Here is a 72,089-nt window from a genome sequence, read left to right as displayed (position 1 = left end):
ACTGTTCGTATTTCAGAGGCGAACCAGAGTTAGGTGCTTGTTAGGATCACGTGGATTTAGCAAGCAGTGAGTTTATATCTCTATTTACCTCTTTATTAAGAAATTATCATATTTTGTATATATATATGTATAACCAGCATTTGAACTGTTTTTCAGCATTGTGGATTTGATTTGGAATGTGCTACTCGATGGGCATCATCGGGACTGCGTGCGCACCGGTAATGATTATGGTATTGAGGTAGGTTTGAGATACGTCTCACCTTAGTGAGGGCACCGGTGGAAGATACGTCTCCTGGGCTCACTATTTATTTAAGTGATAGTCGGGGATCGGTTTTGAGATACGTCTCACCGACACGACAATGGATTTAGAATTGTGGTTTAGGATTTCATTGATAATCCATAATGAAAATGTTTTATTAAACGTTTTTAAAGGTTTTCAACTTAATAAATGTAAATGGTTATATAAACTATACTCAGTAAATTTGACCCTGTTGTTTTCCCAAATTTTTCAGGTTTATGATTTGAGCATTGGTCGATCTCCGTTTCTTCATTCTCGGAGGTTCTTTATTTTATTTTTTGAATAAAAGAGTCGAACTGTTTTAAACTCTTATACCGCAGTAGTAGTTTCAGATTATTCATGTCTTAGTCTTACGTTTATAGTTTTGACTATTGTTTGTTGGATTGGTCCAACTATTACTTTATCGCTTTTGGCATGATTATAGTGTTTATGGTATTTATATTATATTGTCATACTGTTGGAGTTATAATTTGAGATAAGCCTACTTCGAATATATGTTGCTTATTATACTGCTAGACTCGGCTGAAATCTCGGTTGCCCCAAGCATGTGGTTTTCTGCAGTTACATTTTTTAAACTGTTTAACTTGGTTATCCGCAAGGCTTGCTACGGGTTTTAGTACAACCATACGAATACCCTAGCGCCAGTCACGATTCATGAAAATAGGTCGTGGCACCCTAAAAATCGACAAGTACCCGCAGTCAGTGTTTTAAAAATCAGACCGGACTGTTCGACCAGTTTGACCGGGATCCGGAGGTCTATCTGGTTTGTTTACACTTAAAAACCGGATTTGAGGTTGAACCGTGTTAAACTGGAGAGAACCGTAAAACCGGACGTTTCTTGAAACGTTGAACCGAAAAACCCGCCTGGTTCTTTGTGTAGCTTTATTGTTACTTTTTTTTAGTGGTTTCTTCATGGATTCCAAATAAATTTCTGCTTTGTGCTTTCTATTTTTAAAATAATATAAGACTTTAATATATCAATATAAAACAACTGAAAAGAGAAAAAAAATTAACAAATTGCATCTGGTGGTGTTTGTTTGGGATTGAAATGAAAACAAGTGAAATTGAAAAAGTGAAGAAAGAAGACGAGAAGAACGGAGGCATCTCAAGTTAGAACGATGGCTTTTAATCAAGAACGAATTCAACTTAACGAAAGGGCTAAACGAGCCCCGGTTTGAGTCGTGAGTCTTGAAGCCCAAAAGCACCTTGCTAGAGGCCGGAGTCGCGGCAGGCAGACGAGAAAGGATCAACTGAAAAATTCTTGTGACTGTTTAAATTTTTTGTGACTGTGTTAAAAAAGAGAAAGAAGGAAGATGAGAATGTTAAAATGGTCATAAAAGAATATGAATAAAACATATTCCCTCCGTCCACAATTGATAGGCTGGTTTGAGTTTCACACATATTAAGAAATTTAGTTAATTTAGTTAAAATTTTACTAATTACCTATAATACCCTTGTTTAATGATTAATTTATGTTCAATAATTTTTTTCGGTATTCAAACATTCAGTTATTGAAATAAGTAGTGTAATTGCTTTAATTAATGCAACGTCATTTGCATTTCCTTCAAGGCATTTCTGGCCAATACTGATGTTATACTTGCAAAATATATTTAATGACGAGTTATATATGTATGATAAGTATAATCTCGGTAGAAGAAAAGGCATTGAGATTATCAACCATTATCCATTATACTATCAAAAGTATAAGTAAAATTAATTCAGTTGACTATTATAAATCTAACCGAGGGTATTTTGGACAATTACCTAATAAACTAACTTCTAAATAAGGAAATCAGCCTATAATTTGGGACGACTAAAAATGAAAATCAGCCTATCAATTGCGGACGGAGGGAGTATCAAAAGAAGTTTAAACTTTGAAAAATGAAATGGTGGGGCCACTTACAATTTAATGAAAGGTAAAGACAATAAATGGTAACGTGTAGATAGGAAAGTGTCAGATTAAACAAAGTATAAAACTTGTGCAGTGTAAGCTGTCAAATTAAGCGTGTGGTTTTACCTTCAACCGGTCAAACCGGCGATCGAACCGATTGAACCGTTAACCGGGATCATTCTGGTTTTGTCGCCGTTTTGGTTTTTAAAACACTGCCCGCGGTACTCTTTTAATCTATAAGACAACCGGCATAGGCAGCGTTAGAGTGAGCAAGTAACTTAGGGTCCATATTTTTAAGGTACCAAATTTCTATGTTCAAAGAGTCACTCAAATATTTAAAATGCAATAACGGAATATAAACGAGATTCCTTAGTGCATACTTGGAAATGAATACTAAAAATATTAAACTTGATATCAGGTTTACTAGAGGTAAGATGAAGGAGAAATATGATTATACCTCGATACATTGCAATATTAATGCATTTACGTGATTCGTCTTTATCCAAATTTACTGTAGTACTCATTGGTATCTAGCTATTTGATGAATTTTTCATACCAAACTTGAGTATTTTCTTTGTGTACTTGGATTAATTGATGAAAATTCTTCCTTATCTTACTTGATTTGAAGTCAAAGAAAGAATTTGAGCTCCTATATGAGATTCATCTCAAATTTCCTAATCATAAACTTAGGATAATCCTTATAAAGAGTTTCATTAGTTGCTAAAAATGATATTCTCAACATAAATTTGATAAATAGATATCATGCTTATGAGTTTTTTAAAAATAAATACTGTCCACTTTGCCCTTTGAAAAATCATTTTTGAGTAGAAATCCACCAAGCCTTCCATATACCAAGCTCTTGGAGTTTGTTTCAAATAATAAAGAGCTTTGTGAAGTTTTAAAATATGGTTTGGATGTTTATAATCTTCAAAATCTCAATAAAAGTATTTAAAAATATACTTTTAACATCTATTTGAAAAAGTTTAAAATTTAAGCACCTTAAGCAACTAATCGGGTCTTATTTCAAATTATTACTTCACTTCCATCCTACTTGTTACGGAACACCCATTTTGTTACGATAATGGTATGGCCATTAGGTGGAGGGACTAGTTTTCAAACTTTGTTCCTCTTGAATTCATTGAGTTCATCTTACATAACAATCACCCAATATTCACCAACTAAAACTTCACTAACTCTAATAGTCTCTAATTGAGAGAGAAAAACTAAATTATTCAAAGTGTGAAATGAGAATGAATACTTAAACCCCTTGAAGTATCTTCAATGATCAAATATTGAGGAAGGATTTTCTTGAAAGTCAACTCGTTAGGTATATCATAGTAAGTCCCTTGAATTGGAGCCGGTTTCTTCCTTTCGTTGTTCTCCTTGAGCTGGTTGATGGACCATAATATTAAAAGATGGAGTATATTGGTTTCCATTATGCTCAAGGTCCTGAAATTGTAATATCCCGTAAAATTTTACATTTATTTTTCGATAATTCCGACAATTTTCCGGTCGTTTTGAAGTAACTTCGATGATAGCGGATTGATTCGAGTTGGTTCGGGATTGGGGTTGATTTTATGGTTCAACTATTTATTTTTTTAATTCAAAAAGAAAAAAAAATGATTTTTCCATGAGTCTCGTACGAAACCACAAGGTCTCGTACGAGACCCATGATTTTTCAAGCCTGGTCTCGTACGAGACCAGGATTCCCGAACGGGACTCAGCCTAAAAGGCTGAGTCTCGTTCGAGAATGTAACAGCCCATGCAAGCTTAACATCCAGCCCACTTCGCACTCATTTTCGAACTAGTTCCTCTCGATATTTAAGGACGTTTTCTAAATAGAAAATCTTCATCACACTTCCCTTTAACCTTAGCTGTCGTCCTCGTGCTTGTTCGCTGAGAAACGAAATAGTTATCGTCCTCCAAAGGTCGCTGTTTGGTAAGTTTTCTCATTTCATGTGAATCTAGTTTTTATGATTGAACGACATTACGTAATTTTGATCATTCTTGCTCGTTTCTAGATCGAAATTGAAACCGTTTGTTTCCCGACGTTCTAGACTCGCGTGCCTTCGATTCCCCACCTCATTTTTGTTGAACGGTACGTGATCGACCTCGTTTCCATTCGCCGTACGGTTTCCGTTTTTTGAATTGTTTAATCTGTTCTTATTATTTTGTCTACATCCGATGGTTAATTCCTTTCAATGGTGTTGAATTCATTGTTATTCATGATCTTAAACCTAGGGGTGAGCAAAAACCGAGTCGAACCGAAAAACCGAGTCAAATCAAACCGAAAAAACCGAACCGAAAAAAATAGTGGTTAAAATGGTTTGGTTTGATTTTTAATATATAGAAATTGCGGTTTTCGGTTTCGGTTTGGTTTTGGCGTTCGGTCACCGAACCAAACCGAAAAAACCGAAATAATTAATGAAAGCTATTTTGGTAATTTAAATACAATACTATATATTCAGAAATTAAAACCAAAACCCTAATATTCCCACTCTGCCGCCACCTTACCCCTGACCCTCACCAAATTCTTTCATTTCCCTTCCCCTTTTCTCATTTTCTTTCTCCATCTCCTTTTCATAAACCCTAAACTAAAACAAATACTCTAATATTTCATCAAAACTACTGCTCCGGCATGGATTTTTATTCGTTTTCAGTTTTATTATTTCTTTTTCTATCTCTATTCGATACTTATCATTCGATTATTAACATAGATCCGCAAAGATATAAACCATGGAATCTGTAGTGATGTTTTTGAAGAAAAATTGAAGTTTGTAAGGTAAAAGACCTATTTTTTTTTTTCAATTTTGACAATTTTTTATAGATCTATCTTATTATTTCGGTTATTTTTGTCAATTTTGATGATCTCTTCAAAAACTAAGGCTTTTCTTGTTTATTGTTGATAGATCTATCTTATTTTGGAGATCTAATAGTTTAATTGATCTTTAGTTATTCCCTAACTTTTTACTGATATTTGTTATTTTTTAATTTTAATAACTTATTATAATTCTTGTTTTTATGTTTTGCAGGAGCTGAATTTTTTTTAAGATTCCTGAAGATAAATGGAGAAAGTTAATTTTAGTTCTTTCTTCATTAAATAGAAGAACATGTAAAATAAATGTTTAAAATTAATTGATGTAGCCATTTAAATGTATATGCTTTAGATCTAATTTTTTGAATTTCATTCATTTATTTTGTGTTTTTCTGAATCGGTGACCGACCGAACCGGACCGAAAAACCGACATTTTCGGTTTACCGAACCGAAAAAACCGCAGACCGAATGATAAAGTTTGGTTTTTAATTTTATAGGGGTGGTTTGGTTCGGTTCTGACGATTTTCACACCGAACCGAACCGAACCGTGCTCAACCCTACTTAAACCTCCAAGGATGTTAGAAATCGTAAATAAGTGAATTGGCTTGTTTGAATTTTTATTTGGTTCCGGCATCGTCGTTGTATGGATTGCGCCGTTCCTCCAAAATTCATTACTGTTACATGAGTTTTTGATTTTGAGTTATTGTGGGTTAGGATTAATCACATGGATTGAATTGTAAAGCTTAGTAATTGATTATATGTTGAGAATTGAAATCTTGTTTAAGAATTAATGCTCTAAGATTCGTTAATGGCAGAAGACTTATGCGGGGGGAGGGGGGGAATTCCTTTTGTTTGAAATGTTGATGATGGTCAAATATACACTTTGATCACTTAATTGTTTAGGCTAAATTAAGTAAATCCCTAAAGTTAAATATTACCTAATAATTTGGATTTCGTTTTGATTGGTAATTAAATGTTTTAAACGAAAGCGAATTCGGAAATTTAATCAATATAATTACTCGGGTAATTATACTTAACTTTGAATTTTGATATGGTATAAATTGGCTAAATTACAATTTGACCCCTAAACGTTTTAAAACTTATTTAACTTAAGTTTTTGATTAGTAACTTTATATTTTGTTTTAATTATAAAGAAAAGCAATTAAATTGATTTTGGATATCAAATTGGCTAAAGTACAATTTAGTTCCTAATTGGCAAAAGTACAGTTTAGTCTCTAATTGGTTAAAGTACAATTTAGTCCCTAAACTTTTATAAACTTAAAATGGTTAGATTTTTTGGGTGTAACTTGGGTTACTTGGAATTGAAGTTATTGAGTTCCGCTTTTAAAATGGTTTATTATTTTATGGAATTATTTTATAAATATAAACTCGGGTTTATATTTGATAAACGTTTCGAGTCGGGTTAGACTTGGGTCACCCGACAAGTGAGGTTAGCTTGGTAGTTAATGATAACTCGGCTAACCCACTATCTGGAAAATTAATTATTATTTAAAGATTATTAAATAATATTTATAAATTGGATTTTAAGCGAGAACTCAATAGACTTATATTAATTGGACTTTATTTCCTTTTGGGTATTTTTGTGTTGCTTTGGATTATTTAATTCCGACGTGGTATTTGTGCTAGTCCTATGTGGTGTCTAGTACTCTCTAGAGTTAGGGTCTGTTTTTAATAATTATTTTATTTATCTAGACCCGTCTATTGTTCGTGCTCCAGAGGCGAACCAGGATTAGTTGCTTGCCGGTATTCACGTGGATTAGCAAGCATTGAGTTTGTACTTACTATTTACCGCTTTATTAAGTAAATTGTTATTTTAATATTATATATATATATATTGTACGTATATTGCGAACTGTTTTTATATTATGGCTCTTAGTTGGAACATGCTACCTAATGGGCATCATTAGGACTGCGTGCGCACCGGTATTGATCTGGGTAAGTTATATATGGAAATGTGGTAACTCGGTGTGAGCATAGCTCTCGGGACCAAGTAGAGTAACTTTGTGTAGCTCAGCTCTCGGGACTCTGGTATAAGTGTGGTCAGTGGTAACTCGGTGTAGCTCAGCTCTCGGGACCAGACCTATTGGATTATGTTTATTATTTAGAATTGTGGATTAGGGTTCCAACTATTATTCGTAATATCGTTATTAAATGTTTTAAACGGTTTTAAAAGTTTTCCACATAATAAATGTAGATAGTGGTATAAACTCATCTCAGTATATCTGACCCCGTTGTTTTCCCAGTTTTCCCCAGGGTTATTATCTGAGAGAGTCTGGTGATCTCCGTATTTACTTTTCCTCGGAGGTTCCATTTATTTTTGATAAAATGTAAAACTGTTTTATTCTTAGACCGCAGTAGTAACTAGACGTCTTTATTATTACTACATATTTTGTCAGATTGGTTCGACTGGTTATATTGTTGTGGTATGTTATACTATTTACATTGGTTTATGATACATCTATTTTAGACTCGAAATTGGTTAAGCATGTTATATTAACTGTTGAATATTATAACTGCTAGATCTAGGCTGAAGTCTCGGTTGCCCCCCGAGCATTGGTTTTCTGCAGGTTTATGTGCTATTATGTTAAATGAAAGGCTAGCTGCGGGTTTTGGTACTACATTACCCATACACTAGCACCGGTCGCGATTCATGAAAATGGGTCGTGACAGAAATGCACCTATAATGTCATTAGCACACATGTATTTCCATGGATAATCCTTGCAGGACTCATCAAATATCACATGCATAGATTCTTCAACTATTAAAGTTCTGTAAACCTCGTAATTTTTAATGGTTAGAATAAACCACATGTCAAGATTTTATAGAATCGAGAGCACGTAAATATAATTTATGAGAGTCCTAAAAATATATTAAGGTTAAAGGAGATTAAAATTTAATTTGAGAAATTTAAATTTTAATAATCGAAATTAAACGGGACTAATAAAGTCTGGAAAATTTATATAAAATAATTAATAAATTCCAAACTAATATTTTTGGTGTCAATATTCGTGAAATAATTTTAAGAAGGTATCGTCAAATTTTCATAGAATTTGGAGTTAGTTTTTAAGTCAAGCGAGATTGAGCAGTACTTCAGTTATCGTTTTTATTTTTAGAAAATAAAATATAAATTGGATGCGAATAAAAATTTTATTTTTATTCGTTTTATATTTTTGGATAAATTCTTTTGGAATTAGTCCATTTGAATTATGGACGACTAATTAAGAAGTTGGGTTAAAATGCATGATTGAACTAGTACTAAAGAGTACTTTAACCAATCCTATATATAGTATTTTTTTTTGTCAATCACCAAAGAAGCAATTATATTATTGCAAAAAGAGATACACCCAAAACATCCTGAAGGCTAATTCAAGCCCTACAACAGACCAGGGCTAAAAATAACACTGAATACAACATAAACAGGCTCAGAACTACAAGAGGCAAAACTACACAGAGAGCCTCAAACACCAACAGGCATCTACCTATTAGCCCAACATTCACAGCTTCTGCTTTGATTCTCTGAAAGATCTGGCTACTAGAATCCAACTTCTGATTGAAAATCAAGTTGTTTCTAGCCCACCATATGTGATACATAGTAGCAGCAAAAACTAACTTCCTCAGTTTAACTTTTTTATTTCTGCTATTAGATCTCTTGCAGAAGATACTCACCTCTCTTCTCCAATCAAAATATCTCCGTTCATTCCCAGATAACACAGAACCTTATTCCACACTTTTCTGGAATACAGGCAATCAACGAATATATGGAATACATTTTCTGTCTTAATATTACATAAACAACACATATATGAATCAACAATCTTCCATTTAGCCATTTGGTCTCCAGTCTGCAGCCTGTTTGATAGGGAAGCCAAAGGATAAAGGCATGTCTAGGAATGATACCAGCAAACCAAACTAGACTATACCAAGGAACTTTATTCTTAACATGAGTTAACTTCCTCCACATACTATTAATAGTGAAGATGCCATTAGGGGTGGCATTCCACCTAACTGGATCCTTAGTTACTTCTTTCACAAAGTAGTTAATAATAATATAATCCCAAGCTACCATAATGTTCTCATCTATGAGATCAGGCAAATGCCACTCATTCCTTCTCCACACATCACAGACCTTAGCAGCTTTAGAAATATCAGTGTCCTTAATCACAACATTAGGAAATCTATCTTTTAAAGATATGCCATTGGCCCATGGATCATACCAAAAGGAAAAGTTCTGCCCATCTCCTAAATTATAGTCTAAATAAGGAGCTATGGTCTGTCTGACTTTCAATAGGTTCCTCCAACACCAGGATCCATCATAGGTTTTAACAATACCCCAAAAACTCAACTTTCTAAGCTTATTATCATTAACCCAACTAGCCCAAATGGAGGGCTTGAGAGAAACTAAGCTCTAGACATGCTTACAAACTGCAGCTATATTTCACACATACACAGGCTTGACATTCAAACCACCATACTGTTTTTTTCACAGACTTTATCCCAACTCATTAACCCACCTTTTTTTGATCATCTAAGCCATGCCACAAATGATTCCTACAGATACTCTCCACTCCTCTGATTACAGACTTCGGAAGAATGAAAATTGAACACCAGTAGATGTGCAGGTTTAACATGACTGAATTAACTAGCTAAAGCCTCCCAGCATAGGATAGACATTTAGAAATCCAATGAGAAACTTTGGAGGTCATGTCACGACCCAAATTATTGAGCCGCAACCGGCGCTAGGAAACGGGAGTGGTAGCTCCGAAACCCGTAGCAAGCCTCAAACCACTAGTAATTTTTCGCGAATAATAAACAGATAACATCTAATAACAGAAGCAAATATATTTATACAACATATAATCACATATTTACACTAACTGTTTAAAATCTCGCAAGCTCTAGTTACCTTACCCTGTACGAACTGGCCTCGCGGTACTATATACAAAAGTTAGTGTAATAAAACATATCACCTGCTTCTGGGGCCGTGAACAAATCATATTATCTGTAGCTTATCAAAAACATATAGACATGACAACAAGTAATATGTAAACTCAAAACGTACTGTTGTCTAGGCTACGACTCTATCAACAGGGGACCACTACTGCAGCATTCACAGAAGTCAGAAACTATACATATACAGTTGACTTCTGGACTTCAAAACTGGCTTTTAACTAAGTCCACACACTAAGCACCTGAAAGACATCAAAGGTAAAGGGTCAGTATTTGGGAAAATACTGAGTGAGTTTGCATTTACTAACGGTATTATTATAAAAACATAGCATCACATTTTAAGGAAACGATAATATAAAATAATACATATAAACAGATATTTGATCTGTTCGAAACTAATATCCTAGCATGCGACGTAACTTTCGAATAATCAAATCATACTGATCTAGATAGTCCGACCCGGGAGTGTTCACACTGTCACGACCCAAATTATTGAGCCGAGACCGGCGCTAGGGAATGGGAGTGGTAGCTCCGAAACCCGTAGCAAGCCTAAAACCACTCTAACTTTTTCGCGGAAACGCAAACACAACTATTCTATAGACATATAATAAGAAAGACACGTTTACAATCATAACATAACATCATATATAGACACATCATCGATACAATCATAGTGGGCATTTCACTTCCGTAACTGGTACGTACTAGCCCATCTATCGATCAATACAAAAACTGACAACCAAAAGATGTCACATCAAACAAACATTAAACACGTACACAACCTATAAGACCTAACTATACTAGTCTAAGACTCGTCACACGTATACTACTGCAGCACCAAGGGGACTTGTACCCAGCACACCAAAGACGGTCTGTCTGATCCGACTCTATACACCTGGAAAACATCAATGTGAGGGGTCAGTATTTGGGGAAATACTGAGTGAGAAACACATTACTAAGGTATTATAAAAATAACATCGCATTTAAAACAAAACACATATATACAAACATATTATACTTCAAGCATTTGATCCGATCGAAACCCTAATACCTTAGTATGCATAATGAACATTATCACAACATCTAACGATCGATCGATATGAGTCCGGGATAGTTCAACCAGCCGACTCGCAGATACAGGCCCCGGGATAGTTCAACCAGATAGGCTCTGTATCGCATGCACAAACAAGTATGATATACGACCCATGAAATCTCTATCTATGACTTACCCGGACGCTGGTGATCACACAGCCTATTGACACCCAATAGGTAGCTTGTTTTCCCCGGATCATATACTAGTTTTCACAATCTATATATATTCGATAATACGATGTACAAATTCATTTCTATCGATAAAATACTATAGCATGCGATGTAGTTTAATATTATATTTATAATATAAAAACTATCTATTGCGTAATAATACTCAAAGTAAAGTTTAACTCACAACGATCGCTATTCCTTATATCCAAACGTAAGCTCCACACGTCATTCACTCTTTTAACTATTCCAGCTCGTCGATCTCGTACCTCGTCGATGTATCCACTTCCTATTCAAATCATATGTACGTTTAATCCATCATCGTAAACTTAATACTAAAACTCTAAGTTATAAACTTAGTTCGATATGATCGTATTCCCGATACGACTCTTGACTTCGATAATATTTTAATCCAATTTTCTCGAAAATATCAAATCTCTAGATCAAATAGACGTCATACACTCGTGAATACGAGCCGGGGTACACGGGCGTGCCCCGAGGTGGGTTCACGATCGTGCAACCAAGTGCACGTTCGTGCACCTTAGGGGTACACGTTCGTGTACTTTAGGTACACGATCGTGTACCTTGCTAGGTGCACGTTCGTGTACTTTCAGTACACGTTCGTGCACCCGTGGTACACGGTCGTGTACCACGTGCACAGCTCCTCGGAAGTTGATTTCCGGGGTTTTATCACCATTCCGACATGCTTCACACATCCATACTCAAAACCCATATCTCGGTTTCTTCAAAAACGTCAAATTCGAATCCAAAATCGTTAAAACGATAAAGCCGCTCGAAACCTTAAACCAAAACGTCAAGCTTACCTCGATTGACGCTCGTAGAAGATAGATAATTGAATTCTCAATCCATCGACGCGAGAATCACTCGATTCGGACGAGAAACGGCGAAGCGGCGACGGATCGAAGTTATCGCCGAAACCCTCGCCTCCCATTTCTTTTCTTCTGCTCTCAGCTCCTTCTTCTTCTTCTTTCATTCATATCTATATATTGGCTAAAAGTCTGTTTTGATCCCTCACTTCTTTAACTTAAACCAATTCTCTTTTAAACTTTCAATTTTAACCGAACGATTAATTATTCACTTAAACTCGAATATCTACGTATTATTTATATCCAAATAAATAATACTACTCCAAATATAACTATTCTCGTCGATAATCTTCCGATTGCTATTCTCGAGGCTAAATTGGCTAATTTGCACTTTGGTCCTTGAACTCTTCAAAATTGACAATTTAGCCCAAAATAAATCCGCGTCCAAATTTTAAAAGGTCTCCGATTGACCTGAAACTTTTACCACCAATACAATAAAACATTTCGCGGACCTTGGCGAAATAATTTCATTTTCGGACTTAACTGGTTAAATTACCACTTTAGTCCCTGAACTCTAGTTTGTAACTTTTCTTGATATTTTTCCTTATTTTCTTATTCTAATCCTCAAACATATACGTCTTACTCCATATTATCCTTTTCTTTAATATCCCATATCTTTATCTTTACAACTCCGGTCCTTTTCTGCCGGACACGTTGCACTAAACGGCACCTGAACTTACAGGGTATTACATTCTTCCCCCCTTATAAAAATTCGTCCTCGAATTTTCATACAACCTTTTTATTTATCTTAAACCCTTGACCCTTTTCATTTGTTCCTTGTTTAACATTCAATACTATGTACTTTGTATTCCATCACACGCTTTCTTGACTCGTCGCTCCTATCCTTGTACATCTATCGCCGATATCCTTATTAAATCCGACGTCTTTCTAATATCACACAATATCCACCTCATCTTATCATAAGGGCAATCTTCTATCTTCAAAGCATAAACTATAAATCGATTCCTATACTCAACTATCCTCTTTTCATACTCCTATCATACAATATGAACGTCCTAGTTCACCATCCAATCATTTTCATTCCGCTATTCACGTACATCTATCATTCACTTCTCTTATACAAACTTCATCCTTCATATCCACTTCTTCTCTTATATCCTTGTTTAAGATCTTTGACATCCCGTCAAAGAAATACTTACTTTCTAACACATCACTAATCGGGTACATATCACTGTCCAACGTATTCACGATCTTAACTATATACTAGCTCGTTAACTCGAAACTAAGTTCATATCCTAGAAGCATAACGTCTATGTTTTCGCAACTATACGTATACATTCGCTTCTTGGTCTTGATCGCAGCTGGCTCGCGAGCACTTCACTTCCGTCACAGAGTTCTGGTCTAGGTATACTTACATGAAAACAAAACTCTTTCAAAACTCTTTCGATAAAACGATTCATTTTGAACTTTAAATCAAATTTCATTTTCATTTTAACAAAATTGTGCACTAGGGTGATGACGTCTCTCATCCCCAAAGAGTTGCCACATCTCACCTTTTCGTCCGAACATAATGCATATGATGCATGTCCTATTGATGTATGTACAGATATATGTAGTGATGCACTTCTATCAATGTCGTGGCACTTATCGATGACTATCGCGGGTCTAGGCACAACTATGTTTTCAAAATCGTTTACACAAACAACTTTCAAAAAGTTTTAAACTTCGAGTTTTGTAAGTTCTCTAGACATTTAAACTCTGTACACGGTAGGTTCTTCCACTTCTGTAACTTCATACTTCTTCTTCATGCACATCTCGACATTTCGATAATTCGATTTCGATACCATCTATACATCGTATATGTATTTCGCAAAGAAACAAACAAAGGTTTCACAATCCATCGATCATACTTGTCATAATGAAACAAACAAGAATTTCACAATCCATCGATCATACTTATCATAATGAAACAAACAAGAATTCTCAATCAATCAAAAATTCACAATCAATCAGCTCGATCTTAAAACAAATAATACAAACAACTTGGATCAGACATGGCTCAATTCTATAGCTGCAGTAGTTCCTAGCTTAGTCTAATGACCTAATACCTAGGAACAAACAAACATCAATCACAGACTTGCAGTGGTATCATGGACCAACTGCACTCAAATCACATATTAGCAGAGGTAACTGGACCAACTGCTCTGATACCAACTTTGTCACGACCCAAATTATTGAGCCGAGACCGGCGCTAGGGAATGGGAGTGGTAGCTCCGAAACCCGTAGCAAGCCTAAAACCACTCTAACTTTTTCGCGGAAACGCAAACACAACTATTCTATAGACATATAATAAGAAAGACACGTTTACAATCATAACATAACATCATATATAGACACATCATCGATACAATCATAGTGGGCATTTCACTTCCGTAACTGGTACGTACTAGCCCATCTATCGATCAATACAAAAACTGACAACCAAAAGATGTCACATCAAACAAACATTAAACACGTACACAACCTATAAGACCTAACTATACTAGTCTAAGACTCGTCACACGTATACTACTGCAGCACCAAGGGGACTTGTACCCAGCACACCAAAGACGGTCTGTCTGATCCGACTCTATACACCTGGAAAACATCAATGTGAGGGGTCAGTATTTGGGGAAATACTGAGTGAGAAACACATTACTAAGGTATTATAAAAATAACATCGCATTTAAAACAAAACACATATATACAAACATATTATACTTCAAGCATTTGATCCGATCGAAACCCTAATACCTTAGTATGCATAATGAACATTATCACAACATCTAACGATCGATCGATATGAGTCCGGGATAGTTCAACCAGCCGACTCGCAGATACAGGCCCCGGGATAGTTCAACCAGATAGGCTCTGTATCGCATGCACAAACAAGTATGATATACGACCCATGAAATCTCTATCTATGACTTACCCGGACGCTGGTGATCACACAGCCTATTGACACCCAATAGGTAGCTTGTTTTCCCCGGATCATATACTAGTTTTCACAATCTATATATATTCGATAATACGATGTACAAATTCATTTCTATCGATAAAATACTATAGCATGCGATGTAGTTTAATATTATATTTATAATATAAAAACTATCTATTGCGTAATAATACTCAAAGTAAAGTTTAACTCACAACGATCGCTATTCCTTATATCCAAACGTAAGCTCCACACGTCATTCACTCTTTTAACTATTCCAGCTCGTCGATCTCGTACCTCGTCGATGTATCCACTTCCTATTCAAATCATATGTACGTTTAATCCATCATCGTAAACTTAATACTAAAACTCTAAGTTATAAACTTAGTTCGATATGATCGTATTCCCGATACGACTCTTGACTTCGATAATATTTTAATCCAATTTTCTCGAAAATATCAAATCTCTAGATCAAATAGACGTCATACACTCGTGAATACGAGCCGGGGTACACGGGCGTGCCCCGAGGTGGGTTCACGATCGTGCAACCAAGTGCACGTTCGTGCACCTTAGGGGTACACGTTCGTGTACTTTAGGTACACGATCGTGTACCTTGCTAGGTGCACGTTCGTGTACTTTCAGTACACGTTCGTGCACCCGTGGTACACGGTCGTGTACCACGTGCACAGCTCCTCGGAAGTTGATTTCCGGGGTTTTATCACCATTCCGACATGCTTCACACATCCATACTCAAAACCCATATCTCGGTTTCTTCAAAAACGTCAAATTCGAATCCAAAATCGTTAAAACGATAAAGCCGCTCGAAACCTTAAACCAAAACGTCAAGCTTACCTCGATTGACGCTCGTAGAAGATAGATAATTGAATTCTCAATCCATCGGCGCGAGAATCACTCGATTCGGACGAGAAACGGCGAAGCGGCGACGGATCGAAGTTATCGCCGAAACCCTCGCCTCCCATTTCTTTTCTTCTGCTCTCAGCTCCTTCTTCTTCTTCTTTCATTCATATCTATATATTGGCTAAAAGTCTGTTTTGATCCCTCACTTCTTTAACTTAAACCAATTCTCTTTTAAACTTTCAATTTTAACCGAACGATTAATTATTCACTTAAACTCGAATATCTACGTATTATTTATATCCAAATAAATAATACTACTCCAAATATAACTATTCTCGTCGATAATCTTCCGATTGCTATTCTCGAGGCTAAATTGGCTAATTTGCACTTTGGTCCTTGAACTCTTCAAAATTGACAATTTAGCCCAAAATAAATCCGCGTCCAAATTTTAAAAGGTCTCCGATTGACCTGAAACTTTTACCACCAATACAATAAAACATTTCGCGGACCTTGGCGAAATAATTTCATTTTCGGACTTAACTGGTTAAATTACCACTTTAGTCCCTGAACTCTAGTTTGTAACTTTTCTTGATATTTTTCCTTATTTTCTTATTCTAATCCTCAAACATATACGTCTTACTCCATATTATCCTTTTCTTTAATATCCCATATCTTTATCTTTACAACTCCGGTCCTTTTCTGCCGGACACGTTGCACTAAACGGCACCTGAACTTACGGGGTATTACACACACTCTGCCTCGTCGATCGCGACCTATCTCTTATTCCCAAAGTGTGAGTCCAACTCACTAGATACGGGGACTCTAAACTACACCGTAGCCTAGTGTTCACTCGTATCGAATTCATTGTCCAACTTCGAAATTCATATTCATATCGTGTCATTTTATATCATGCGTGTATTAATCATGTATTATATGCAAACACACTGGACTGACTCGATACTGGTGATCACACAGCCTATTGACACCCAATAGGTAGCTAGTTTCTTCGGATCGCATACTAGTTTCTCATATATAAATTTGATAGAAACATATAACATTTAATCAAATCTTATATAATGTGATGCATATAAACAATCCACGTATATATAAAATATAATGTTAAATAACTTTAATACGTAATACACGAAAGTAAAGTGCAACTCACAGTGACCGCTATCCAAGTAATGATGTGGTTGATATGATAGTATACTCGTGCTAGTCCTCGTCTACTGCCCTCTCTGTTCGCTCGTACGTCTGATACATAATAATTTAACGTTTAATAGTTAGATATTAATCTCGTATGTTTACACGTGTAATTCTTTCCAATTCTAGGATTTAGCTTTATTCTTGGTGTTATTCGTGAACTCGATATTCCTTAATCGTATTCACGATATACCGAACTTTGCTTCTTGTTTTCGAGAAACGTATCATATCCTTAGCATTTCTCAGTATCGTTAACTTTGTAAAACGTCGAGCTAAATCTTACTTTTTAAGTTATCGGGTTCTTAATTTGTCTTTAAAGTTCAATACTCGAAAATGTCAAAAACCTCGGTCAATCGGGACAAAAGTCCATTTTGGTCCCTTCGGAATCGTCGTGCGAGCGTGTAGCTCGAATAAGCTGTGCGGTGCACAGCTTGGCGATGCGCTCGCATAGCCTGAGCTATGCGGGCGCATAGCTTCTAGGCTATGCGCTCGCATAGCCTGTTTCGCCGCACCCTAACCTACTACAACTTCCATTCTCTCAAAACCCGCATCATAAGTTCTCCAAAATGTTAAAAACGACTTAAGTACGTTGAATTCGACACCCCTCCATAATAAATATCAAAACAGCCAACTAAACCCCAATTTACACACCATTCATCAATTTCTTACCTTTATTTGAAGATCAAAATGGATAGAGCTTTCGATTCTGAAGAAATCGCCGCGAAAATCGCTCGAACCGGACGTCGAACGGAGAAATGGCGGCGAAACGACGGTATTGATCGAAGCTTCTAGTACTCTTCTCTCACTCTCTGATTCCTTTCCTCATTCAAATGGTAAATCATATATATTGAATGGCTAAAAGTCTGTTTTAGTCCCTCTTTTCTTTCTTTGTTACAACTTATCTTTCAAACTTTTCTTACGTACGATTTAGTCCATAACTAAATCAATAACTTCTTAAATTATAACTTGTACGTATTATTTATATCCTATAAATAATACAAAACCCAATATTAATATTCTCCCATCAAATCCTAAAATTTCCATTTTCGAACATAGTGGCTAAATTTCCACTTTAGTCCCTGAACTTTATTTTGGACTATTCTTAATATTTTCCTTATAATTCCAATTCTGACTTTAGATTTGAAATATATTATCAAATTCTTCGCTATTATCTTTTCCGAAACCGACCTACTAAAACTCATTTATCTTAATTTTTATCGGAAAACTTTCTGATATCGCCACTCTGGCGACTCAAAACTGGACATGTGGTCCAATTAGATAATTAAAATATTTTGGGGTATTACAGGTCAGCCTATGGATTAAAGACACACACATATCCCTAGAGAGTCTTGATGAAATTAGAGGGATGCCCAAATAGCAAATTGGTAATTCTCCTTCCTGTAAACCAAGGATCTCAAGAGTCTCAGCTTTTTCAGAATCTGTTGAGCCATTAAAGAAGACATAGCTCTTTTGATGGTTTGGGACAAGACCAGAGCAGTTAGAAAAATCTTTCAAGGTCCTATCAATAATGCTAATAAGACACTTTACCCCCTTACTGAATAAGAAGAGATCATCAGCAAAAGACAATTGACAAAGCTTCAAATTACTACAACCTTTATGAAACTTGAACCCAGAACCATCCTTTATATTTTTAATCATGCTTCTAGTGAAATATTCCATACATAGGACAATAACAAAGGTGGCATGGGATCCCTTTGTCTAAACCCTTTCCCACCAGCAAAGTAACCACTACTCTCCCCATTAATCATAATTGAGTACATTGGAGTTCTAACATAGCTCATAACAGTATCAATAAAACTCCTAGGAAATTAGAAACCAATCAGCACCTCCTCAATGAAGTCCCAATCCAGAGAATCATATGCTTTCTTAAAATCAACTTTAATTGCACAGGATTTATCCATACCCCTATGATAGTTTCTAACTATTTCATGGACAAGCATTATGTTGTCTGCAATGTTTCTATGGGGAACAAAATCTGATTGGCAATTATTGACAATTCCATCAATGACTACTCTAATTCCATCAGTTAAGATTTTAGAGATGCATTTATACATAACATTGCAGCAAGCTATAGGCCTATAATCACCAATGAAAGCAGGGTTACTAACCTTAGGGATCAAGGTTATTACTGTAGAAATCAGTTGCTTTAGCATTTTCTTTGTAGAGAAGAACTCAAAAACTACTTTAAAGATGTCATTACCCACTGTATTCTAACATCTCTTAAAGAAAGCACTGCTAAATCCATCAGAGTCAGGGGCTTTGTCCTCTTTAATAGAGAAAATGGCGTTTTTTACTTCCTCAGAAGTAACATTTTTGCACAGACCCTCCCTCTCCTCCTCTGAAAGAATCTAACCCTCATTAAAAATAGAAGGATCAACAGGAACTTTGTCCATCATTTTTGCCCCAGTTGAACTCTTGTAAAACTGCACAAAATCTACTTTTATATCTTCTGAGTTATCACTAAAACCCTCATTCATAAGATTTAAAGCAGTAATTCTTTTACTAGCTTGCCTCTGTTTTAAGAAATTATGAAAAAATCTGGTATTTGGTCTCCCAGATTAATCCATAAAGCCCTGGACTTTTGTCTAAGGATAGATTCCTCTCAGCTTAACAATTTCCCAAGGCGACTGCAGTGGGCTCTTTCTTCTTCCTGAAGAAGAATATTCTGAGGGTCTCAAGCAAGATTAGTCTGAATATTGTCCAACATCTCCATAGCAGTAGTTACTTGACCAGAGATACAATCAAAACGGTTCTTATTAAGAGATTTCAACTCCTTCCTTATCAGCTTCAACTTCTGATAAATATGGAAAATCGTAGACCCTGAGAATCTGTTTTCCCACCCTGTGCTCACTATCTTCTGAAAATTTGGGTGCTCACACCACACATTAAAGAATCTAAAAGAGGATTTTCTGCAACTTTCTCTATCCTGCATTCTAGCCAGAATAGGGCAATGGTCTGAAATGCCAGCATTAAGGACCTCATAATAGGAGTTTTCCCAATCATTTAGCCACTGACTATTCACCAAACACCAATCTATTTTCCTTCTTATTCTTTTTCCCCTAATTGCTTATTACACCAAGTAAAAAAAATTACCCACAGACTTCAGCTCAATCATATTGGATGAAGCAACACACTCCTGAAACTCATTAGCAACTACTAAGTCAATCTCATTCCCCCCTGCCTATTATTATCCTCCATCACAACATTAAAATCACCCATGACCATAACAATCTGTAATGTTCCTACTAATAACAGTGAGCTCCTGCCAAAGCTCTTTCCTCCCACTAGCCACATATGACCCATACACAAAAGTATATAATACTATCACTTTATTAAAAACAATCTTACTATGAATTTACTGTTTATGAGAAATAAAAATAGAAACATCCATATTACATTTATCAAAAACAATCCAAATTCTTTCCATATCAGAATTATAATAGTTATTGTAGATCTCCCAATCAGGAATTTTCTTTTAAAACTCTTCCAAACAACCTCAAACTGAGCTATGTCTACTCTAGTTTCAATAATACCAAAAACACTAATTCCTTTAGTTTTAATTAAAAAATTATCTCTGATTGTTTTAGAGGGCTGTTAATCCCTCTAATATTCCATATAGAAATCATTTATCAATTTCTAAGGGCTTAGCAAGATTCATGCCTCTCTTGCCATCCCAAATTATCCCCATAACCTGCTTATAACTATTTCTCCTACCATTACCATTCAGAGGAAGATCATTTAGATTAGTTAAAGAATTGAAAGGGTTATTCAATACCTCTGGAAGGGCATCAAATTTCACCTTAGAGATGGAAGAGCTCTCAGGGTCTTTAACATCTGGGTTGATCTTAGTAACCATTGCATCAACATCCAAGTCATGCACTTTCTCCTTTTTATGAATCACCTTTTCCTTCATGACTCGAATACCATTTCCATAAGAACCTTATGAATGACCAATCTTCTTGCATTTCTCACAGGTCAGAGGTCTCCACTCATACACAATACTATGCTTGAAACTTTTCTCATTCTCATCCTGAAGAGTTACCTCATCTGGATACTTCCCATTAACCTCTATATTAACCAAAATTCTGGCAAAAGGTAATCTAGTTTTGCTCACAGTGCATTGGTCACAATAGAGGGGAGATCCACAGATACTCCCTATCTTGCTTAATATCTCGGGGGAGTAGAATTCCCATGGAAGTCCTGGTAATTAGATCCAAATCGAAATGGTTTTGATCATTGAAGAATCCATAACCATTCTAGGTTGCCACTTCATTAACATAAATGGTCTCTCATTAAAGGTATATGGCCCTTCACCAAGGATTCTATTGTAATCCTCCTCAGCATCAAATTCAAGGAGGAACATTGAATGATTGATTATGGTAACATTGTGATATCCAAACTTTTCCCATTTGTTCTTCACATAAACTGCAATTCTCTCATATCTAGGTGTTAACCCATACACACAACCCACAATGAACCTTTTCCATCTATGTTCTTGATTAATAGCATCCTGAGAATTGAATGTCACAATTTGTTCCCCATCCTTTACAGCAAGAGGAATGAATTTTAGCATGCTATTTTTCACTTTTCTGGCGGTTATTAGTGAACAGAGCATTCCATTTCTTTCCAGCCCCATCCTCCAATTTCCCTTCCACTTTTTCACTTGGCTCGATATCTTCTTCTACTCTTAGATTAGGGAGATTATCAATGGAATCCACCAGACTCTCAACCCTAATTTCACTCTTCAAATTAGGTTTCTCCGTCACAACATGATGTAATTCCTTCTCAATTACATCCACATTCAATCCAGAAATTCCACATTGACTATCTGAATTAGTAGTATTACTCTTCGCAGGTTCAATCGCATCAACATTCTTTATCCCTCGTCTTCCTTTGGATCCTTTACCTCGCCATTGGAGCAGAGCATGCGATAAGAAAAACAGTTATTTTTCTTTATCTGGTGTTAAAAGGAGAGAGGAGAGAGGAAAGAGAGAATGTAATATTTGATATTTTTATTCTCTATAAGAAAATAATTGTCATATATAGTATTTCATTTGAATCAAAAATGAACACATAGTTTATTTATTCATTTCAAGGAAATGAATTGAGCTGCTTAGCTAGGTTTTGTCGTGGTTCGATCTGTTTCTCAATTCCGACTCCGATTTCTTCAATAATTTGCACGTATTCGATTTCAAATTTGGCTAGGTCTAAGCTAAGATTGATTGGGCCGGTTTACAGTTTGAACCGGCTTATAGCCACCTCTACTCCCGCATGTTTAAATCAGCCGAAATTGCCGTATGTAGAGGTCGGAATTTGAACTCCGGATCTCAAAATGCCCTTTCTTGCTTTTGAGTATCAATTTCACAATTAAATCAAAATGTGAGGGCATAAAATAACCTTTTTCCAAAAGAATTCCCTTTCCTTTCTATCTAAAAGCTCGACATTTGCCCCTAATATTCACCTAAAATTACATGCATGGTAGGATATTTTATCCAATCTCTTTAAAACCCAAAAGGATACTGATGGAATTTAGAGAAAATGGGTTTTATCCTCTCTATCCCAAAACCATTATCTTCATTTAACTTTCTGCTTACAAAGTTACAATCTTCCCAGTCCAAAGATCATAATATGTATATTTCTTTTGTTTTGTATTAAAGGGTCTTTAAATTCTGGGTTAGTTTTAGTATTTCATGTTTTCTTGTTCATTAATTTTTAAACTTTTTTATGAAGAGATATAATGTCCTTCTTGGTTGTTAGTAAGCAGTTTTGTTGTCTGTATAGTGCCATTGTTTTATTGTTATCAGTGATTTGAGAAGCCAAAAGATGCAGGCTTTTGTACATGTTATTCTTAATGAGCACTTCAATGGTTTTATGCCAAAGTTTATTCTTTACTGACCAAAATCCATATAGGAATTCTAGTTCTAGTTCTAGTTCTACTTGCTCCAATTTTGTAATATTGAGTAGTAGGAGGAAGAGACTTTGTGAGTTGGTTCCAAATGCAAAGAAGAAGGGGAAGAAGGAGGAAAGAAGTTGGTGGCAAAGGTTATTTTTTGATGGTGATGGCAATTGGCTTGGTTTAGAAGATGATGATATGGTTGAGTTTGCGAGTGAGTTATCAGAGAGTGGTTTGGACGATGAAATGTTGTCTGAAGAGGAGAAATTTGAGGCATGGAAGAGTAGAGCTGAGGCCATTGTGGAGTTGAGGGAAGCACAAGATGATATGTTGAATGAGGAGAGTAGGAGGTGGGAGGATTGGATTGTGGATGATTCTCATAATCATGATGTGAATGGTTCTTGGTGGAGTCCAGATTTGGGTGGTGGTGGTGGTGGTGGAAATGGTGCAGTTGGTGGCTCAGCCGACGATGTGGGGCCGGATTCTAGTGACTTGGTTCCACAGAAAGGGTTTGTTGAGTCTGTGAGAGATTTGGTTCTTGGTAAGGAAGAAGATGATTTGCTTTACGAAGATCGGGTCTTCCAATATGCCTCCTTGAATTCGGTATGCATTTAGTTGTGAATTCGGTATGCATTTAGTTGTGAGTTCGGTATGCATTTAGTTGTGAATTTGTTCTGTGCCATCCTGCATATGCTTACTATATGGTTATATTTTCTTAATATGTAATCATTTAAATGTAGGCACTTAGGCCTATAAAGCTTTTGGGGTTTCATTAAGGATATGATTGTATGATTTCACATGTTTTGATGAAACTGATGGTGTCTTCTTAAGGCCTATGAAGCCCTTTTAGCTCAAATCCTGCAGTGCAAATAATATATGTATTGCTGTCAGAAACTCCAGCTCACGAAAGACATATAGCTCTAATCCTAGCAGTGTTGATTGTTTGGCAATTATATGCTTAAAGCATGTTTTGTTGGGTTGAATTTATTTGCACTTACCCAACATAGGCTAAATTTGTCCATATTCTGCCCTTTTTTTTAAATGAATGTTGGTTTACCAAAATGTAACAAAAAGTGAATGTCGGTAATCGTTGTGTAAAAGTAGTATAGTTGGGAAACCACAAAAAGAATTAACCCATGTTTTGGTAGAACAAGATGGTGTAAATTGAAAAGGAATTTTAAGTCTCGTTGCTATTCACTTCCTATTACGCTATGTTCCAATAAATTTTATAAAAAGTTAACTTGAGTTCTTACTTTTCTTGTTTCATTTGACTTGTATTGTATATGCACATTGCTGAAGGTGAATTTTGAAAATTGCATTGGTATTAGGTTATTTGGAACAGATTGATTGCACAATATAAAATATCATTTGGATTTAGTATTACATGAAGCAGAATCAGATAAAGTATTTTTGCTTAACTAAATCGAGCTGATAAAAGTTTATGGTGGTCAAACTGTTTTAACTAAGAGAACTAAAAAAAAGAAGAAGGTGATGAGAAGAAAAAGGCATTAGAATGGACAATGAGGAATACCTTGGTTGCTATTGCTTATGATATTTTTGAATTTCATTATCATACGGGTCCATAGTCTTTACATGCTTGCTTATGTGTTTCTTCTATGTGCACACCTCAATTTTCTTTGGTACTTTGAACAATGTGCTTGCTGATTTGGTGTTTGCATTTGTAAATGTATGACTTCACATTCTAGACATATTCATCCTTTTTACAGGCTAAATTTCTCGCAGTATTGATTTTGATTCCTTGGGCACTGGATTTTGCTGTTCATGACTATGTTCTCATGCCCTTTCTGGACAGGTATTAATCAAGACAATAATTTTTCCAGAAGTGAAATCTCTTCTCTCTTATTGTTCATTGCAGTCTTACAAAAATATAGGCTCTCTTCAGCCTTTTTTCCCCTAAACCAAATGTTTAAAATAATGCTTTTGCTGAAAATTTCTTCCAGGCTTTTCTTTAATAACATTGTAGGAAGAGGAAGGGAAACTCACTAACTTTGTAGATAAAAGAATTTGAGACGAAGACCCTACGAAAATTATTCTGTGACTCTACAAAAACCTTCTCTATCTTCTTAGAGCATTTGTCTTTGGATGAGAAAGGAATGAGTAAAGCGAGCACTAATGGTTATTATCTTACTATCATTAGTAAAGGGTTATTGCTCAATGTTTTCAAACTTCAAAGTAGGAAAGCACCCTATTTCTAATGGGATGCAAATGAAACCTAGAACTAGAATAGCACCTTTCATGGAAAAGGCTCTACTCTTTCCAAACACGGCGCAATTGTAATTCCAGAATGATTATTTTTTTCTTGTATCCATAAGTATTCACCCGTAAAATTGGAGGAAATCCTTACTATGCATGAATGGTATGAGGAATGCTATTGATTGCTCTAAATTTATTTTGGCTACATCAAGCATATATGATAATGAGTTAATGCTTCTAATGGTACTAAGCTAACTTGAAGTTATGCAATTTTTACCGTCCTGTGAACAGGTATGTGAAGACTGTACCACTTGCAGCGCAACTGCTTGATGTGAGAAGAAATCAGAAGCTTGAAATGGTTAAGGAACTAAAAGTAGAAGAAGCTAGGTTGCGGTTTGAAGTAGAGATTGGTAAATCTCCACCTCTTTCGGATGACGAGGCCTGGTGGGAGCTACGGCATAAAGCGTAAGAATATAACAATATTTTACTCCTTTTGCTACTAATGTTCATAATGCTATCTTGTACTGCAGTTAAATATTTGTTTATAAAGAAATGACATGACATGATAAGAAATCCTCAGTCATATAATATGTAAAAATGTGACTTGAAGTAAATAGCTTATTGAAGGATGTGAAGTTTGTTCACTTGTCAGACATTTAAGCCCCTGATAAGGAAAACTGTAAAAGGCTTTGCAACTATACTTACAAGTTACAAGTTACAAGTTACAACTCTATTAATATTATGTGTAATTGATCTTCTATTCATTAAACATTAACATCCTCAGTGCTATACCTCCTAGAAAATTAGCTGGACTCTCAAAATGGTCGCTAAGAGATTCAAAAATCTCAATTCTGAGCATGAAATTGTTGTTTGTGGCATTTTAATAAAGGATAAATGAATCAGGCAGGCAGATGTTATAGTGCAAAATAAACTCATGTTATGATGCTACCTGATCTGTTGCAAAATGCTAGTCTTTTGACTTTAGGAATTGGACAACTGACTACTCTGTTTCATTACTTGAGTATTTTTAACGTTTACTGTATTAGGTTTAAATGTCTGAAAAAACCTAGTGATGTGATCAAGGAGAATCAACTTTTGGGATTATTCTAATTTATATTCTTTCTTAATCATGAATTTAGATTCCTCTTGTAGGTAACCTTTCAGGAAGGATATTTATCGCGTTATTCAGGAATTACGAAAAGTTAATGTCTTCATATGTTTCAAGTATTTGTTCAGATTTCTCTGAATTAGCTTTGGTTTTGAATTCTCATAGTTTGTGATTCCTGACACTATTGGTTTGTTTAGCTATAGATTTAGATATACCTTGTGCAAAATTAGTTACTTTGGAGGGGGAAAATTATGAGTGAAACCAAAGTTATAGCTCCATACTTTTTCTTTATATCATTTTGTATCGCTTCTTGTGTTTGTCGTTATGGTCCAACATCAGTTGAGCTTTACATATGACGAAATACACTCATTTAGACTATCAACTCTGTTCACCCCCTTAAATCATTAGAATGATGGCCTTAATTTTTATATATTCATTGGTAAAGCTGCAATTCCAGTCATAAAAAATAAGTTACTGATCCAACGTCTGGCTTCTGTCCATCTAGTATTGACTTGTTTAAAATTTTGAGGGAAAAAAAGTAAATAAAATAACCACAAGTTTTCTTTTTCTTCCATGCGAAGAAAGAGGATGACAGTAGATCCATCTGAATAATCATCTACGTTGTCTCATATGTAGTTATGCACTCAATATCGCTATTGTGACAAAAAAACTACATCTTTTCTTAGGAGAGTAGGAAAGACTTAACAACTCATTAGCTGTGCTTTTCTTCTGCATATTGGGACTACAGAGAAATGATTGCTTGATGCAAATGGGCTAACCATCAATCTTTTCAGGAATATAAATAGTATATACTCATAATGTAGTTCTTTCGTTTGTTTAAATGGTATATACTCATAATGTTCTTTCTACAATTATTTCCTTCACGATAATTTACACATTTACATGTTAAGAATTTGCTGCTCCACTCTAAATAAATGAAAATTGAGAAAAATGTGAAATTGTGTTTATCAGATAAACGTTTCTACCCTTTACTCTGAAGAATAACAATTTTCTTATCAGATTCAGTTTTCTGGTTGGATATGCTATGCATGTTCTTATTAATACAAGCACTCTGATGCAGAGTATTAACTTCTGTTTATTTAATTATCCAGGTTAGAGCTACGAGATGAGCGGAGATTAGAAAACCGCAGAGCGTTTGCAAACATTTGGTCAGATATGACATTTGGGATCTCATTGTTCGTCATTTTATACTTCAATCAGAATAAAGTTAGTAACACAGTACTACTCTCCTTGCATTAAAAAAATAAAAGGAATTTACATCATTGTTGAAGCTCATTCTTATCACTACCATTGTCATGCTTGACATCATCATAATCATCTAGCAATTGAAGATTATAGTATCAAAAGCAAGAAAAGCTAGGATAATCATCATAGTAACTGGAGTAATTTGAACTTGTCTTACATGTGTCAGTAGTGTAAAGAAGCAGTAAACCAATCTAACGTGGCTGATGGGCTAGTGCTAGAGACTTTTTGTAATAGTAAAATCTTAACAGAGAAAGAGCAAAGTAAGTTTGTGTTTGGCATTGAGGAGGTGAACAATTTTTCCAAAATAAAGTCTTTTAGATACTTCGAAACATCAATTGTAATATTACAGAAACATGTCAAAATCTACCTCATTGATAATCATTATGATTCTTTTTGCCATGGTAGACGCCAGACAGGCCATTTTCTTTCTGAGAATGAAAAGTTACTTTGCAAAGTTCTGAGAACATAATAATCAGTGGAGAGTCCCCTGCCTTTAGTTTCCAAGATCAATATATCCCCACTAAATTTGTAGGCTTTGTTCGCAAAAATGCATTCTCAAATCCACAAGCAAAGCACTATTTTATGAGTAAATTAACCAGAGAGATCTAAAGAACAAAGCCATATAACTGTGTTTTATAGTTTCTATTGTTATCTCAAAAATGGTTCTTAAACTGTTTATTGTTCATTTTATTTTTCAGAATTTATGCTGGATCTGCTTAGCATGGCAGCTACAACCTAAACTTCTAGTTTGCTCTTATATATATGCTGTATCACTAACAAATCTTCCGATTTCTGTAACTTTGCACACTTTTTACCTGTCAGCACTGTGTTTACTGATAAATAAGCACTGTGTTTGAAGTTATTAAATCATTCAAGTTGCTCTTAAACATCGTGGACTTAATGCAAGATACACCATGTATGTATCTGATGAATATGTTTTGACTCATAGTTACATAAGCACCTGTGTCGTCTGCCTATGTACTCATAGCAAACAATTTTATGTTCATTTTTCTCCTACAATAAAATGTCAATTTATTAATTATTATCTTCTCTTTGACTTCCCTCACTTTTGCAGGTAGCTTTGCTGAAATTTACCGGATACAAGATAGTAAATAATATTTCAGACACTGGGAAGGCCTTCCTAATTATATTGATTACAGACATTTTTTTAGGGTAATACCATCTGCTCTTTGTGATTCTCATGCCCCTGTGCTTTCCATTACTATGGTTTTTATAATTGGCATACCAATCCCACACATGATCAGAATCTATCATGGTGGGGGAACTTCGTCTATACCAATAAATATTGTGGTCATCATTGTCAAACTATTTCAAAAAATTATGCAATTTTTATATCCACTAAATAAGCAAAAAACTTTATGATTTTTTTATATTGTAGACTAGATAAAATAGATTTTATCTGGCTATTTCGTAAAATAAATTAAAATATATTAACATTTAGCCATAGTGGATTTATGATACAAAAGAGGTCAGTTAAGATGAAGTTTATTGATATAAATTTAGTACTGGACAATGAAAGAAACCCTAAGTTGGCTATAATAGAAGTTATTTCTGTGATATAAAACGTTGAATGGCTAATCTTGGACATTGTATTGAATGTTAGGTCTGTAGTAGCATATCTTTCATTTGCATTTTTATTTTGCTTCCCAATTTACAATTATAAGAGCTCCTTTTCCATCAAATAATATCTCTTCGTACCATAATGATGCAGCAGGTGATATTCAGAAGTGTGTAATTCATCTTTGTTCTTTCTATTCATTTATGTTAAGAATTTTCACACTCTTGGTTATAAAATGCATATTGTTTCGTGTCAACTCACATATCTGCAGGTATCATTCTGAATCTGGGTGGCAAACCCTAATGGAGGTAATTGTCGAACACTATGGGCTTCAAGTTGATCAGGCTGCAATTACTATTTTCGTCTGCCTGATTCCAGTTATTATTGATGCATGCGTGAAGCTTTGGGTACGCCCCACACTCTATTTTCTATTTCTTACTCAAATTAGAGTCTGGCATCCTGCAGTTTTTTAAGAAATGAAGTTGATTTAGAAAAAAAATTCTCTAGCTCTTGTTTTGCAGATTATTCAGTTTTGTTGATTTTCCCCAATGCGTAAAATTTTTAACAGCATCCATTTGTGTGTTTGTCTATTTATGTAGTTTGTGTGTGAAAGCTCGCAACTTTGCGAGCATGTAGCATATCGAAAAGATAGAACAAACTATTATTTTGGGATTATGATTTTAGATTCCATAAGTGACATTGTCATATCATATTCACCTAAAATTTCCATATTCAAAATCAGTAAATTAAGTAATGGGAATTTGCAATTTTTTTTTAATTGTAATGACTGAATTTTGAATATGTGAATGGAGAGATACTAATTAAACTCATTAGTATTTGTTAGAGAACAAATATTGGATAGACATGCTATGATATTAATATATGGCTCGAAGTCATTAGTTAATTTAATTTCAAATAGCTATGTCAATTAAATCCTCAAACCTGAGATCACTATGGTTTTTGCAATAGGAGGAATATTATGTCTTTACATAATCAGACGTTATCTTTAACCAATAACTATGAAGGATATTGTTGGACATAATAGAAATCAGGTAGTAAAATATGTTTGATTGAGATACAATTTATCACTCATTATTATTGATAGACTTTTGGATCCCTCGACAATTGAGACTGAGAATTGCATGACTCTGCTCAAATGAATTGATAACGCGGATCTATATCATTTTTTTGTTAGTATAATTGGGAATTGAGAAAACATATATTCAGCATTATAAGGTTGACTTTGTCCATGTCTTATGTTCAATGAAGATGTCATGTGACAAAAGAATTATGACATGGATTATGATTATGATTGTTTCAGATTATTGACTTTCATTTAACTTGGATGGTCATAATATCTTACTAAAGCCGCTTATGACTTGAGGACCTAGAATATGATTTAGGCCGGTTGTCAACGTGAAATGTACCTACAAGATCGTACAGTAAGAATGAACCGGGATGGCTTAAAGGTCTTTATTGTCTAGGTTCGTTGAATTAGAAATTGTCTAGATTCATTGAACTTTAGGACAGTAATTTAATATAGTAAAAAGATAACTCTTATAATTAATTAATTTATTAGAAATTTAAATTTGATTGAAAAGAATTATGGTTGAATAGCAAATCCTAATTAGATTAACCTTTTTTTTGGAAGAAAATACTGTTTTCTGTTTCGATGTCTTCTATTCCAGCATTTCCGTTTGGTGCTATGTAATTGACCACTATCATATACTTCATCAGTTCCAAAACAACTATCCACTTTACCATTTTCACACAATTGAAAAAACACAATTAATATTCTAATTTTACAAATTTATTTTCTTTTTTTATATTAAGCCCTTATTAAATACTATGGCTAGTTTACTATTTTTGGCTAATGGCAATAAATTGTGGACTTTAAATTAGTGGAAAATAAATCTTAAAAATTATGATTTACAAGAAATGTGGGCAAGTATTTGTACAAGAAAAAAAGGAAAAGTGGACAGTTGTTTTGGGACGAACGGAGTAGTTTCTGAGGATACGTATAAGTATGTTCTTCCTCTAATGTGGTGTTAATGCCTTTAAAATATGTTTGCTAGGAAGATGTGATTGATGCAATAGACAGTCGAAAACTCCACTCACTAGTCCTTATCTGTCGCTTCTCGATTACCTTCAATTGCATAAGTTGCTGCTCCTTTGACAGAAGAAAACTCTTTGGTCAATTAATCTGAATTTACATATCATTAGAGCGCCCATATACTCAATAGTGCTAAGGTGAAGTTCCTTATGATGTTATACCTAGGCAACTACCTTACGAAATCAAAAAGCACATTTCCTCAGCAATGCACAATTAGTGTTACAAGCAAATTGTCTGGTCTATGCTGCCATATGTACGTATACCTTTCCAAATAGGTGATAACTGGAGTCGCTTTGTCTTCATTCCACACACTACAACACTCTTACGTATCGTGTCCATATCCGATTCAGTCATCTGTCATCCAAGTTCTAAGAATAAGATCATTCCTGTTGTAGTAGGCAAATTGATTTTGATCCCATAATCAAGCTTAGAAGGATAAAAATGGAATATTTACATGTGGGAGCTGCAGGTATGTTGGTAACTAGGCTAAAATGTTAATTATGATTGTGTAAGCAAAACAACTGGTAGTTTACATGCGTAGTATTATGTCGACTGTTTCATTTGTTTTAGGTTTAATTATTATAAGTTATAACCCCTCTGACATCAGGTCAAAATTACAGTTTTCTCCCTATATCTTAAAGAATCATTGTTTCTCCCTGATATGTAGGTATTAGAAAATCCCCTTACAAGTGGGTTTAAGTTAAACGGAATTAAAATATCGAGGTTAAGTGATTTGGTTTCTTGTAATTGTGCTATTTACCCGATTATGGACTGGTTGCGCTGCTAGTCAAATAATGTAGCATACATAAATTATGCAGTTTGTGGTTACCTGTACTAGCAACACTGCATGGCATACTTGTTGCATGGTTTAGTGTTATTTTACTCTAATCATAGCTGTCGATCGTTTGCTAATTGTAGTTTCGTTTTTGGCAGCTATTTAAATTCCTACCAAGATTATCTCCGACGGTGACAAATATATTTAATGAAATGAAGCGTCACTAACGGGTTTGTGTTGCTTGTTGTTTTTGCCATTGGAGATATATACACATATACACATTTATATTACATTTCAACTCTACATTTCCACAATTTTTTTGCCCCCTTGTATAGAGGCATGCATTCTTATTTTTGTAAGCATCAAAGACAAGATGACTGAAGGGGATGTCATAAGAAGCTATTAATATTTATGTTGTACCGAATAACTTTAATTCATCGATGATTCAGTGTCAATATTAATTATGTTTCTTAGTTTTCTTGTACGATGAAATGAAACAATGCGTGTGTAAATAAGTTGTGGGGGTGTCGGGGAGTGAATTTTGATTTCTTATAAAAGCTTGTGGGTTTTAAATTTGTTTTGAAAGTATTTCAAGATCATTTTAAAAATAAATTTGCTATAGTTTATTTGTAAGATCTGAACGTTTTAAATTACATTCATGGAAGAGATGTTTATAAGCTGAAATAAAAACTAAATAAAAAAAGTTCTCTAAGGTGATTTGCTAAGATTTTTGTGTTGGTTTTGAAGATTGTTGTTCCTTCTATTGGTGATTTCTTTGTAATTTTATGCTCTACTTTCTCAACTTTCGATCTAATTACCATGTCTTATAATTTAAAAATTAATACTAGAAGGAAGAAATTATTAATGGAAGTCAAAATCAATATTGGAAGGCAATAAATAGTATAGTTACTATTTAGGAAAAATTATATAACACAATTGTTGCGCCTTCAAAAACATATGAATGGAGTATGTGTGGCACAAACAAAGACAATAGGCCAATTCTTATTTCAATTCTTTCATAATTTTGATCTTCTTTGCGTATTGAGCGATGGATCTTAGAGGTTTAATCAAAATGTTTTGCTAGTAAAGCGTCTTGAAGAACACGAACAAGTTCAAATGTGGATTTAAAAATGAAAAATAATGTGGATGTTAGTGTTTGATCTCCCTATGTGGTTCCGAGCGGAGGTATTTACCTTATCGCTCGAGCTCGATTCGAAGAGAACTCAGATTGTAGATTATAATTTCATAACCCTAACCCAACAGATCAACTAATTTTTTGATTCCAGTCAATAAGAGGGATCTAGAACTAAAAAATAGATTCTAAAAGCTAAAAAAGAGTATCTTGGGCAATTTCAATAATCAGGTTCATTGATGTTCCTGGTATAGTAGATGCTATCACACATGCAATCATACTCAATGTTACATGTAAAACTACTGGAGACTATGTCGGTATACATATTGCAATCGATCCAAAGAATTTCGGTAGAGGATGGAGTAACTATATTTATAAATTAATTTTATCATTGCTTCAGATTCTTAATAAATAAATATTTATATTATAGATGAGTCTTTATAAAATATCTGAAAATTTTCAATACAAAAAATTAAAATGTTTTACAATATTTTTACAATGTTTGCATTTTTTTCTTTTGAAAATAGATTGCGATTTTATACGTATAATATAAACTTAATCTTCTAAAACTAATAAACTAAATTTGCATCTAAAACTTATAAAACAATTATATAAATTCAGAAACAGTAATAAGACCATTATGAAATTTAAAAAAGAAACTATTATTTTTTTGTTAAAAATAGATTATACGAGGTTAATTTGACATATAAAATTTTAAAATTAAAAGGATTAAATTGTGTTTTTTTTTTAAATTATAGGTATTGATTTAAAATGTTAAACAAAAATAAGGACCATTTTCAACATTTTACCATCAAAAAATCACCCTGGACAACAAAACCACTATTAAATCCGGAGAGTGTACCTCACTCTCTTAGGTGAGAATTGGAAGGGTTGTTTTTATACTAAATTTAATAAATTCAGAATAAAAATAATTATGTTTTACTAATTTGAACGTTTTTGATATTTTGTGTCGAAGTTCGAGGTAAAGTGATCCTTCTTTCCAAATAAATCTATATCTATATATTATATAATTGAGAGGACCAACGGAGCCCTCTTATCGATTCTCACCAAATAGAGCATTCTCATGAGTTCCCATTTTTATTGAACTATCTATTTATTTAATTTTTTAAAAATGATCTATTTATATAAATTAGTTATTTAGTGTTTATCTTTTTAAGCTATTCAATAGTGTTTGATTTTTTAAAACCTTCTAAAAACTATAAAATAATATAAATGAAATAAAATCAATTATTTCTATTTCATCGTTTTTCAGTATCCTTATACCATCTCAATTAATGAACAAAAACTGAAAATACTCCAAACCCAACAAAGAAACTTGAGCAATATTTGCCAAAATGGTTTTATGCCTAATTAAAATAGAGAAATCAAAAGTTAAGGCGATATAGGTAATGTTGCATCATTCTTCAATATCACTTTCTAAAAGATTATTGTTATTGTTAATTAAAATAATTAGTTATTTAATCACTTACTTTTCTATTTTTCTTACTGTTCGTCTCTTTTATGAATGTATCTTTTGAATTTTGGGACTATTCTTTTGTTTATCAGTTTGTTATAATATAAAAAAGGTTTTCGGATTTATTGCTTCTCTATATGCCGGTTAATGTTAATTCTAATCATGTTTGATTTATTTTTCATGTTTGGATCGGTCATCGCATAACTTCGAAAATTCCATAACATCCAACTTTCAGCCCTTAGTGCCTCAAAGAATACCTTTCTCAATTCTCGCTCCATTTATTTTTTAATTTTTAATTTTTCTATAATTAAGCTAAATTTTAGCTAATTTAGTTAATTCAGTCGGTTTGGTAAATGACTCAACTCAATTACAAGTTGAGGTGTTAATGAGGTGTTATATTATAAGTGGCTCAATTTCGGTATCTACATAATCCGTAAATCTAACACCTCATTAAAATGATGGAATTTTAAAAAGATACATATCGCAATCTACACCTCATACATATCGCAATCTACATAATCTGTAAATTAAGCCACTTATAATATAACACCTCATTAAAATGATGGAATTTTAAAAAGATACAAAAATTGTTGAGATGATAATATTTTTTACTGAAGAATAAAGTAAAGAGCAAGAACAAGAATAAAAACAAGAACAAAGATTTCAACAACAAATAATTCACATAAACAACTTATTATTTTGCACAATTATTTATACTATATAACTAATAATATTTTGTTCGTTTAGTAACTTTCTTCAAATCAAATTCAAGAAGTCGACGAAAACGAAACTATAATAATATAAAGTACTTACACTTATTCATAAAAAAAAGTTCCTACACTTTATCTTATTACCACTACTACAAAAGATAAAAAAAATGTCAGTATAACAAATATTTTTTAAAAATAAAATGCAAAACCTTCATCATATATAGATTTTTACTATTTTAAAACAATTCATCACTTTGATTATTAGAACATGTGTGGTTTTAATTTAATTTTATTAGTTCACGAGCTAAGAATTTTATTATTTTAAGAATTATTTTATATTACTTAAGTTTTCAATTTAATCAAACTTTAAGTTATATATAAATTTGAGTCCGCGCAAATGCGCGGGTTTACGACTAGTTAGTAATAAAATAGAGTCTATCACCGTTTAGAGAAAAGGATCATCTCACACAAAAAAACAAAAACAAAAAGAAAAGAGAAAAGGAAAGCCTGAGTTGGGTTCTGAATGTCTATGTGTACAGTTGAGGTACTTGCATGCTTAAACCTTTCATTCCCATTTTGTTCATTTTTCTTTCTTGTTTGATGTTCAACAAGTAAGTTGCAGCAGCAGCAGGTATATCAAAATTTGTTAGCTTTGATTTCTTTCTCAAAATTTATGTTTTTTGAACCTAAGACTTCACCAGGTATATCACTTTTCAAAAGACTAACATTTTTGGTGTTTTGATTGATAAAAGACTCCATCTTTACTCATTTTTTAGATTTATGGTTTCCCAAAATGTTGTCAATTCTGTGCTTTCATTTTTGAAATTCACCCATGATTGTTATCGATCATTATAATAAAAAAGGATCAGTTTTTACTTGCCAACTTTTAGCTAACTCATGTTTGAGCTTACTAAACTCAGTAGTCTTGGGATAGGATATGATCCACTTCCTGAGTGTTATATACAACTAGGTCGATGCCCGCGCGTTGCGCGGGTCGGTAAATTTTTGTTTTTAAAAAAAAATTGTAATATTATTTGAGTTGTTTTTTACTGTTTAAATATTTGTAAATTTTTTTTTGCAGTATATATTATTTTTTTCGAACTTTTATTAACATATTTTATTTAGTTATTTTATTTTTTTGTTTCATTGAACATAAATCGGCAAATGATGGACTATTAAACCGTTAAATTGTAGTATTTTTTTGCACTTCATCAATGAAAAATAACAAAATGAATATTTTTTTGTACTTCATCATTGAAAAGCAACAATATTATGAGTTTAAATATTGAGAGAATCATATTACTTATTGTGAATTCATCTCAACTCAACCATATAAGTAAACATGCATAATACATATCAAATGGTACTTCACATGCATGCATTTCAGAAGCCGTAAAGGTTAGTAATTTCAAGAATTAGTGCATGTCAATTTGCCGTTTCACTTATCTGCCTTCCCTAAAACTGAAAACCCATTTGAATGAATAAAAACACGGACAAAGCTGAGCAGGTAGTACCTATGAAAAACAGAACTCTAAATTATTCTCTACTTCCTTTATCATCTATTCTATGTTTGAATGTGAATATGTAATCCATCGACAAGGGGAAGTAATAATAAATCTCCAATTGCTTTTGCCTTATTCTAATAATTGAAATCTAAAGTTTCAAATTCAAACACATGTATCCAAATCAAATGCATGGCTAGCATAAACTTGCACACAAATTGTGAGCATATTAATTTTTTTTTTCATTAAAACTCTAATTTTTTTTTGGTAAATTTGCTAGTTCTAGTTGAACTTGCAAAATATATGAAATTTGAAGAGTTTTAAAGTTGTTCTAACTGTAATTAACTTGTTTTATAAAAGAATACAAATAAAAGTAGAAAATTGTTTTATTTGTACCGAAAGATTACATGCAAATTCTTACATGATTCCTGTTTTCAGCTTCATAATTTCAACATCCAAAGCACATAAAATACATGTTAAATCAAATTGTTTTTCATAGTGTACCGTCATCCAATTTTTATCCCAATGTCCATCTTCTCTGCAGTTGCATTTGATGGCTAAACGTACATGGCGCAAATGTTTGTACTTAATTAACTGACGAAGACCGTCTCGGAAGTTTGGAATCTCGATTTTTTTTGAAGTATTATCAAATATTTTTTTGAATATGTTGACTCCTTTGTGTGAGGGTCCAAGCGACATGGCTATGGCATAAGTATATAGCGATTGAGGATTTGCAGTTGATGTCGCTTGTTTAAGTAGCTTCAATCCTTCTCGTTTATTTGTTGACGAAAACATTAATTTTGTTCCGAGTATATACTCCGCACTCTTATTTTTCGCCGCTAGAAGACGACAAAGGAAATTTGTTGTTGTTTTTGTCATTTTCAAAAATTTCAGATAAGAGTTTGAAAGATCGATCTCTTTCAACACATGATCTTCATTACCCAATAAATAGAAACCTTTTGAGCTGTAATATGTTTGTGAAACAATAAGAAATAAGCAAAAAATGCATTGTACTAAATAAATAAGTAAATTTATAAGTCATTCATACCTGATCGTCATCGTAATGTATGCATGGAAATTAGTTTTTGCCAACATTATAAGAATTAACGTAATAATGTCATTGGGTAGTTGCTGAATTGCATATTTGGTGGTTTTCATGTTGATATTTTGTAACTTTTTGTTAGGATATTTTATTGTTGTGATACCATAACGTGTTTTATATACAATGTATTTATATATGGATATTGTGCATTGTTGATTATTCATCAATTAGCCATAAATATAAATTATGAGTGCTAATTATTTTGAGGTTATTGATTGTGATTTAATTTTATTATGGCCTTTGAGTTTCTTTTTGAAAAATATTGTAAAAATTGTGTCTGTGATGCTTTGTGTGTTTTTTTCTATTGTTTAATGATAGTTTAATATTTATTCTATCTGGCTTTTTTTTATAATTTTGTTTTGAATTGATTAAATTAGTAAAATATTTTACATGTCATTTTTTAGTGATTTTATATTAAACTGAGAAAGTAACCCAAAAGTTAAATGACGGTGTGGATGTTATGATATCTAGTTCATGCAATTGATTATATCCTAACCAACCTTATTAAATTAAATGTGCACAAATGAAAAGACATATAGGATGTAAACTTCTAAACCCGATACTACATTAAGTGAATATGAGTTTCCATTTGTTTTTTTGTAAATGATAGTACTACGAAAACCAATTAGAAGGTGTTAATTATTTTATTTAATAAAAAAATTATCAGAAATTTATTTTTGATCCAGGAGTTACCTGATAATTTAATGGCCGTTTTGATTTTGGATGTTGAGTGGGCAACTTCTTAGGAGTTTGTTGTAATATTTTTACATGAGCCAGTAAATATTTGTAGAGTTTAATTTACTTGTATTAACACATTAAATGTCCTTTTATATTAATTTTTCGAAGGAATATGATTGATTTGCTCAATATTAATAATTGAAACCGTAAGTTATTATCCCCATTTTGTTTATTTGACTAAGTTACAAACACAATGAACTTTTTTTGATTTTATGTAATTTAAAGACAAAATAAATCAGAGAAGCTGATGAATTTTTATAGTTTGTGGGTTTTAACTTTTACAGATTATTGGGTGATTTTCTTTATTTGTTTTTTTGGCTACTGATTTTTTTGTTTGTTGCACAATTAAGTTTGAAGACCCACTATGAGATGAAACGTAACATTTAAGAGATTTAATGAGCATGGCTTGATGATGACAGCATGTCAATTTGTGAAGATGAACTGAAAATAATTTTTAAGAGAGCTTATGAGTTTAAGGAGTCCATGTAAATGAAATTTTATAGCACATAATCACATTTATTAGTTATGGAATCTGAAAGTTTTTTCAAAATTTATAAATAAATTTAATTATTTTATATCAATATTTTATGAAATTTCATTCACATTAATAAATTTTATTATTAAAATTTTAAAAATTATTTTTAAAGTTGTTAAAAATTGTTCATATATATACATCAATAAACACAATTGTAACAAACATAAAATGGAAATAAGATTCTAGCTAGGAAGGATGTAACGTATTTATTTATGAAGTAAAAATCTTATAAATTTTTGTTTTTATTTTAAAATGTACATTCATCTTCTTACTAAATAACTATAATGTTTTAAACTCATTTAAAGTATATATGTTTATTTTCTAAACAAATATAGGTCTTCATCTTAATAAAATCTTTTTAAATATTTTGGTAAACTAAAACTAATAATTTTAAGTTTGAAACTATTTAACAATTAAAAAGAATGTTTATATTTATAGTTTTTAATGTATTTTTATAAATGAATGACTATCTCTAGACGTACAATTTTTCTTTTTTAGATTAGGAATTACAGATTTATTTTTGTAATCCTTATAGTCATTTAAAGTAATGTGTACAATTTATACTCGAATTTAATTATAAATTCACCTATTTTGATACATTATTTTTAATACTTGCTCTGCTATTATATACAATGTTATTATACCACCTAAATTCATATTCTTTTCTATGTTGAGTCTTTTTAGCTATCATATATGTCCATAAACAAACTCTCACATTGATAGCCTTATAAGTTAATATGATGACATATTTGTTAAATCAGATTATAAATCTAAACAAAACTTAAGTGCTTAACATTAATCAACAGTTTTGTTAACACAAAAATAATACACTTTGTAAATAAATCACTATGACAAACGAAAACCATGCAAATATAATATAGAACACATGTAAAATGTAATTTCCTAATAAAAAATTTGAATTTGTTGTTTATTTGTCTTCTTCACTATTATCAGTAATTGTTTGGGAGAATTTCCTGACTTTTTTGATTCTTCTGTTTTTCTTGGAAGTTGCTTTTTCCTTGAATTTTTGTAATGTTTGATCATCCTCTGAGCTTGTTGCATCTTCTTTGATAACATCCTGTATTTAAATATAAATGATGTTATTATGAAAATGTAATTATTGTACGTATTATTGTAAATGAATAATGGAATTTTTTAATTTTTACATGTGATGTTTCAATTTCTTTTTTGATCAATTTTCTTTTTGGTGTCTTCTTTTGTTTTTGGATTGTAGCATTCTCTGTGACACTTTCTTCTATTGATACGCTTGTTGTCTGCTCATCCGTCATTTTTTCTTCATGTTCTTCCAAATTGAGATTATCCCTTAAATCTTGAACCCTAATGACATCCTCTTTTTCTTTTTTAATGTTATCCTATATAGAAAAAAGCAAATTAATTAATATGACTAATAGAAATGAATGAACAATGAGTTTTTTTATTAATTAAAATTTGAAGATTACCTTTCTTTCAATGTAATTGTCGGTGTCCTTGTTTGCTGTGTGGTCTGGATTGAATATTTTTGAAATTGAATAATTTTCCAAACCTTGTTTGAGGTTGTAATCATTGACCTTTATTTTGAAGATAAACTTTTTTCCGCACAAATTGTTGATTAAATTTGGTACTTCAAAATTTCCGAAACCTTGTTTTTGCATTAGCAATGTTGCATTGACATGTAGTAAATGTTCTGCTTCTTTATCGAAAAGTACAAAACTTGTAGTTCCTGTTATGTCTGATACTTGAAGATGTATTTTGTACCTGTTAATTTAGTAGAATAATTATTATATATTAGTAAATTTTATACATATATTTAATAATAAGTAGAAATATTATCACCTGGAGATGGGGTAAGCACATGCTTTGTTGCAAGTATTACATATTTGACTTCCATCTTCTATTGCTAGTTTTTTATTGCAAGAATTGCAAGAAGTATAATGCCAACCAAATGTTGAATTAATGGCATCAATTGTTGCCATGACAGTATATTGATGTTCCTATATTAAAACATGTAAACAAAATTAGTTTTTTTTTTTTTTAAATTTGTAAAACTGAATATATTTGAATGAAACCTGAGCTTTCGGTTGCCATTGTAGCTGTAAAATTTCTGCTATTGTTTTCCTATTAGCAAGCATTTGTTCTTCAATTGGAATGATAGAAGCTGTTGCTGTAGGAGTAACTTTGATAATTTCTTCTTGTTGTGGCATTCTATTGTATATAATTGTTAAAATTAAATCCACTGTACTATTAAGAAAAAAAAATTGAATAATGAAATAATTGAATAGGTACCTGCATCTTATTTTGTCGACCTCTGGAATTTGCAGATTGACATATATTTTGGTGGCACTTGTTGATGATAAGGAGTATTGACCTGCATTGTCAATTAGAATTATCCACATTAGTGCCATGGTAATTTTTTATGCTATATATAATTTGTAATATTTTTTTTATTTTGCAGAAGTACCCATAAACTTTTTAATTGTAGTAGATGTAACTACAATTATGAAAGGACCCGACTTGCTGTTTACTACATCCCAATCAAAATTTGTTGCTATTGTTCCCCAAAACGTGATGCGAACTTTCTCTATTCTGTATACGCATTAGACATGTTATCAAATAAAATACATGAATGAAGAAAAAAATATGAGATGAAATTGGAGTTTGAATTTTGAATTTTTTAAAAAGTAAAATATACTTACTTATCCACGAGTATGCAAATTTCCCTTTTAGTAGTAGTTCTTCCTCTAGCTATTGTTTCTTGTAACTCAGTAATAAAGAAAAATAGAAGAGAGTATGAAACGTGAAAAGGAGAATTCTTTTTATAATACTTTTGTTTGCACAATTACAGAATTATATAGACTGTTATAAATAAGGTAGTCAACTATACTGTACTAATTACACAGCTAATTTACAGCAGAGAGTCATTCAATTGGTTTCCTATAATGTAGTGATTGGATCTTTATAGAACTTCTTACCTTACTCTACACAATTCCTCTTCTTTTGGTAAGTAGATATTCTTCATCTTTTTGGAAGAATAATTAAATCTTGGTGTCCAGACTTTTCTTGTTCTGGAAAGCAAATCAAATCTTGGTCAACTTCCTTATTACTCCAATTATCATCCTTATTACTCCATTTAGTTGACTCAAGATGATTTGCTATATCTTGGTTAATACCCTCTGTCAAACTGAGCCGAGATTGAAGGCAAAGTTTGTGTCGAAACTGATTTAAGACAGTTTTAGAAAGGGGCTTTGTGAAGATATCTGCAAGTTGTAAATTAGAGGAAATATGTCGAGTGACAAGCAGTCCCATAGAGACCCGCTCACGTACAAAATGGTAGTCCAATTCAATGTGCTTACTTCGAGCATGAAAGATAGGATTGATAGTCATATGTAACGCACTTAGATTGTCACACAATAAGGTTGGCGGTTGTGATTGAGAAATACGGAGATCACGCAAAAGAAATGTGAGCCAAGTCAATTCTGCAGCAGTGTTAGCCATAGCACGGTATTCGGCCTCAGTGCTTGAACGAGAAATAGTGGGTTGCTTCTTAGCACACCACGAAATAATATTCCGCCCTAAAAATGTACAGAAGCCAGTGGTAGATCTTCGTGTAGTTGGACAGCCTGCCCAATCTGCATCAGAAAAACCACAAAGATCAAGTGTAGTATCACCAGTTAAATATAAACCAAGATTAATTGAGCCCTTAACATAACGTAAAATGCGGCGAACCATTTTCATGCTAGCAAAAGATGGAGAGTGCATGAATTGAGAAACATAATTGACAGAAAAAGAAATATCAGGACGAGTGAGTGTCAAATATTGGAGGGCACCGACGATGCTACGATAAAGTGAAGGATCAGGAGATGCCTTGCTATTTTGAAATCCTCTAGTTTTAGACTCCATGGGCGTGTTCATTGGTTTGCAGTCAATCATTTGTGCTTTGTCAAGAATAGAGTAGGCATATTGAGCCTGAGATAGATGAAGGGAATTATGACCCCGTTGAATCTCAATTCCAAGAAAATGATGTATAGGGCCAAGATCTTTCATTGCAAACTCAGAATGTAATAGTTGAACAAAACTATTAAGAAGATGCGAACTGGATCCTGTCAAAAGCATGTCATCAACATAGAGCAATAAAACTAATGTGCCAAGTGATGAGTGTAAAATAAATAATGATGGGTCTGCCAAACTACAAAAGAAGCCATGTTTAATTAAAAAGGAACTAAACCGATCAAACCAAGCTCGAGGAGCTTGTTTAAGACCGTAAAGAGCTCTTTGAAGTTTGCAAATATGAGAGGGAAAATTGGAATCATGCATGCCAGGTGGTTGTTCCATAAAAATATCTTCACTTATGAAACCATGGAGGAAAGCGTTTTTGACATCAAGTTGGCGGATGTCCCATTTTTTGCACAAAGCAATACTAAGAACCAAACGTATCGTACCTGGTTTGATAACTGGTGAAAATGTTTCCGTATAGTCTATGCCATCAACTTGATGATATCCTTTCGCTACTAACCTGGCTTTTAACCGATCAAGAGTACCATTTGCATTCAATTTTACTTTGAAAACCCATTTTGAGCCAACGACATTCATGTGGGGTTCTCGGGGTACCAAGACCCAAGTTTTATTATTATGTAAAGCATCGAGTTCTTCAAGCATAGCATGTTTCCAACCATCATGTTGCAAGGCGGATTTGACACTGCGTGGTTCATGAGGAATACCGCCACGTTCAAGAGTTAAAGCATAGCGTGGGTTAGGTTTGTGGATGCCATGCTGAGAACGAGTGACTATAGAAGTTGGTTGGACCTGTTCAACATGCAAAGAAGAATTAGAGTTTAAGGAAACAGATGTTGGAGATGAATTACCTATGGCGGGAGTATCGTCTGTGTCAACCGAGTCCAATGAGGTGGTATCACTTGGATGTGCAAGATCAGACATATCATCTTCGACTACTGAAATATGCGGAGTGGGTAATTCAGGGATTGTGCTATTTGATAATGGATTTGGTAGAGGTGTATCTACTGTGAGGGGTGGATTTGCAGGTAGTGAGGGAGAAATATCCAAAAAATCAGTGAAACATGGAAGTGAGGCTGGCGATTTAGTTGATTTTTTATAGGGAAAGTTGTTTTCATCAAACAGCACATGTCGTGAGACAAATAATCGATGTGTTAATGGATCAAGACATCGATATCCTTTATGTTGATTGCTGTATCCTACAAAAACACAAGGAACAGTTTTTGCATCAAATTTATTTTTCTTGGTGTTCCATGTGTATGGATAGCATCTAGAACCAAATACACGTAACATGGAATATTGTGGGTTAGAGCCATATAATCGAAAATAAGGAGTATCAAAAGCTAACGAGGAGGACGGCAAACGATTAATTAAAAATACTGCTGTGGAAAAAGCATCAACCCATAAAGAATTTGGTACACCACTATGAAAGATCATAGTCATCCCAAGTTCTCTAATGATACGGTGTCGTCGTTCAACAATTCCCGTTTGTTCAGGAGTATAAGGACATGAAAGATGGTGCACAATTCCTTGTTGCTGAAAATGAGAGCGAAGACGGTTATTGACAAACTCTCCCCCTCCATCGGAGTGAAAGATTTTTATTTTCTTGTTGAATTGGCGCTGCACATACTTTTCAAATGAAAAATAAACATCAACAAATTCAGATTTAGCACGAAGAGGAATTAGCCACATATAATGAGAATGATCATCAACAAAACATGCGTAAAATCGAAATCTTCCAAGAGATAAAACAGGAGCTGGTCCCCAAATGTCACAATGAACTTTATCAAAAACATTCGTACTTGCAGAACTAGATAAATTGAAAGGTAACTTGCTAAGTTTGCCCAATTGACAACTTTCACAAAGAGTGTCAACTGACTTATTTGAATTAACACTAATTAACTTCTTAGTTTCCAAAAGTTTAACAGTAGAGGTTTGCGGATGTCCAAGTCGCTGATGCCATAGCTCTTCAGTTCCTGTATTTTGTCTTGTAGAAAAATTTGCCTCTTTCATCCTGGATAAAACATAAAGATCTCCTTTACGCTGACCCACTAGTAGGATTCGGCCTGTTGTTCGTTCCTTAACACAAAATAGTTCATCAGTAAATTCACAGTTCACAGGATATTGTGTTGTTAATTGACTAATTGAAAGTAGATTCCGAGTTAATTGTGGAACCAGTAGTACATCACGTAGCATTAATTTGTTCTTACCGTCAGAAATTAATGTATCACCAATAGCATCGATCTTTAAAGAAGACCCATCGCCAATAAACACAAAATCACTGCCAACATATTTTTTAAGATTAGTAAGCATACCAGATTGTGCAGTCATATGATGCGAGGCTCCGGTGTCGGTGGTCCATTCAGTGTCAGGAATTGAGGTGTCCATAGTGAGTGCTGCAAGGGCTTGAGGAAGTTCGTCATTGTTCGTTTGATCGGGGAGGCTCCAACAGATTTTTGCGATGTGACCTTGCCTGCCGCAAAACTGGCAGCATTCATCTTTGTACATTTCTCTTTCAGTGGCAGTCATCCTTCGTTTTCCAGGTGGTGGTGGTCTAGGGGTACTTCTTTGCAGCGATCTCGGAGTGTGAGCATTATTTCCTGCAAAATTAGAATATTGAAAATTGTTATTTGTAGCATGAAAGCCTCTGCCTTTTGATGTAAATTGGTTGCTGCGATTTTGTTGTTGTTGTCGACTTGGGTTACGTTGTCCATAAAATGCATATGCTGGCAAGTGTGATTCTTCAATCCAAGAGTTTCGTTGTTCAAAGCCTTGTAACAGCGAAATAACTTCGGTGTAGGACGGCATTGGAGGTTTGAGCATTGTTGTTGTGAAAGCTTCATATTTGGGGCCGAGGTTTGCAAGTAAGGAATAGACCTTTGTTTTGTCAGGTATAGGATTACCTATGGCTGCTAGGCTATCACATATGCTTTTAAACTTTCTCAAATGTTCAGCTAAGGAGTGGTTTGGTTCCTTCTTGAGATATGTAAGTTGTTGTCGAAGAGTAAACTCACGTTCTTGTGAGTCTTGGGCATACGCTTCTTTTAAAGCGTTCCAAACTGATTGTGATGAGTCTAGACCGATGACCAGACCTAAAGTTTCTTCGGTGAGTGTTCCAATGATCCATCCACGTAGGAGGCGATCGTTTTTTCTCCAACTGAGAAATTCTTCTGAAAACTGTATATCAGTATCTTCATTTGAAGGTGACTTTTCTGTTGTGGTGTTGGTGTACATGATGGGTTTTGTTTTCTCTCCTGTGAGAAGCCCGACCATATCTTGACTTTCGGCTAGAGCAAGCATTTGTTCTCGCCATAGGGGGTAATTTTCTGGTGTGAGTTTGAGAGTGACGAAATTGGCAACATTGAGTGATATTGTGGAAGCCATGGAAAAAAAGAATTCTCTTGTCTCACAATGGCTTTGATACCATAAAGAAAAATAGAAGAGAGTATGAAACGTGAAAAGGAGAATTCTTTTTATAATACTTTTGTTTGCACAATTACAGAATTATATAGACTGTTATAAATAAGGTAGTCAACTATACTGTACTAATTACACAGCTAATTTACAGCAGAGAGTCATTCAATTGGTTTCCTATAATGTAGTGATTGGATCTTTATAGAACTTCTTACCTTACTCTACACAATTCCTCTTCTTTTGGTAAGTAGATATTCTTCATCTTTTTGGAAGAATAATTAAATCTTGGTGTCCAGACTTTTCTTGTTCTGGAAAGCAAATCAAATCTTGGTCAACTTCCTTATTACTCCAATTATCATCCTTATTACTCCATTTAGTTGACTCAAGATGATTTGCTATATCTTGGTTAATAAGTAATAGAGATCAAAGACCCTATAACATCTGTTCATTATGGGTAAAGATTAATTAAATAATATGAATTGAAAAATCTATGCATTGAGGATGTGATTAGTTTGGTGATAATTTACTTAAGTTTCTTTTTTAATGTTTACCTGTTAGAAATGTGTTTTGATTCAATCTGGATTCCAATAATTGTGTACTTGCGAAATGGAATCGATTGATTGGAATCGTTGAATGATGATCTTGAACCTTCTTAACAGTAGTAGTGAGTAAAAAAAATAGTTTGATAGAATTTTGGACTGGTCGGTAGTCTCCCGAAACGGTACATGTCTTGACGTTCTTAAAAACATAAATATTCCCTTCTTCTATAAGAGGTTTGAATTTGTAAATTTGATTTTTTCTGACAGTAGCTTGAATAGTATTGGCCTATAATGAAAATTTATGCAAATATTAAGCAAGTGAAATTAATATTAAAGAAATATAATTATAAAATTACCTCTTCATCTATTAGGATCATGTCAAAACTTATAGTTTCATTATCCAATTTGACATTCATGGAGTCCCATATCCGTGCAACTCGAACCTTGATCATCCATTCATCTCCTGTTGAAGTTAAATGTTTTAGAAGTGATAAATTATGAGTAGACATTGTAATTTTGTGTTTTTAAGTATCTTAGATTATATTATTTGTTGATATTTATAGGGTGTAAGTTGTACAAGTTTTAATTATTTAGTTTTATAGAATAATTGTTAATTGTTAATTTTTTTTTTATGTTTAGGTGAGAAATTTAATGTTATATTAATTTTGGGAGTGTAGTGGGCTTTTTTCTAGGAGTGTGCTGTAAAACATAAAACGTAATAATAAGTGGAAGGAATATGATAGGTTTAAAGACAAACACAATGATGTATTTTGTAAGTTGATAAAAAATGTGAAGACAAAATAAATAATTGAAATTAATCTTTGCGGGTTTAAACTTCTACAGATTATTGGGTAATATTATTTAGTTTGTTTGTTTTTGGATACCAAATTAATTGTTTGTTGCATCGTTCATTTTGAAGAGCAAACAAATGGTTTTATGTTGGCAATATGTTTAAAAAGATGAGATGAAAAAGAATGTTTAAGAGAGTTAATGAATATGTTTTTACGTTGAGAGTTTGTTAATTTGAGAAGATAAAATGAAAATGTTATTTAAGAGAGTTAATGAGTTTGATGAGTCAATATAAATAAAATGTTATAATATATTAATAATATTTATTATTACTGAATTTGAAAAGTTTTTCTAAATTTTAAATTTAATTTGATTGTATTATATTAATATATTATAAAATTTCATTTATCTTTATAAAATTAATTATTTTAATTTAAAAAGATATATTAGAAGTTTTTTTTAAATTGTACATATATATACATCATGCATAAAAACATTATAGTTAAAAAAACTGAGATTCTAGAGAGCATGCTATATTTAATGCTATGTACCTTCATCTTCTTACTAAAATACTATAAGGTTTTAATCTGATTAAATATAACAGTTTAAATTAAAATTCAATTACTTCTTATATAAATTACAGTAAACTAAAACTAATAATTTAAAGTTTTAAACCAGGCAACTATGAAAAAAAATGTTTCTATTTATATTTGTTTGTGTATTTTTATAACAATATTCTTATCTAAATATACAATTTATATTTAAAAAATTTAGATTAGATAGAAAAGAGTTTATAATTTTTTTTTTAATTTTCTTTGACAGTCAATATATATCTCTGAAGAATTAATTTTAAAATATTCCTGATCATTTCAACTAACTTGTAATATTTGGGGTACTGGCAAAACAAATAGTAGCGTTTTACCTTTTTACTGATTTAAGTCTAATATTTTAAATTTTTATTTTGTAGTTCAATATTTTTTGAAGATTTTTTGCATATATAGCAGTTATATTAGGGAGTGGCTCCCCTCAAGTCCTCAATTCCTCCATTTCCCTCCATTCCACCGTTAGATAAATGACACCACATTACAATTTATCCAACGGTTATATTTTATTTAGTGATTTAAGATTAGAAAATTACTAATTTGCATTTCCAATCCCTATCAAATTAAGCGCCAAAATAATTTTTTTTTGTGTGCCAAAGTTCGGATCAAGATAAAGAATTGATTTTTTTAATTTTGGCTTCCTGTTGTTTCATACCCAAAGCGTAGATTTGCTTTACATGTTCTTCTTGAAAAGCTAATTTTTGAAATTTTAGTCTGTCGTGCAATTAATTGAATTGCATGTTTAGATGTTTTAAATTATTATTTTTTTCTATTTTTCTTCAAAAGCTAATCTTTATCAAAATTTTGTTATTAGTATTCTCAATTCTGTAACAAATTTATATGAATTTTATGTTCAATTTTTACAGTTAGTGTGCTGGGTTCGTATAATTTTTTTTTATGAAGACGAAAATGTGTATTACCACTTTTTGATCTTAGGTTAATAAGAGAGATTTGTAGAAGTTTCAGAAAAAAGAAATGACTAAATAAAATAAAAACCGTTGGATAAATTTTAATGTGGTGTCATATATCTAACGGTGGAATGGAGGGAAATGGAGGAATTGAGAACTTGAGGGGAGCCACTCCCTTTATGTTATTATCATATTTAATCGTAACATTTCAATTGTGCAAATTAAATCTAAACGTTTTGCGGTTTTGCACTATATAGCATTAAAAAGCTGACAAAATGACCGAAATTCGAAAAGGCTACTAAATGAAAAAATAAAAAAGGTTAGAATTTGTTTCGTAACGTTTAAAACGTTAGAATTAAATCACTAAAAATAAAATGTTAGAATTTATTTCGCCAATAGCCCTAAAATTTATACTTTGTAAATTTTGCAGTCAGAATTTTTATCACATCACTACTATAAATTTTCCATACTATGAGCTATTTTTATAATGATATGTCCATACACATCAACTAATTAAAATTTAATTTAGGTTGAAACTTCAATAAAAAATATTGCATAGTCAGATTTTTAATTTACAACATTGTAAAAAATCTATATTATTATTTAATTTCAGTCATCGACCTATTGTTTATAGAACAATCTAAATCTTTAATTTTGTTTTACCATCAATATGTATTATTAAAGAGTTTTATTTGTAAATCTTCATCATCATTTTAACTAATGTGTAAAATTTATAATTTATAATTTAATATAATTAGAAATACACTTTATTTTTTTAATTATTATATTTCAATGTTAGCTGTTTTTATAATGATATGTCCATAAATTATATAGCACATTAACTAATTAAAGTATCATTTTAAGTTAAAATTTCAATATAAAATATATTGTATATTCAGAATTTTAATTAAAAACACTGTCTAAAATCTCTCTATATATAATTATTTGTATCAACCCGTAGTTTATACAACAATCTGAAATGAAAGCCTAATAATAGCCGTATAATAATCTTTAAACAAACACATATTATATTTGTACCTACAACAATCTGAAATTAAAGCCTGATAATAGCCGTATAATAATCTTTAAACAAACACATATTATATTTGTACCTAACTTTTGCATAATTTATTTGCGCAAGTGCCAAAAAACATGTGGTTCTGCCTTGACAATCATGGTAAATTCTGCCTTGACAATTCTGCTATACAATAAACAAAAAAAGCTACAGACTCCATGTTCTAATACTTAAAGCAGATCTTTTAAAAAATACTGAACACCACTGCACCACCATAGAAATCAAAAGCTTAAACAAAAGGAAATTTATAGCTAACCAAACCAATCCATCAACATTTAAGCAAACTCTACATAGTTAAAACAGATCAAAACAACAACAAATTTCACCACAAACATAGTAAAACAACAATCAAAACAAATTACAAAAACACATTTCTAACAGGTGCTGCAGTTTACCATCACTGTGTCATTCCCTTCATTTGCTTCCCATTTTCATGGTCTATCTTCCAATTTTGCTGATTTAGCTTCCAATTTTGCAGTCAAAGTACTGTGCCAAGAAGGTGTAAACATTAGAAAAATCTACAATCTTAAACTTTATTTGAATTTAAAGTAAATATGCGGTAATTCTGATAGTTTACTTGCCTAATTTGAGTAAGAGATAGAAGTGAATATTTCTTTATAAACAATATTCTTCACCATAGATGGTTCTTCAACATCATCGTCAAAGTTGAAAACCTTCAATCCTTTTCGAGATGTAACTCTAGATAATGCGACATAAAGCTGGCCATGACTAAAAACTTGTTTCGGTAAGAACAAACCTACTTGTGTGAATGATTGCCCTTGGCTTTTATTAATGGTCATTGCAAAACATACAGCTAAGGGCAATTGTCTTCGCTTCAACTTGAATGGCCATTTTGATTCATTTGGAGTCATGTTGATGCGCGGAATCAGAACAGAGACACCTTTGCTCTTCCCAGAATACACTCTTGCCTGCACAAACCATTTTCCCATGTAGGTGACAATAAGTCTAGTTCCATTGCAAAGGCCTAATGATTGATTGAAATTCCTCAAAAGCATAACAGGCACACCGGATTTCAGTTTTAACTCATGATTTGGGACTCCAGTAAATTTCAGTGTATTTAAAAATTCTGTTGGATAAAGAATGTCTCCATCTGTTATACCGAAAGATGCCTTGCATATGGAATCAGAACTAAGGTAAGTTGTTGAGTTTTGCGGCAAGAAGTCCAAAATGAAGTCATTGATTGCCCAAACATCTTCATTTTTGGGGCACAAAATAGCCCTGTCTTCAAAATAATTATCGTCCATGCATTTAAACTTTAAATTTGGATAGATTGTATTCACAATTGTTGCAATAGGGTCTTCTTCTGGAAAAATTGTCATATCTTCGGGAATAGTGACAAAATCATCTTTCTCCAAATCTTTTGTCGTTCCATCCCCTATTGAAAGCAACCACTCGTCAAAATCCAAAATGGCTTTACGAGCACTCAAATCTGTGTCATGGGTTAGCAATCGCATGTTTTGTGTTAACTTGAAAACTTCAAAGCTTTCCCATAAATATGATGAAGTTATTGAAGCTTTAATTATGTCTGACTTTTGTCCCTTATGCACAACTGGTAGAATCTGTCGAAAATCACCACTAAGAACTATTGTGAGGCCTCCAAACGGTCTGTCTGCACTGCCAGAGAAACGTGTTTGAAAAATATCTCTAAGGCTTCGATCCAAGGATTCAAAACAATGTTTATTTGCCATTGGTGCTTCATCCCAAATGATTAAATCAGTTTTCAAGAGTAAATCGGCTAGCTGAGTTCCATGTTTGATGTCACAGCTAGAATCTTCATGTAAATCAAGAGGAATATGGAATCTTGAATGGGCTGTTCGGCCACCAGCCAAAAGCACGGCTGCAATTCCACATGAAGCAACTGGCAACACTATTTTAGACTCAGATCTCAATTTGTGGATTACAGCTTTCCATAAAAATGTCTTACCTGTTCCCCCATGACCATTTACAAAAATGGTTCTCCCTTTGTTGGTCATGACCGAATCGAGTATGATATCATAAATTTTGTGTTGCTCTGTGTTTAAACCCGATGAATATTGTCGGTGCAACTTTTCTTCTTCAATTGTGTTGTAATCCATCTCTTCAAAAATCAAACTACTTTTTGCTTCGTTTAGCAATGAACTCTCTGGCAGTGGCATTCCATGGAAATCAGACAATGATTTCCCTAATTGCTTCAATTTTTTCTCAATATCGGCTAATGCAAAGTTGGTTATTTGTTCTTCGTTTAAGTGCAAATGCTCCAGCCTATACTTATTTTTCAATATATAATGAGTATCCTCTGTTAGAATTGTGAAGTTGGCTGACCATAATTCCGCGACATCAACTACTTCGCAGTGTGCCAATATTGTTGCAAATAATTGGCGTAGTTGATCCCCACTTGCCCAGTTTGAAGCTTCAATTAAACAATCTGTCCATTCTCTATCATCATCAAGTAAACCAAGAGCGTAGCATGCTGCTTTGAAAGTAGGATAGATCGTCTTGTTCACTTTGCGGATATTAGAAAAAGAAGTTGGCCCTTTAACGACATTAAGTAACATTCTAAGGTAGTAACGCTCCCCACTCGATGGATGGGCAAAGTAAATTCTGCCTATGCATTTTCCATTTTTTCTTCGTTTCCATTCTTTGTCCTTATCATGCCAAACCCATTTCATTGGGAACTCACTATATGTCAAGGTTCTTGCATCTTCATGCAAGGAATTTGCTTTCATCCATTCAGTTAACTTTGTTTTGCAAATATTTGGATTATTTAAAACTTGATCAAGAGTTGAACATTCACCAAATACCACATTTTGTTCTCCAGGCAGGTGAAAAGGTAGTCTTTCTACTGCAGGTTCTCTATAGAACATATCAAATTCAAATATCCTCCAACATGCTTCTGTAGCTGAAATGTATCTGAAAATAAAATGCAATTAGGTTTAGTAGGTTTTCTCTCTTTTTACAATGACATGTGCAAAGCGGTTACGAATTAATATATACCTGCAATCAAGATAGCTTTTAATTTCATCCTGTGTAATTGAGTCTCCCCCGTTTGTTGTTTTTTCATTTGTGGAAGTTGTTTCAATTACGGCAGCAGCTCGGTCGGGTCCTTTATTTATATACTTGAACAAGTATTTTATAGACCTTGAGTGGTTGCACAACTCAACATTGATGTGCCCTTGGAACTTCACAATTAAGTTTCTATTATATGGGATGACAAACTGATTATCTAATCTGATTCCTTTCTTTTCTACGAACACATCTGTTTGCCGCCTTCTATATATTGGAAAACCTTCATCATCCAACATAGTTTCCTCTGAATATTTTTTAGGAAAACGCTTGCTGCACATTCCATTGACCATGCATGGGCAATTGATATTTGCAATACCACAAGGACCATGTATCATGAAATTTTCAACTGCTTCATATCCGTCAGGATCAGTGAACTTATCTGGTATTTCAGCTGATATCATTGTGTCAATATGGGAAGGGGTAGGTTCTTTGTCATCTGGATGCAAGAACAATAAAATGTGTGCATGGGGAAGACCGCGCTTTTGGAATTCGACGGTGTATAGAACTGTAGGAAATGCAAGGAAATTATGTTTATTCTCTAGCAAAAAAAAGTAAAATTAAAGCATATGAAATTGTTAGCCGGTTTATTATTTTTTCGTTTAATAAAGTTGATAGCATTTGTAAGTATATACGTTTAATTTGGTAATTTAAATTGTGCTCAACTTAAATAATGTCTTTTGTATGCAGGAAATGCAGGTAAATTGTGTTTTTACTCCAGTAAAAAAGATCACTTAAAACATATAAAACTGTTAGTTTATTTTATCATTTTGTCATATAATAAAGCTGATAACATTTATAAAAGCACAAAGCAATGGTATAAGGCATTTTAACTGCAGTTTTTAAATAGGGGTGAGCAAATTCTCGCTTTAATTTCATCTCTTTAAAAAACTGATCAAATTTATAGCTTTAATCAAAATTGCATATCTTAAAAATACAATCGGGACTGGACGAATTAGCTGGTTAAATTGAATAAACCGATAAACTTATATTAGATATTCAGTTGGTCAAATTTAAGAGCACTTAACTGTAATCAAACTAAGATATTTTGTTAACTGAATCGACTTAATTAACCAAATGAACCATTAAAAATTACCTGAACTAAAACCAAAATAGAACAGTTAAATTAGTAAACTCACCCTTATATGCAAGCTATTGCTTCTCACATTGAAGAAAGGCTCTAAATACAACAATGGAAACTAATGGCCGATTGTTCAAACCCAAAAAAACAAAAACAGATGGATATATAATTGAGAAAAATGGCTGCAATGAGCGCTGCAAACTGTCATAAGGAACGTAAGAAGCTAATTTTGGTGGTAAATGCAACCATCTTAAAACTATGTGCACAGGTACAAATCACAAGAATTAAGGGGGCAAAACGGTTATTGAGACTACAATGAGAGAAAAATAATAATTAGAAGAGGTCGTTTGTAGATGCAACTCATAGTGTATTTTTGCTATGTCAAGTTTAATTAGTTAATATATTTTTCTTGACGTGTCATGAAGTAGGTTGAATAGTTTTGAATATCAACTCGTGACTATAGTGACTTTATTAGCTTCTTTAATACTTGAGCTACCATTTAAGTTTGAATAATGTTTTTCTCTACCGGGAAAAGTCTAACAAACTTGATGTTTTTTTTTGACTTAACTCTTTATTGATGCAATTTAGACTTTTAAAAAAAATTGATTTTAAATGTTAAATTAACAGCTAATTTAATAAACATAAAAATGTCTATTTACTTATTAATTTAAAAAATTAGGAGGACATACCTGCAGCAATACGCCCAAAATGTTGCTTATGCTTTAGTTCTCTCATGAGCTCTTGCAGTTTGATTTCAAAAACTCTACAAGTCGCCATGACCTTACTATCCTCATCGTCAATGCCGCATTCTTCGAGTAGATATTGAATTTCAGGCCATTTAGGATTGCAAGTGAAAGTAATGAAAAGATCAGGATAACCTATCCAACGACAAATAGCCATTGCGTCTTGGTAACTCTGGACTCTATATCGAGGGCTACCTGTATGGCTTGATGGCAATATTATGCCTTTGCCAATTCTTTTAGGATCATTATCGCCTCGCGAAACAGCATCCATAAGACCAGAATACAAGTCACACCTTAGCTTTGGTTGATTGTATCTGATCCACCGAAAACGCTCTTCTTCGATAGCCATATAAGCATCGACTAAAAATTGTTGTAGCAACCTTCCTGATTTAAGAAGACTCATCCCCTCATTTTTTCGTGACTGAAGGCGAAAAGCGTAATATTGCCGCATTGTTAATTTTTTCCTCCTATACTTGTCAAACTCTTCATTACTTCTATGCAAGATATCAGTCCTGTATCCATCCTCCCCATACACAAAGATATTTGGATATTGCAAAGACATATAACATGGATGTAATTCTGTAATTCTTTGCAGTCCATCCTTTAGATGATCCACTATGATGTCTCTCTCAACATTTTCCTCACTGAAATCACCGATTAACAATGCTGCAACTTCTGAAGCAGTAGGCATGTTGTACAGTCTCCCATCCCTGCACCGTTTTCTTATCAGTCGTAACTTCACGTGTGTTATTTGATCATTTGAATGTATGTCTCGAGCCATCCTAAACGATTTAACCAACACATTATTGTCATCAAGCATGTTTTTAAAACCTTCCACGATTTCTAAGTCTATTACGCTTGTGCCATTGACCTTGTTTTTGAAATGGGTTACCCGATTTTGAATTTCATTCTCCGTGTCATGAATATATAATTGAGCAAAGGACGGTTTTTTACCCACTGTTGGAGCTAATGACCCAATTAAGTGAAAATTCTGTCCATTAAGTCTAAAAATGAAAGGCCCACGCTTCATGTTAATGTCACAATCTATGCGGCCACCCATGGAAGTAAAAGAAAACATAGCATTGTACATCCGAATATTTTGCATGTAATGTTTAGTCTTTTGTCGATCTACGCCATTAAGCAAGTTTTTCAAGAATAAAGGAGGATCGTGCAATAGAGGCAGCTGTACGCGACCTTCCATACAACACAAAGAAAACTTAGGATCTTTAACGATTTTGCTTTTCAATGTCCTCTCTTGAAACCATAGTATTGCTCCACAATATTTGCAAATGCAGGTAGGCCGGCCAAAATTCCAAGGTTTATCAAGGGTACCTGCAAGTTCAGTGTAATTTGTTTAAGTCGTGGAAATAAACAACTAAGATAAGTTTTCTGTTAAGTAATTTTTCAGACCAAAATATGATACTCACCTGTCATGTTGTTATTATTTTTTTTCTGTCTTTTCCGATGAACCACAGGATTGGCTAGTTGTTCCATGGTTTTAGATAATTCTGCAGTTTTTAAATGAGTACAACATATGTCAAGTATATAATAAGATTTAAACAGTTCAAGTATAAAATATTAACGGACAGAAATCAAGTTTGAAACAGTACCTAGACAAGTAGCGCTTGTGCCAACTAAATGCACATGATCTTTCCTCTTATTGTCCTTTTTCCCCTTTAAAACTAATGACCTTTTCTGTCGAGCTTCTTTAGCTTTAAAACTCGCATCAGTTTTTTCAACGTTTCCAACAAATCGGTTTTTTCCAATGGGGCTGGGTTGCAGGACCATTCCTGGAATTAGTATGTAATAATTTAAAGTTCGTTTATTCATGTCTAAATTTTGTAAGGAATAAATCAAAAAACAAAAAAAGTGATATGTTAGGAGGAGTAGAGCCATTTTTTTCTTGTATAAGTATAAGAATATAAGTATTCAAAAACTATTAATTCAAGACACAAGGTAACCATAAATTTGTTCAGATTTTAGCTATGGAAAATACCTGCTTTTTTTGCATTTATGCCAATTAATTCTCCATGTTTTTTAAGTTTGTGAGCTGCTCTTTTTTCATGTAAAACAAAGCGTCTTCTATTTCGAGCATGGGTGGCAATGATGTTGTCCATTGCAATGCTGTAAACACTGAAATGAAAAAACACAATCTATATAAGTATGCTATGTTATGTTAATTTTAAACCTGAACATGTAGTGCTTGAGTACCATGAACACTTAGCTAATCCTAGCTTGGTTTTTTATTGAATGTACTTTAATGCCTATTTTCCTTTTTGTCATTTTTTCTTTCATTTTGAATAAAGCAGCTTATCGTAGCTCTTCTACTTAGGCCTTCTATTTAGGTCTATATTTATTTTGAACAAAAAAGCTTACCCTAAGGAGAGTGAACTGTTAAGTTTATTGGAGCAACATGAGATACTGAAGGTAGAAACAAATAGAAGGGAAATAAACTGAGAAAAAAAAGGAATTACGATCATATTTAATATACCAAATCAAGTTATATCTGAATGCTTGTTTAGTTGGGAGCTGTAATCTTGGAAAATACGATTTCACTTTTCATTTTCGCGGACATAATATTTAAAAGGTGAAGGAAAAAACACAAAATAATATAAAGTTGTCTTACTACCTGCTATGAAGAATGAATTGCGCTGATATTGTTTTTCCTTATGGTTGTTCTCTAACTTTTAGAGCAATTGCTAGAATCAATTTGTCCAATTGTAATAAGCATGTCAATGTCGTTTGAGGATAAAATGTGATTGTCATAGCTGAGTTCTATGGAAAATTATTGACTAACAAAATGTAGAAAACCGAATAGTTGGTTGCAATAAACGCATGAGAACTATAGCTCAACACGCGTAAGTAATTGGTTAGTATTGCTTACCGAAGTACCCAGAGCACATGTAATATCCTGTATACGTGAACCTGAGAAAAGCAAGAAACAAGAAAGAAATATTAGTTACAATCAATCTCTGCAATTGTAATAAGCATGTCAATGTCGTTTGAGAATAAAATGTGATTAACACCAAATGATGAATGGTGATAATTGCAGCAGTATTTTCTGCTTCATGGTTTTCAATTTATTCCTCTGCAATTGCATTTTTTTTCCCTATAATTGTTTAAAATGCCTGTACCCATTTAGTAGAACACTGGATATAAATTTCCAAGTAAAGCATGAATCCATTACAAAATGCAAAAAGATTGAATATAAATTTCTCATATCTGCAAAGATTGCTTTTAAAAATTATATGTTAGTGTGTTTGACTACATAATAAACAATTTCACCTTGATATCCAATATTAATTTTTCAATCTCCTTCTGTATGTTTTTGTATCTCTATAAAACCTTATATCATCGCCAAATGCATATTTTGCGTGAAGTCTATTAAATTTAAACTTGCAGTGCTAGTTGAACCTATTATTAAACCATATTAATGCAAATACGGAGGCTCTAGTTGTAAGGCGAGTTTTATCTGTTTCTTGAAAGCAAGCCAACTCATAACGTAAAACCCAGTAAAACCCATTTGAGAGTCGTAAAACTCATCGACATAGTGTATATATGTAATTCAATCTCAAAAGTTGCAATATGTGATTCTGTTACCTATATAACTTTTACTGAAATAATAATATATGAGCATATCATAAACAAGATTAAAAATTCTGCAAGCACGGTTAAGAGAAACATATTTAAATAAATTTTTAGATATGATCACAAGTTAGATAGACAACTCTAATAATCAAAACTAATAATGTGTTCTAATGTGCTTAATAACTTCTTTTAAACCAGAATGCTGAAATCAATCAAGAGCAAATAGTGCAGACATGAGAAATGAGAAAGACTAATTTAGTAAATAATGAATACATAAAACACATAACAAATCATATTTATAACTGAGGAGCACCACATTTCAAAGGGATGCAAAATCCTATGTGTGGTCTAATTAAATGTTATTGAAGCAAAACTGAATAATCTAAACCATATGGACCTGCAATTGGTAATGCAATTTCGGAGGCTATAGTTATAAGACGAGTTTTATCTGTTTCTTGAAAGTAAGCCAAGTCATAACGTAAAACCCATTTGACAGCCATCACACGCCGTTCAAAAATCTCATAGAAATTGATCTTTTGGTCTTGAAACCATTAGACAACACCGCATTCAAGCTATTCCGTCAACTAATTGTTTAACCCAGCCAAATTAACACGCAGCTTTAATCCGACTGAAATTAAACAAATTTCAATTGCATTCATCTAGCTAATGAAGTTTGTTTTTTCGTCAACTAACTGATTAACCCAGTAAAATGAACAGGGAGCTTTAATCCAGGGGAAAATGATCTCGTAATACACTTACGGCACGCAATAAGTTAAAATGACTCTGTATTCTAAACAGCTGTTCAATGTAATCGATATGAATATACAAAGAACGGCTGTAATAGCTTAACCCATTTTATCAAGCAGTTTATGTAAGGAGCAACGGTACAACAAAGCAATTGGGAACTTCTAAATTTAACATTACCTGGGTTGCCGAGATTGTTGGGTTCCCACGTTTTTCTTTCCTGGGTGACGAAGACGATTGAAAACGTTCTGCTTTTGTGGGTGATTGAGACGATTAAAAACGTTTTGCTTTTCTGGGTGCTGAAGACGATTGCTGCTGTCTTTTTCGAATATATATGGTGCCGCATATATGAGGCTGGAGCCCATTGAAGTCGTTCCGTCTGGAATGTCATGAGCGTAAAGGGCGATGGAAGTTGAATAGCTAATGGGTGTAACGGTGTAACGCTGTAACGGCGATGGAGGTTGTAATGGGCAATGGAGGTTGCTGAAGAAGGCGTAAAGACGCGGAACGGTTGTGTATGGTTTAATTTCTGCAACGCCTTTGTCTGTGCCAGAGTTAATGCAACGCCTTTGTCTGTGCCACAGTTAATGGCCTGAGAGTACACATGTCAGTATTTGAAAGAGCCCACGTGGCACAACCAGGTTAAAAGATTTTGTGGAGCTCAGGATTATAGAATAGTATAGATTTTTTTGTGTTTGTTTTGTATGATTTATAATGAATTTGCTGTGGAAGCTAGCTGATAGCACAATATATAGACATTAATGCACTGAGATCTTTTGAATTAGCATTTTAAAGCTTGTCCTTTGTTGTTTCTTTTTCATGTAGAGTAATGGCCACCGGCATCGACGTTTATGATCATGGTACCGTTGTTCGTTATAATAATAAGAGGCCTAGAGTTAAGTGCAACTATTGCGGTAAAGAGGTTAATTCCAGCACCCGTCTTAAGCACCACTTAGGAGGTATAGGAACTGATGTAGTCCATTGTGTGAAAGTTCCGGAAAATGTGAAGAAATCATTTGGAAATTTCCACTGGAAGAGAAATTGTTCTCCTCCCTCCAATGGTGTCAAGCATATTAAGCTTGAAGATAGTCAAACTCCTGGTTCTCTTCTACATGATGGCATGACGGAAATTTCTAAGGTTTTTAACAGAGGACCAGATGCAAGATTAGCGGTAAATGGTGAAGAAGAAAAAGAGGACGCATCATCAAGGCATGCCAAAAGATGCATAGGCAAGTTCTTATTTGAAACAGGTATTGATCTCAGCAATGCCAAATCTCTTAGCTTCAAGAGAATGCTAAATTCAACTCTTGGTTATTTTGTGGTTAAGATCCCTACTCTTCAGGAGTTGAAAGGGTGGATTCTACGGAATGAAATGAGAGAGATGCAAGAACATGTGAAGCATATTAGACGTTCATGGGAAAGTAGCGGATGCAGTGTTTTGTTGGATGGATGGATCAATGAGAAGGGTCAAAACCTGGTTAGTTTTGTGGTGGAATGCCCTGAGGGTCCTGTTTATCTTCGCTCGGCTGATGTTTCAGCTATTCAAAATGATGAAAATGCTTTGCAGTTGTTACTTGATAGAGTTATTGAGGAGGTTGGGGTTGATAATGTAGTTCAAATTGTAGCATGCTCAACAGTGGGCTGGGTTGGGGCCGTAGGCAAGGAGTTTATGAACAGACAAAAGATGGTATTTTGGAGTGTTAGTGCATCACATTGCATCAAGCTCATGCTCGAAAAGATAGGGAATCTTGATTGCATTAAGGGCATAATAGACAAGGCAAAGACCATCACAAAGTTTATTTACGAAAATGAGGAGGTTTTGAAGCTTATGAGAAATCATACCAATAGCTATGACTTAATAAAGCCATCCAAGATGAAGTTTGCAATGCCTTTCTTGACATTAGAGAATATGATATCCCAAGAGAAGAATTTAAAGGACATGTTCGCATCATCTGAGTGGAGGACCTCGGTATGGTCTTTCAGTCCCGAGGGCAAGAAAGTGGCTAATTTGATACAAGATCTTTCTTTCTGGACTGGAGCTGTAATGACCGTGAATGCAGCTATACCTCTTCTCCGCCTAATTATTGAGCCTGATAAACCTCAAGTGGGATACATATATGAAACCATGGATCAAACCAAGGAAACTATCAGAGAACAATTAAAAAACAAGAAATCGCAGTATATTCCTTTCTGGAAAATAATTGATGAAATCTGGAATACCTATCTTCATAGCCCTCTACATGCAGCAGGCTATTACTTAAACCCAAGCCTGTTTTATTCAACTGATTTCTATAGTGATGCAGAGGTTTCTTTTGGCCTGTTGTGCTGCATTGTTCGAATGGTTAAAGATCAGCAGACGCAGGATCTGATATCTTTACAACTTGATGACTACAGACATGCAAGAGGATCTTTCAACGAGGGGAGTGCCATTGACAAGAGAGCCAATATTCTTCCAGCTCAGTGGTGGTCTACCTATGGAAAACAGCATCCCGAGCTGCAAAAATTTGCTATAAGAGTTTTGAGCCAGAGTTGCGATGGTGCAATGCGATATGGGATGAAGAGAGGATTGGCTGAGAAGCTTCTCTTAAATGGAAGGAATCATGTCGAGCAACAACAGTTGGATGATCTGACATATGTTCACTATAACTTGCATTTGCAGAACACACTTGAAAGTGGCCTACAGGCTGAGGAGATCGATCCAATGGATGATTGGATAGTAAACAAAACTCCTGAGATTACGCCCAAAATCGGTGGCTTGGAGTGGATGGAAACAGACTGCGCTGCTGAATCCAACGTCAGTCTGTATAAACCTTCTGAGTTAAAGGAGGATCCTAGGTAAGATGTAGGCATTCAAAGTTATTTTTATATTACTTGCTGTGTATGTAAACTGAGTATCTTGATAATTTTAGTTGTTCAGATGTTGTTAAGGTTGTTATCTTGTTAAATTTTTGCAAGGTTTGGTGCACTGATGCATCTACCGGATGCTTATGTACATTATTGGGGACCTTCTGATTACACGAGTCGTGTCATACCATTCACGCCTTCTCTTCCGGTTTCATTTGCACCACCTGAGTGCACCCATGTAAGTATCTTTTATGATATCTGCATTTTCTGATTATTGCCTTCACTGATTGTTAGATTTTTCCCACAGATTTCTCGTTGTCAGGCCGAGTACTTGACCAACCTGGTGCTTGCACTGAAAGCATATTTAGTGGAAGCAGGCAATGAATGGAGGGTATGTATAATATGCATTTATGTGAATGCTGAAATGCAATGCTAAGGATCAACTGCTCTTTCTGATTGACAGGTCCCGTACATGGAACTGAAGCACGAGCTGGAGCAAGTTCGCGCCCGTTTGGCAGCTGCTAATCTTAGACACGGTGAATGCGAGGATGGAAAGGCTGGGTCGGAGACTGGATCGGATGATGAGATGACGACTAGTGATTCGGTTAGCTGATTTTCTTTTGTTTTTCATTTTCTTTAATTTTGTATATTCGGCTGCTCTTAAATTATGATCCAACTATGTTTATGGCAGTCCTCTATTTACAACTACTGCACTCACTTCTCTTGTTTTGCCTTAATTTTGTTCTAAGCTGTTTTTGCAGGTTTTCTATTGGATAAATTCTTTTATATTTTGTTTAAGCTGCTCTTTTTAGCTTTAAATTTGTAAATGTTTACCTTTTATTTTTCAAATATGGTTGCAACTTGCAAGAAAATAGTTGCTCCACTTCAAAATGACTGCTGATAATGTGCCAATTGTACATCATAATCTGATCGATTTTTGTTTTGTTTTTATGAAGCTAATATATACTTTTGAAGGATTTCAGTAATAAAATTTTTGATAAAAAATATGTTAAAATTCAAAATTGGGTAACCATTTGAGCTATGGTCATTAGGGCTAGGCATCGGCCAGTCCATTAGTATTTTTTATAAAATGGTTTATGATATTATGATTTTTAAAATTAAATTAAAATTGTTAGTTATTTAATTAAAACGGTTTGAATTTTTTTTGCGGTTTTTAATTATATAACCATAAAATATAGTCAAATTAAAAATGATATTATAAAATAAAAATTTAAGCAGAGTCTAATACGAAATTATAATTCTATTATAAAATAAAAATTTAGGCAGAGTCTAATAAAATAATTCTATTTCATTTAATTTTTTAACAATTATAAGAAATACTAATTCAAACTCTTTTTAATAAATAAATTAATTTAAATATTAAATATTATTGTTTATAAGTATCAAATAGAATGTCCAAAATTTTCAAAAATAAAAATTAGAATTTCCAAAATCTACAAAATGTAGTATACTAATAATAATTTTTGTTTATAAGTATTAAGTAGAAGGCAAAAGGTACAAAAAAAAACCCTCATAGTTTTCATAAAAGTACAATTTAGCCCTTTTACTTTTTAGGGTATAATTAAGCCCTTTTTGTTTTCAAATAGAACAAATAACCCCTTTCATCCAACATCATTAGAAACACTCGTTAATGGCTAACATGTCTATTATAATCATATAAGAAATAATTTAAAAAGAATTTTAATTTTTAAAATATTTTCTAAAAATTTGAGGGGGTAAGTGTCCCAAAAGTAAATTAAAAGGTTTTATTTGTTCGATTCTAAAACGAAAAGGGTTTAATTGTTCAATTTTAAAAACACGAGGGCTTAATTGTGCCTAAAAAAAATAAAAGGGCTGATATGTACTTTTGAAAAAAAGTCGAGGGTTTTTTTTATACCTTCTGCCTAAGTAGAATGAAGACGAATTTTTTTTCATAAATTTAAGAAAGAGTTAATTAGACAAAGGCCTCTTTAGATAAGTACCTATAAAAAGTTAAAATATTCTCAAAAATACAACGACAAAGTTTGTTTTTGAAAATATAATTTTTACTTTTTTTTAAAAATAATTTTTGTTATTTTAAAAAATATTTTTTTAATCTCAAAAATATGATCTTGGTTAACTAGCGGTATACTAACAGGTTACTAAATGTATACTAGAAAATAATTTATGTTTTTACGCACAATTTAAGTTTACTATAAAATTATTAATGATATATTAAAAATTAATTAACTATAAATTTATCGGCGGTTTACTTACGGTTCACTAACGAGGGAATGACTCCCCTCAAGTTCAAATTCCCTCCATTTTCAACAAGTCCATTTAGATGTTTGACACCTAAGCAAAATAATATTTAATTCCCTCCATTTTTATCATATTGTTTAAATGTCAAACATCTAAATGGACTTGAGGAAAATTGAGAAAATTTTGGACTTAAGGTGATCCACTCCCCACTAACGGTATTATAGAAACAAAATTATTAATTTTTTTAAAAGTATAGTTTGTTAGTTTACCAACCGATTTATTAACTATATATTCAAAATAAAAAATTATTACACATTTACCAACGGTTAACCCAACGTTTACTAACAGTGTATTAAAAACAAGGTTATTGGTGCACCATTAGTACACTATTGGTTAACTAGCAACAAAATAAAATTCAGCAACAGTTTACTAATGATTTTATTAATAATATATTCAAAATAAAATTTATTACAATTCAACCAACAGTTTACCCAATGTTAACCATTTGTTAACTAACACCCAAAACATTACAGACATCAAGAGATATTCTTATAAACATTTCTACAAACACCAAGAGTGCAGGTTGTGCAGCACTAAAAAATTGAACCACCACCACATCACTACCGTCGTTCATAAAAAAAATGGATTAACCAACACCCAAAATATTGATTCAATTTTAGATATGAGAAAGACTTGACTGAATCGAATGTTGACGGGCTTATGGCGATGGTGTGCGACGGCGGCAGTCGATCTCCTCAACAACAACCTCCCATAAAAGCCCGTCCCACCAATTTCCGACAACAACAGACATCAACAATCGCCAATATTTAAGAAAAGGAAGAAAATAGGAAGCCGACATCGGAACTGGTGTGTTAAACGGTTGTTGAGAACAACGAATCCCCGGTCTTGAAGCCGGCGTCGGGACTAGAAACGTGAAGATTGTGATTTTGAAAATCTAGGGTTTGTTGATTTGTGAGTTGGAATAAGCACACATATGTTAGTTTTGGACTAAATAGATGAGGCCACATATTTATGTAAAATGAAAAGTTTAAAAATAAAAAAAGAAAAGTACAATTCGTATTTATCTAAAATGAAACCTACATCCATAGTGTTGAGATTAAGTGAGCCATTTGTAGTATTTTGTCTAAGAGAAAATTACACAAAATACTAAGTTAGAGAACTTTATTCTCATAAATAGTTAGAGAACTTTATTCTCAAAAATACAGTGAAGAGTTTCAAAATTGAAAAATACTGTTTACATTTTCCTCTTTTTAATAATAACTTTTCTTTTCTCAAATACATACTTTTAAAAGTTGAAAAATATGATCATAAATATTGAATAGATTTACATGTCTTTTAATTGAGGTTGAATATAAAAGATTGAGGCAAGATTTTAGGCTATTTTTTAGCCTAATTCCAAATAATATCCAAATAAGTATTCCTAAATTTAAATTAGTTTCTAGCAAAAACAAAAGTCGAATTTGTTAAACTTTCGGCACCCATGAAGAACCACAAAAAGTTTGTTCTGGAAGAAGAAGATGACAACGATTTCGAAAAATTCGACATCACTAATCGTAAGGATAAACTCATTGTTCATAATCATATTACTATCAAGGTATTTTTTTATCGTTTTCACAAATAGTTTTGTTGATTCTTTTTGCTTGATGTCGTTTGTTTTTTGTTAGAATCTTATTCCATCGATATGGACATATGAAGCTTGAAGAGAACATCGATAGTGATGAGGAGATTGAAACGAGATCATGAAGTCAGAATTGATGAATGTATAGAACAATCAAATTACTTTTTTAGTGTTGGTTTTTGAATTATAATGAATTAGTTGTTTTGTGTTTTAGAATATTAGTTAAATTCTGATTATTGGTTTGTTTTTTTATTTGTTTTCCATGTCTGAAAAATTTCTTATTAATTTCATACTACTGGTTAACATTTTGCATACAATCAATTTTTATTATTAAGTTATATATTTGTTTTATAATATCATGTTGGTAAACCATTGGTTAACCTTACTGTTGCTTAACATTTAGTATATAATTAAATTTATAGTTTGGTTTGTTTTTTATTTATTTGTTCTTGTCTGGAAAAAAAAATTCAAATTAATGGTATAATATTAGTTAACATTTTGCGTACTGTCAATTTTTATTATTAAGTTTTATATTTATTTTATAATGTCATGTTGATAAACATTTGGTAAACTATTGGTTAACCTTATTGCTGGTAAACATTTAGTATAAAATTAAATCTATAGTTTTACATTTAATAAACTATAGTTTAACATTTGGTAAACTTTCATATAGGATTAACATATAAATCTATATATTAAATCTAATCATTTAATGATTACCGTTGATTTTATTTGAATTCGATTTTGGAAAGATCTTAATTGGTTTTATTTGGAAAGATATTAGTTGTAAATAGTAGTTATATATTTTGAAAAATATTTTTTTAGTATACATCTAGTAAATTATTGGTAAACTAATAGTCAAAATATTTAAATATTTTATTGAAAATTTCAATCTAAGAAATTTATAACAATTTCTACAATTTTACTGTCATGTTTAAAAATAAAAAAGTGTGCATGAAATTCTCAGTTCATTGTAGAATGGTAAACTCAGTTTAGTGATTCAGATTTTCTTTGATAATTTGGTATACGTTTAGTATACCATTAGTATACTAATAATATATTTATTTTATTTTAATAAAGTTTTTAATTTGATTTTTCTATATAAGAATAATCAGTAAACGTATAATGTCCAACATTAACATGTTTCCAATGTTAACCTAAAGTAAGCTATTGGTAAACGCTACTCACGTATAAATCTATATATTGAATTTAATCAGTTTTAATTATATATAGATAAACATTTACCAATGATTAATGTTAATTTATATGGATAGATCTTAATTGGTTTTATTTGGAAAGATCTTAATTTATTTTATTTGAAAAGACTTTAATTAATTTATTTTAAAAGATTTTAATTTGTTTTATTTGTAAAGATCTTAATTGCATAGATCTTAATTAGTTTGGAAAGATTTCTATTGATTACCGTATTTTTATAATTAATAAAGTTTAGTTTTGCAAAGAAAAACATTGAAAATGTTTTTTTTAATATTGAAAGTGTAGCAAGTATTTTTGAGAATGTTTTGGTATGGCATGGGTGTTTGTCAAAAACATCCATAATGTTTCATTAAAAACCACAAAAAGTGGCAAAATTTTATTATTCAAAGAGTTTACGCCATTTAAGATAGTAACGTTAATGGGTTTGGTGTTCAAATTGGTCATGATGGTGCTGTGCATGGAAATGGTTCTGTAAGTGAAGTTAATAGTGGTGATTTGCATGGAATGACAAATAATGGACGTGGTGTGAGGGAGTCAGATAACACGAGTATTATATTTCCTTTCAAATGCATTTGGAGTTCGTTAGCACCGCCTCGGGTTAAATTTTTTATTTGACTTGTTCTGCATAATAGAATACCATCTCTTGATTTCTTAGTAACTCGATCTAGAAGTTTTTGGTGTGATATTTTGCAGAAGTTGGAAGTTGATTGAATTTTCAATTCGGTGACTGATTTTATGACACAATGGCAAGAGACTATCTCTAGAGGTCCTTATTGGAAATTGTGGGAGGTTTAGTTTCTGTTGGTGTGGAAATTATGTAAGTGCAGGAATAGTAGGGTATTTCAAAACAAAGATCTAAACAAAGAAGTGGTGATTTTTAATTGTTTCTCGAAGGCCGTTTTTATTTTCAGAATATCTAATAGAGATTTTTCTTATTCGGGGTTGGATTTTTTTTGGAATTCTTATTGTATCTTGTTCTCCGGTTTTTGACTTTGTATTTTCGGTCTTTTCTCTTAGTCGTAACCTCTAGTGTGTTACCTAGGGTGTACTACTACATGTGCGAAAACTTTGAGATAAGGTCTTTTGTCACTTCTTGTGGCTTTTAATATAATTATTATTTATAAAAAATAGAGTTACTTTTGTGCCCTTCTATCGATAATAAAGCTAATAAATATTATTATTAGTATTTCAAATTTTCATTATATACTCACATTTTTTTTATAAAAAGACCTAATTTTAAATGAAGGTAAGATGAAAAATTAAAAGCCGGACACCAAAAACTCAAATTTTATCAATTCAAATTTCTAATTTGATCAATTGTTTCAAGTTGTTTTTTATTAGGTTATTGTATCTACTGCTAATATAATATCTTTCTGTTTCTTAAAAATTTATATTTATATTTTGTTAAAAAGATATCTTTTTGAGCTTAATTACTCGTGATAATTTTCTGGAATATGTCTCGATAATTTATTTATACTTTTTACTTGTCAAGTTACATCAATGTCACATTAAATGAATTTGCTTTAAATAATCCGACACTATCAAGATACTAATTTCACCCTTTTTCCAAATTTAGAAAAAGTATAAATTATCAGATTCCACACCTCTCAATAAAATGGTGTCCACTGCACCGATGCCCTAATTGCACTTAGCTATTGACCATATAAAAGTAATGTTTCTTGTTTTTATTATAGACTTTTAGTTGGATTATTAAATACATATTAATTTTAAGTAAACATAATTCATGAACTATAAATTTTGCCAAGTCACGGAATTAAATTTAAAAAAGAAACATCAATGTTACACAACAGATTTGCTTCAAATAACCCAACACTGTTATAGTACTAATTTCAACCTTTCTAAAAATTAAGGAAAAGTATACTTGTTTCTATTTTTGAAAAAAGACTAATGAAATGGTAGACATGCGAGACTCAAAATCTCGTGCTAAAGACCCATAAAGCCTATGGTAAGTTTATAAGTCAGTAGCTTATGCTTATCTTTATATTTCGTTTGATTGATTCATATACTTTTTACCGGAAGATTCAAAGTAAATCTATGCTACTAGCTCTAATTATAAATTAAGAATTATTTATTATTTGTGAAATGTGACACTGATTATTTATTGGATGATAGAGATACTAAAATAATGCATTTCTTAAAGAATTTTTATAAAAAAATTTGAGATGTGATGACAATGAATTTCATATGTATATCACCATTGGATTGGAATGATTATTCTCATTTTTATCTAATGGTAAAATTAACAAAACAGAAATAAAATAACTATAAACATACACTTTTTAGTTTTTTTATTGGAAAATGTCTACAGAATTTGACCGTAAAATATATTTTTATTGTTTAGAGAAATAATTCTTTTAATATAATAATAATAGTAAAAACTTGTCCTAACATATTGCGTTTACACTTTCATATGTATTAATCAGCATTCAAAATAAGTTGATTGATACATATAATGAATAAGAAGAACTATTAAAAAACTGTGATATTCATGTTAACTTTAAAATTCAAATTATAAAGAGAAGACAATAACACCTACAATCACAAAACCAATCTTAATATAATACTAACTTACTTATCAAAATTTATAGATCGGCTACAAAATAACTATTTTTTTTATAATTAGAGAGGGGAAGCGTTTATGGGAGAATTTGAAATCATGACCTAACAGTTTGCTGCTTAGTGCTTATATCATTTGAGATATGACTCATTGATAACAACTATTAACAAGTATTGCTGCTTAGTGCTTATATCATTTGAGATATGACTCATTGATAACAACTATTAACAAGTCTCATTGTCCCGATTATTGTTATTTTTTTTCTTAATATTAAAATATGCAATATTCAAAGATTTATACAGTTATATATATAATTTTAGATTTAATTATTTTTACTGGAATTATTTTTTCTTGGCAGAATTTATAAAAAATAAATAAAGGTATAAACTAATAATCACCCAATTAGAAATATATAATAGAAAGAAAAATATTGAATGGAAATAAAGCTGGAAATAAAGTTTTGATACCGAAAATTATCATGACTACAAATGAGTCAAAATGGCCTTTGATTATAAAAAAAAAGACATTATCCATTGAAGACTTGTTAAGCAATGACATAAATAAAAGTCACGACAATCACTAAAATATATTAGACTTTATCTTTCAAGACCAATCTTCAGCCATGGACAACTTTATGTAGCCATATCAAGAGTTACTTCTCCCGACAGGTTCAAGATCCTAATAGAAGAAAATAATGTAAATTTTAAATATCTCACAAAAAATATTGTTTACAAAGAAGTTTTTAATAATCTTCCAATTATATAACTTGTTTTTCATAATAAGATTTCTATTATAAATTTATTTTAATAAAATGAATTACACTCCATTTATATGCAATATTTTTTTAACCTCCATTTGCTAAAATATCATTCCAGATTTGATTAAAAAAAATAAAATTACATCATGGCTAAGTGATTAAATAAAAAAATAAATAACACGTAATTAAAAAAATTAATAAACAAACAAATATCAAAAATTTAAGCAAACCAATTTAAATTTTACTATGGATATTTGGTTATAAAATACAAAAAAATGGAAAAATACTTTTAGTTAATATTATTTATTAACAATATATGAATACTACTTAAAAAAATGAAACTCACATTTGAGAAAGTCCAATTAGTCTCTTTTTTTTTTGGATCACCTGTACTTAAATAACTACATTTATTGGAATTTTGTATAGCATAAGTTGTTGTCAAATTAAGAGGAAATTAGATGTAACACTTAAAAACTTAAAATAATTACATTCAGCACGTGGTATCACTTTTTATTGGGACCATCACCTTTTTAACTCAAAATATTGGAGAGCCCACTTATTTTGAGAAAATATTCCCAAAAATAGGTGGTAACTCTTTTCTTTGGGACCACCACAACAATATTGTCCTCATCAGAAGCAAAACTACCATAGTCGTGGCCACCAACAACACGATCTTCTTCCGGCGACAAATTTATCATCATCGATTCAACTTTAAGTAGCATCTCCGTCGCCGTGTCTGGCGCCACCGCTGTCTTCATCATCATTGCCGCCTTAAGAGCAGGACGTTTTCTCCGCTTTTGCTTCTTCACAACCTCCAATCTGCTCCCTCTCGCTTCTCTTGCCGCTTAAACTCTAAATAGTGTTGTTCGGTGACGAAATGCCGACTTCATCGTCGCATTCGAACTCCATTCACAATTTCATCGTTAAGGTTCTTAATTTGAACTCTGTTCCAGTTCCTAAGCCTCGTCGTGCTCCCCCATGTC

General features: G+C 32.7%; 5 protein-coding genes and 1 long non-coding RNA gene across 11 annotated transcripts in view; 4 read left to right on the top strand and 2 right to left on the bottom strand.

Moving 5' to 3' along the window:
* The window catches only part of LOC126670099 (uncharacterized), a 3,646-nt gene extending 2,947 nt beyond the window's left edge, over positions 1-699 (top strand). For all 5 annotated transcript variants that reach the window (XR_007638653.1, XR_007638651.1, XR_008790181.1 and 2 more), the window contains 3 exons: positions 17-66; positions 157-238; positions 513-699. Coding sequence is in view for 1 of the 5 variants with exons in the window: in XM_050363756.2 (XP_050219713.1) it covers positions 17-66; positions 157-238; positions 513-584 (204 nt within the window). In the remaining 4 variants the exon portion in view is untranslated. The remainder of the gene's footprint in view (positions 1-16; positions 67-156; positions 239-512) is intronic.
* A 3,758-nt stretch (positions 700-4,457) lies between these two features.
* LOC126669507 (uncharacterized) lies at positions 4,458-5,346 on the top strand. Its single transcript, XR_007638500.2, has 2 exons — positions 4,458-4,971; positions 5,222-5,346. It is a non-coding gene; the product is annotated as an uncharacterized LOC126669507 (long non-coding RNA).
* A 17,313-nt stretch (positions 5,347-22,659) lies between these two features.
* Positions 22,660-32,546, top strand: LOC126669182 (chloroplast envelope membrane protein). The gene is made up of 7 exons (XM_050362576.2): positions 22,660-23,633; positions 24,758-24,843; positions 25,536-25,709; positions 27,465-27,579; positions 28,694-28,791; positions 29,469-29,604; positions 32,244-32,546. Exons 1-7 carry the CDS (start codon positions 22,977-22,979, stop codon positions 32,310-32,312), a joined length of 1,335 nt encoding a protein of 444 aa, XP_050218533.1. The 5' UTR covers positions 22,660-22,976; the 3' UTR covers positions 32,313-32,546.
* A 3,289-nt stretch (positions 32,547-35,835) lies between these two features.
* On the top strand, positions 35,836-63,413 carry LOC126669212 (uncharacterized). Its single transcript, XM_050362620.2, has 5 exons — positions 35,836-35,945; positions 60,658-62,667; positions 62,788-62,914; positions 62,984-63,067; positions 63,140-63,413. Exons 2-5 carry the CDS (start codon positions 60,662-60,664, stop codon positions 63,287-63,289), a joined length of 2,367 nt encoding a protein of 788 aa, XP_050218577.1. The 5' UTR covers positions 35,836-35,945; positions 60,658-60,661; the 3' UTR covers positions 63,290-63,413.
* Positions 40,207-42,294, bottom strand: LOC126668559 (replication factor A protein 1-like). The gene is made up of 8 exons (XM_050361748.1): positions 42,248-42,294; positions 41,737-41,861; positions 41,562-41,643; positions 41,345-41,480; positions 41,112-41,269; positions 40,739-41,033; positions 40,445-40,651; positions 40,207-40,356 (listed from the first exon to the last, which is right to left on the bottom strand). The coding sequence occupies exons 1-8, from the start codon at positions 42,292-42,294 to the stop codon at positions 40,207-40,209; spliced, it is 1,200 nt and encodes a 399-aa protein (XP_050217705.1).
* Positions 50,843-60,420, bottom strand: LOC126669211 (uncharacterized). Of its 2 annotated transcripts, XM_056104841.1 has the most exons (9): positions 60,013-60,420; positions 58,385-58,425; positions 57,497-57,633; positions 57,111-57,290; positions 56,928-57,008; positions 55,447-56,832; positions 53,608-54,184; positions 52,559-53,523; positions 50,843-52,471 (listed from the first exon to the last, which is right to left on the bottom strand). In XM_056104841.1, exons 3-9 carry the CDS (start codon positions 57,615-57,617, stop codon positions 51,195-51,197), a joined length of 4,587 nt encoding a protein of 1,528 aa, XP_055960816.1. In that variant the 5' UTR covers positions 57,618-57,633; positions 58,385-58,425; positions 60,013-60,420; the 3' UTR covers positions 50,843-51,194. The 2 variants fall into 2 exon arrangements, with proteins under 2 accessions (XP_055960816.1, XP_055960815.1); XM_056104840.1 differs by having other exon boundaries at positions 50,843-53,523.
* Positions 63,414-72,089: the final 8,676 nt, after the last annotated feature.

Source organism: Mercurialis annua, linkage group LG2 (assembly GCF_937616625.2).
Source record: "Mercurialis annua linkage group LG2, ddMerAnnu1.2, whole genome shotgun sequence".
Taxonomy (NCBI): Eukaryota; Viridiplantae; Streptophyta; class Magnoliopsida; order Malpighiales; family Euphorbiaceae; genus Mercurialis; species Mercurialis annua.
The sequence above is the reverse complement of the archived record's forward strand: the minus strand, read 5'-3'. Positions and strand labels throughout refer to the sequence as shown.

Bases quoted from the DNA above. Each gene is read 5' to 3' on its own strand.
- LOC126669182 (XM_050362576.2), top strand. From the start codon at position 22,977: ATGTTATTCTTAATGAGCACTTCAATGGTTTTATGCCAAAGTTTATTC. The intron at 23,634-24,757 runs GTATGCATTTAG...TCCTTTTTACAG, and splicing joins AATATGCCTCCTTGAATTCG to GCTAAATTTCTCGCAGTATT. The intron at 29,605-32,243 runs GTACGCCCCACA...CGTTTTTGGCAG, and splicing joins ATGCATGCGTGAAGCTTTGG to CTATTTAAATTCCTACCAAG.
- LOC126668559 (XM_050361748.1), bottom strand. From the start codon at position 42,294: ATGAAGAATATCTACTTACCAAAAGAAGAGGAATTGTGTAGAGTAAG. The intron at 41,270-41,344 runs GTTTCATTCAAA...GTTTTAATATAG, and splicing joins AATGGCAACCGAAAGCTCAG to GAACATCAATATACTGTCAT. The intron at 41,034-41,111 runs GTGATAATATTT...CTAAATTAACAG, and splicing joins TGTGCTTACCCCATCTCCAG to GTACAAAATACATCTTCAAG.
- LOC126669211 (XM_056104840.1), bottom strand. From the start codon at position 57,617: ATGGACAACATCATTGCCACCCATGCTCGAAATAGAAGACGCTTTGTT. The intron at 56,833-56,927 runs GTGAGTATCATA...CTGAACTTGCAG, and splicing joins AAATAATAACAACATGACAG to GTACCCTTGATAAACCTTGG. The intron at 54,185-55,446 runs GTATGTCCTCCT...CATTTCCTACAG, and splicing joins TTTTGGGCGTATTGCTGCAG to TTCTATACACCGTCGAATTC.
- LOC126669212 (XM_050362620.2), top strand. From the start codon at position 60,662: ATGGCCACCGGCATCGACGTTTATGATCATGGTACCGTTGTTCGTTAT. The intron at 62,668-62,787 runs GTAAGATGTAGG...AATTTTTGCAAG, and splicing joins GAGTTAAAGGAGGATCCTAG to GTTTGGTGCACTGATGCATC. The intron at 63,068-63,139 runs GTATGTATAATA...TCTGATTGACAG, and splicing joins AAGCAGGCAATGAATGGAGG to GTCCCGTACATGGAACTGAA.